At 43.0% G+C, this 72,089-nt stretch overlaps 2 protein-coding genes and 2 long non-coding RNA genes across 12 annotated transcripts in view; 3 read left to right on the top strand and 1 right to left on the bottom strand.

Moving 5' to 3' along the window:
• The first annotated feature begins 12,509 nt into the window (after positions 1-12,509).
• On the top strand, positions 12,510-13,904 carry LOC143724289 (uncharacterized). Its single transcript, XR_013197313.1, has 5 exons — positions 12,510-12,749; positions 12,861-13,010; positions 13,154-13,204; positions 13,538-13,599; positions 13,827-13,904. It is a non-coding gene; the product is annotated as an uncharacterized LOC143724289 (long non-coding RNA).
• A 1,578-nt stretch (positions 13,905-15,482) lies between these two features.
• On the bottom strand, positions 15,483-17,244 carry LOC143724288 (uncharacterized). The gene is made up of 2 exons (XR_013197312.1): positions 17,179-17,244; positions 15,483-16,243 (listed from the first exon to the last, which is right to left on the bottom strand). It is a non-coding gene; the product is annotated as an uncharacterized LOC143724288 (long non-coding RNA).
• Positions 17,245-33,880: 16,636 nt separating this feature from the next.
• Positions 33,881-40,668, top strand: LOC143724335 (uncharacterized). Of its 5 annotated transcripts, XM_077217338.1 has the most exons (13): positions 33,881-34,134; positions 34,206-34,318; positions 34,413-34,535; positions 34,633-34,680; positions 34,774-34,857; positions 34,981-35,046; positions 35,681-35,732; positions 35,819-35,869; positions 35,947-35,991; positions 36,067-36,131; positions 36,421-36,490; positions 40,091-40,165; positions 40,271-40,668. In XM_077217338.1, the coding sequence occupies exons 7-13, from the start codon at positions 35,691-35,693 to the stop codon at positions 40,562-40,564; spliced, it is 642 nt and encodes a 213-aa protein (XP_077073453.1). In that variant the 5' UTR covers positions 33,881-34,134; positions 34,206-34,318; positions 34,413-34,535; positions 34,633-34,680; positions 34,774-34,857; positions 34,981-35,046; positions 35,681-35,690; the 3' UTR covers positions 40,565-40,668. The 5 variants fall into 5 exon arrangements, 2 of the variants coding, with proteins under 2 accessions (XP_077073453.1, XP_077073452.1); XR_013197358.1 differs by lacking the exon at positions 40,271-40,668 and having other exon boundaries at positions 35,819-35,991; positions 36,067-36,136; positions 36,430-36,490; positions 40,091-40,140; XR_013197356.1 differs by lacking the exon at positions 40,271-40,668 and having other exon boundaries at positions 33,881-34,318; positions 35,819-35,991; positions 36,067-36,136; positions 36,430-36,490; positions 40,091-40,140.
• Positions 40,669-65,129: 24,461 nt separating this feature from the next.
• The window catches only part of LOC143724299 (NACHT, LRR and PYD domains-containing protein 12-like), a 575,203-nt gene continuing 568,243 nt past the window's right edge, over positions 65,130-72,089 (top strand). For 4 of the 5 annotated variants that reach the window (XM_077217284.1, XM_077217288.1, XM_077217286.1 and 1 more), the window contains exons 1-7: positions 65,157-65,430; positions 66,258-66,386; positions 67,366-67,473; positions 68,544-68,639; positions 69,724-69,808; positions 70,073-70,268; positions 70,360-72,089. The exon at positions 70,360-72,089 is cut by the window's right edge and continues 101 nt beyond it. In XM_077217284.1, coding sequence (XP_077073399.1) covers positions 66,328-66,386; positions 67,366-67,473; positions 68,544-68,639; positions 69,724-69,808; positions 70,073-70,268; positions 70,360-72,089 — 2,274 coding nt within the window. In that variant the 5' untranslated portion in view covers positions 65,157-65,430; positions 66,258-66,327. Of the gene's footprint in view, positions 65,431-66,257; positions 66,387-67,365; positions 67,474-68,543; positions 68,640-69,723; positions 69,809-70,072; positions 70,269-70,359 lie in introns of all 5 variants that reach the window. The other variant, XM_077217285.1, reaches the window with a different exon arrangement.

Here is a 72,089-nt window from a genome sequence, read left to right as displayed (position 1 = left end):
CTCCGAGCTATCTGGCAGCGCATTGAAGCGTGCTATGGTACCCCCGAAACTATTGAAGGGGCACTATTTGCCAGACTGGAAAGCTTCCCGAGAATCTCCAACAAAGAGCCAGCCAAGTTACGCGACTTAGCCGACTTGCTACAGGAACTGTACGCAGCAAAACAGGATGGATTCCTTCCAGGACTAACTTACCTTGACACTGCTAGAGGAGTAGCCCCAATCATAGAAAAGCTCCCGTATAATCTACAGGAGAAGTGGGTGTCCTACGGCTCTCAGATAAAGCAACAGCATCAGATTTCCTTTCCCCCATTCGGCGTATTCGTCGACTTCATCCAGAACCAAGCTAAAGCAAGAAACGATCCCAGTTTCAGAGTCACCATGCCACATTTGCCAGCCACAAATAGAGACAAACCCAAAAGCATCCAGAGTAGAGTCAATCAGTCGGTTGCAGTTCACAAGACTCAAGTCGCAGAGTACAGCCAGAAAAGTGAGCCTGAAGCTGACTCTCTAGATCTCACCAAGCAATGCCCAATCCACCAAAAGCCCCATTCATTAGGAGCATGTGGGAGCTTTAGAGACAAATTGCTAGCTGACCGTAAATAATATCTCAAAGACAATTCGTTGAGATAGCTGAGACTGTTGTGAGTAGCATGGACTCACACATGAACTCTGTCACTTTCTATTCTGACAGCAAAGTTGTGTTAGGTTATATTAACAATGAGCAGAGAAGATTTTATGTTTATGTAAGCAACAGGGTCCAACGCATCAGACAAGCAACGTCACCCCAACAGTGGAAGTATGTCTCCTCAGAGCTCAACCCGGCCGATCATGGCTCCAGATCCGTTGCTGCATCATTGAGAGACATCAACTGGCTGACCGGACCCGCCTTCTTGTCTGATAAGCCTCCAGCTGATCATCAGTCACTGTTTGATCTAGTTGACCCAGAATTAGACTCTGAGATCAGACCTCAGGTCGCAACGCTAGTCACTGAAATCACACAGCCCAGCTTAGGAACTGAACGCTTCGAGCGCTTCTCAAAGTGGACTTCTGTGTTAAGAGCACTTGCGGTCTTGATTCACATAGCTCAGTGTTTCAGACAAACTGACAAAGACAACACATGCAGAGGGTGGCATTCTTGTAAGAAAGCAATCACGCCAGAGAACCTGGAAAAAGCAAAGAAACTACTGATCAAGAACATGCAGCAAGAAAGATATCCTAGTGAATTCAGTAACATTCAGAGTAAGTCAGACATTCCAAAACAGAGCAGTATTGCAAAGTTGTGCCCAGTGGTTGACAGTTTTGGACTTCTCAGAGTGGGCGGACGCATCACTCAGTCTGGCCTTGAGATAAACCGCACCAATCCCCTCATCATCCCAGTTCAGCACCACCTAACGACTCTCCTTGTGCGCCACCATCACGAGCAGGTAAAACACCAGGGCAGACACTTCACAGAGGGGGCCATCAGGGACGCTGGACTGTGGCTGGTGGGCGGAAAGAGATGTATCAGAGGCACTCTGTCCCAATGTGTCACCTGTAGGAGACTGCGTGGCAAGCAAGAACATCAGCTGATGGCAGATCTGCCTGCAGACCGGCTACAAGCTGCCCCACCGTTCATGTACGTCGGCTTGGACGTGTTTGGCCCGTGGGAGGTTATCAGCCGTCGGACGAGAGGTGGATAAGCAAACAGCAAAAGGTGGGCAGTAATGTTCACCTGTCTGTGTGTGTGTGCTGTACACATTGAAGTTATAGAGACACTGAGTGCATCTAGTTTCATAAATGCTCTACGGAGATTTTTCTCCATCAGAGGCCCTGCCGCACAGATTAGGTCCGACAGAGGCACTAACTTTACTGGTGCTTCAAAGGAATTGAATCTGGAAGATGATGCAGACATGCAACGTTACCTACAAGACCAACAATGCACATGGATTTTCAACCCCCCACACGCCTCCCATATGGGAGGGGCCTGGGAGCGACTTATCGGGGTGGCCCGTCGCATCCTAGACTCCATGTTCCTGCAGCAACGCTTCTCTTCATTGACCCACGAGGTCCTCGTCACACTCATGGCAGAGGTTTGTGCAATTATGAATGCGAGGCCCCTGCTGCCTGTGTCAACTGACCCTGAGAACCCTCTCATACTCACCCCCTCCATGCTTCTGACACAAAAGACAGGAGCCCCGTTGACCCCTCCGCCTGACTTTGGTCAGGCAGAGATCATCCGTCACCAATGGAAGCTGGTACAACATCTCGCAGAGACATTTTGGCATAAATGGCAACGTGAATACCTGAGCACTCTGCAAAGTCGTGCCAAGTGGCAGGACAAAAGGCCTAACTTGCGGGAAGGAGACGTCATCTTGATGAAAGACAATGCAGTGCCAAGGAACCACTGGCCAACGGCAGTGGTCATCAAAACTTTTCCCAGCAGAGATAATGTTGTCAGGACTGTAGATATCAGAATAATTCGCCACGGCACTCCTAAAGTGTTCAGAAGACCAGTAACTGAACTTGTCATACTGTTCTCCCCTAAACAGAATGTTACTTGTGTTTAGGTAAAGTGTATGCATTTAAAAGGTAATAGATGTGGTATCCTTAAGATACCAGGCAGGGAGTGTGTTGGTCTTAAGGATCATTCATTAATTTTGCGTTTCTTTGGTTATTTTCAGTGCGTTAACGCCATCTACCGAACACTTGTGGTAACGACAGGTTTGGTGTACTGTTTCTATTTCCTGTTGTATTCTCGTTTGTATTCTCGTTTGGAACGAGATTAGTGTTTAGTTAGTACACGACTTTTCCGGAGCCAGTTGTACTCCGTGTTGTGTAAATTCTTCTGTCAAGTTTCTTCAAACCCGCTCAGTTGTGTTTCCCTCAGGGGCAATGCCGGTGAGTAGCACTGTGTGTAATATTAGGCGTTTATATTAGTCGTTTTCATAAGAGGTGTAAGAAGAAAATTAACGCGTTGCCACGAAGTGTAGATTCCTCTGTTTCTCGTGTAATGGCGGTTCATGCTTAGTAGAAAACGATGTATGTGTTGCATTTGGTTTTGGAAATGATTGAAGAAGACAATTTGAGTTAATAGATACTTTTATTTGTGTTTACAGTTTTACAGCTTGTTTTTTGCACTGCTGTGTGTAAAATAAAGGAGAGGAGAAAAAGGACCTCAGGATAAAGCATCATCTCATTTCTTTGTTCACCTCACCTGGCTGTTTATACACGCTAGATAGCTAAATACGCATACGTTTAGTGAGGCCAGTACATTTAGGTTTAATTTACACATTTCTCAATTCTTAGGTCACTTTTGCAAAACTCTTCACACAGTGAGCACAACAGAAATCTATGTGGGCTCAACTGTGGATCATTTATCATTGTGCTGGCACGAAATGCATTCAATGACTACATCTTTCAAATTACATTACAGTTTTTTACAGTCGCTAGGACACATTTCTCAATACTCTTTTCAAATACTCTTTTTTCAAAACTCTTCACACAGTTCTCCAAACCAACTTTCAGCTCGGCACAGCAGTTCATTTCACTTTCAAAATGCACTAAAACTACCATATCACTTCATACATGTCTCAAATCAACATATTCTTCCATCACACTAAGGTTGACAGACAACAAACACACTTTGTCACCCACAAAACAATGACCTAAAAAACACTAACAACAGGTAGCATTATACAATGTTTTCTTCTGTAAAACAAGCACACCTCTACTGTTTAGAATTCACTGCAATATGTGTCACTGGAATGAATCAGACATGATGCAGTATGCTTCAATATATTTTATGTCTTTTTTTTTGTGTGCAAAGACTAATTACAAAATACAAGAATTTGTACACACCATTCACCGATACAGATACAATAGGAATCAGCTGTGGTTGGTCCAATTGTCCAATTGTTTTTATAGTATTTCATTTTTAGATTCGATATATATTTCATTACAATATTACTGTAGAAATGTAGCAAATTGCTGTCATATTCAGTTTTGTATTATGTTATTGTTTTGAACATAAGTTTAACAGTTTTGAAAACAGTATGTAAGCATGTGCAAATTGGCCTGTAAGTACACAGAGTTTTGGTGGTTGTTGTGTCGAAGTGAGAAAATAATTCATGTAATTTGAAAGATGTAGTCATTGAATGCATTTTGTGCCACAGCAATGATAAATGATTCACAGTTTAGCCCACATACACTTCTGTTGTGCTCAATGTGGGAAGAGTTTTGAAAAAGTGACCTAAGTATTGAGAAATGTGTCCTAGCGACTGTAAAAAAACTGTAATTATTTTCTCACTTCGACGTAATAACATAATACAAAACTGAATAAGACAGAAATATGCAACTTTCTATATTCAAATTTCTACAGTAATATTGTAATGAAAATATATTTTGAGTCTAAAAAAATTGTTTTTCTGTACTATCAAAGCAATTAGATGAATCTGAACACCTACACAAGCGTTAGTCTTTCAATTTCATTACTATCCATTCAAAAGGGAAAACTTAAGGATCATTTTGTACTGTAATGTAAACATCAATAACATAAACTGCAGTGAATTACACATTACACATTAAAGACTCTTTTTGTTTTGTAAAGAAATTGTAAAAAATAAAACATTGTATAATGCTCCTGATGTTAGTGTGTTTTTTTTGGTCTGTGTTTTATGATTGACAAAGTGCATTTTGAATGTGAAATTAATTGCTGTGCATTTCTCAACTTCTCCTGCAGGAACCCCCTGACAGGACATGTTTTTGTTTTATCCCTGAAATGGCACACCTGATTCAATTAGTCAGCTACACATTAAGCCTTTGAGCCTTTAATTCATTGAATCAGGTGTGCCATTTCAGGGATAAAACAAAAACATGTCGTGTCAGGGGGTCCCTGCAGGAGAGGTTGAGAAACACTAAGTTGGTTTGGAGAACTGTGTAGAGTTTTGAAAAAATTACAAATATTGAGAAATGGATCACACAAGGTTTGATCAAGGTTTGATTCAATCTTTGATCTCTAAACTTCAGTCACATACTGTAGCCTAGTTGTGAAAGTGAAAGTGACACGTGATGGCCAAGTATGGTAACCCATACTTGGAATTTGACCTCTGCATTTAACCCATCCAAGTAAGTGCACACACATTAGGAGCAGAGTAGTGAGTAGTGAACACACACACACTGCAAACGTGGATACACACACCCGGAGCAGCGGGCAGCCTTGAGTGGCGCCCGGGGAGCGATTGGGGGTTAGGTGCCTTGCTCAAGGACACCTCAGTCATATTCCTGCCGGTACTGGATTTGAACCAGCAACCTTTGGGTCACCAGTCCAACTCTGCTACCATTAGGCCATGACTGCCCCATAGTTCAAAAGGTCAAGAACACAATACTTTTTCATACATTAAAAAATTAGTTTTAATGATTTTAATGTTTTTTTTAATCGCATAAAAAATAATGGTTCAATTTGAGATTGTATTGATAACTTGGTAGTCAAGATTTTGGTTAGTCCAATGTATAATTAATCAGACAGTAAGACAATAGGCCTATCTGTAGGCGAGTTATCAACGCATTAAATGTATGATGTATAGGTTATTTAACGTCACACTATGAAAACCATTCACATAAATCTAAAAAACTATCATGTTCATTCATTATTTAGCTCATTAAACCCAACATCCCAGCTAACAGGGGACGTCCCCCGGACGTTGCGAACGTCTTAGGTCCGCATTTGGTCCGGTTTGTAACGTTGGCTGGAGGACGTTCCGAGGACGTCTACTATACGGAGAAATTGTTTTGTTTTTTGCATTTTGACATATGGTTTTAGTGCATAAACCATAGTAAAAATATAAAGAAAACATGGCTATTTGTGGATATGGCTTTACTAATAAAAAAGAAGTTATATGGAACAAATCATGTTTCTTAAGATTGGTTTATAACTGATGATTGTATTACAATGATCCAAGTAAACCTGATTTTTAATAACTCCACTATTTAAAATGAATAAAAAGATAAGATACATTGTAATTGTTTTCATTAAATAATTTCCATGACCATTACTATATGATCTATAGATCATTGACAGGGGGAGCTGCGCAATTATATAGCCTATATTGTATAGACTATTATTAAATGAGCAAAACTTCAATATTTAATATTCAATCATTTTAATTGCCACACAACTAATGTTTTAATTTTACTAAATTGAATAAGCACAACATTCAGCATTCAATCAAATATATTTAAAGATTTATTATTTATAATGTTATTTCAACATAATATCTCGTTATTTCGACATATGTGTGTGTGCAACATAATCAGAGAGTAGCCTACTTTTCGTTTGGAATAGTTTCGTTTAAAGATTTAGTTGCAAGCTTTCTATATTTCTCATGTCTGTGAGGCATATTTCAGTTAATTTATGATGAGATGCGCTCAAGTTCAGTGCAATGCAAGTGACCGCGCTGACGCCTCCATGTCATGATTATATTGTCTGCTATATTTGCTTATTAAATCCAGGCAATTGGTTGATAATTTTTTTTTTAAATTAAGATACAATTTATACAAAACGAAATTCACTCTAAAGAAAGGCTTTCTACAAAACACAACGTAGGCTAATGAGTCAAAATCATGTATGACCCACTTCATGTCTCCCGATATATTGCATATCCTATCTTACTCACGCTGTTCACTTTTCATAACATGGGGGAAAAAAAACATTATAATATTTGAACAAATATGAAACTAAATGCGCTTATTCAATGGCTACAACACGTATACAGTAGTAGGCCTACAGACTCTCTATTTGTACAAATTGCTGCAAATTCATTTAATTCTGAATTTTGCACGTTGAAAGGCATTTTTTGTGCATAGTTAAACATATCTGCAACGTTTATCAAGTTCACGGATAATTGTGCATGCATTTATTAATCATTATGATACTAAAATCATAATAAAGTAGGTTATACTAAAACAAACCAGATGAGCCCAGAATATAAACGCAACGTGTTTAATTAGCTTACACATTAACCATTTTCCTCCCATAGAAAACCATTATAAGAACACTTGGCTTAATGCAGATTAGAATGTCCCAGCATATGTTGAAATAAGGAGATATGTTGCTTCCAGAAATTATTATTGGAGGTGCTATGGTCTTGGGGGTGCTGAAGCACCTGCTAGCCCCTCCCTAGCGCCGCCCATGTTTATGAAGTACTGTGAAATAGATAATTGTTGCATAACAAATATCCACACAAACACATTAAATCAAGGAAAAACAAGCTTGAAATGTACAACTATAGCCCAAATAGAAAATGTTTATTAATGCTAAGTGTTCAAAATGTAAGCAAATCGAATGAAAACAGAAATGTAGAATGACAGTTGCTGAATCAGATCCAAGGAATGACTTCCAAACAGCAAGTGCAGGAGACGCGGCCAAAAAGGATGGGAACAAGTCCAATGCTGAAATTGCTGGAAAAGAAAAATGAAAAAGATACAGGTAAGACATGCATCCTCATGTAAACTTGAGCAATTTCACATTCTACACCCATAATTTAAACTGACAAACTGTTGGTCAGGCTGCAACATTAGGGCTTTTTTGTCCCAAAATAATAATCATAATATGAATAACAGTTTCATGCATAACAATGGGTGGAAATATATGATTCTCATTTTTAAAAAACCCAGAATAATCTGAGCCGAAATTTCTTATTTTCAAAAAAAAAAAAAAAAAAAATTTACAAGAATACAAGCTTGATAAAAAATAAACAAATGTGACTGTCCATTTGAAACATTTTGAAAAATGTATAAACTACAAACGTCAAACTGAATATTGTCACTACAGATACAAATTGTTCGGTATACTCCACAGAAAAGGGTTGAAATATTTTTTTTCGTGTCAAACACCAAAAATACTGCTGTAAAAGTGTCCTTAAAGAACAGTTGTCCAAATAATGAATTATTTCTCATGCATTACCACATTGGTCTGACTTGCATTGTGTGAATACAAATAATTTCAGAATAGTATCCAAATTCTGTAGGTCCAAAGTGACCAGATTTTAAAATGCAGCACAATCTATATTTATGTATGATTTAGCGCCATATCAGCAGCAATGGCTATATTATAAGAATAATGTTATGCTTACATTAAATTTATATATAAATTAGGGCTGCTAATCTACACACACGTCAAATACACAGGAATGATTATCGGCCTGTTCACATCGGCCCTATTTTGACATCGGAACCATATTGTGTAAAAAATTGACCATATCGGCCGATATATCATCATGCACCACTAGGGCTAGGACAATACACCTATCTCCCGATTCGACACTATCACGATATTTGGGTGCCGATACGATATGTATTGAGTTTTTTTAAAGAATTGCAATTCTACAAGTATTGCAATTCGATATTGCAATTTTTTTATTTTTAACACCAGACCATGGGGAAAAGTTAAATCATACACTTATACAGACTGTACATGATGTATAAGGTATCATTTTTACAAAAACAATTCATCACATCTTTCTGAGTTTTATTTCAGAAGCATCTTATACCAGACTGTAAATCGCAGCCTTTGCGGTTAAAAAATCTTGTTTCATCAACCCACTACAATGCGAGTAAATCACTTACATGCAACTAAAACTTCACTCTACACGTGCGTTCACGAGAGTGTTAGTTCTAATTACTAAAGTTCGATAATTATATAGTGCTTATCATAATATAATGCTTGATTAACTGATGTTAAGAGTACATTGTACATTGGTGGAATTATATTTATTTATATATATATATATATATATATATATATATATATATATATATATAGACCTATATATATCAGTCTGACGAGTAAACTAAAAAAAATTTACTAGCCAATTGCGATTCTATTGCCAAGGTGCGTAGAGGGTTGTTTATTATATATCGCGATATTATCGCAATGCAATTATTTGTTCAGCCCTAATATGTGTTAAACAAATGCTAAGATTTGTAATAAATTCATGTTCCGTATTGAACACCCCATATCCATTTGGTTCAGACAGATACATGTACCATTGCAGCCCTAATATGCTATTAAAATAGTAAGAAAGGAAAGGTTTCAGGTAGTGGTGTGTCGTTTGAATTTGCTTACCTAAAGCATTATCCTTCAGGAAGTAAGCCATGACGCAGGGACTGGAACACAGAAACAAATTAGATTAATAAGCATCAATTGTTAGGTTAAGTGTATATACTCTCTCTAAACAAACAATTGTACTGCAATCCTCCATTGTTATGACGGTATTCATCTGTATGTTCACAAAAAAGGTTGAGTCTGGAATAAACAGCAAAGCTTCCCTTTAATAGGGAACCCATTTATAGAAGAAAAAAAAACACTAGCACTTTGATGAATTGTCACAATTAAAATTCAGCCAAACCAAAAGCTATGCTGCTGTCAATTATGACATTTCAAATGAACCCATTTAACCAAATTCTGCCTGTCTAATGTGTAACGTTAGAAAGGAAACGAATTGTGTTGTAACAGGAAAGATGAAATCATATCTCGTTGTGTGTATTGTTATAGGTGACGGATAGGGAATAAAATACATTTGAATACAAAAATTTAAATGCGCCTCGCGAGAGATACTTATAACTGAAATAACGGAATAAACGAATGTTGGTTAAAGAAGGTGGTGGAAATAGACAAGCTTATATAAGCAGATTTTCGTATTTTTTTCATTTAAATTGCTTGTATTTTGTACTTAATTGTTAGACAAGTTAGTTGATTCGTTTAGTTTTCATTGTAGGTTAAGTTTTAGTTACCATATATAGTATTTATATTAGTTATAGTGTACAGTTTGATAAGTTAGATAAGGTTTATTTTCGTAGCTAATTAGTGTAACGTTAAGTTAGTTAAGTTCGGTGTTCATACGTGTTTGTGAATAGGATTAGTTAAGTTAGTTTATTCTAGATTTATATCTATACTGATTTGTTTGATTTGTATATCGTTTGATTTTGTTCGCGTTCATATAGGTTATATAAGGATAACGTTTAACGTTAGTTATCATATTTTAGTGAACTTGAGCGTTAGTACGTCGCAGGTCAATTACACCACTTTCTTCGCGACACCGGTGGACATACAGTTACATCTGTGGTAAGTAACGTTAAATTAATTAATATATTAACCTTTCATACACATAATATGCGCTGCGTGAAGTGCGCGTGCGCGAGATAACGTCGTTACAGCTAGCGCGAGCGATGTGCGCAAGATCATCCTTAGTTTGTGACTAATAATATGGGAAGCCAAACAAACCAAAAGTGGGACGAGACAGCGGGGGTTTACAGAGCTCGCGTTTACAGGCCGATTCGTCAGCGCAGCGCGGACGTGTTTCCTAGCGACACCCAATGGGCAGCGCGGCGCGAACAATCCTCACCAGCGCTGCGCTGACCAATGTAAACAGATACAAGTTCATTTCGCGCTACTCAATTACATTTTAGCCATAAACCTTTGCTATTAATGTAAATGAGTGAGGTAAAATGGCTAGGCGCATTGTGGAAACTACTCCTGACATTTTGAATAGAATTGAGGAGGCTCTAGGGGAGAGAGACATTCATTCAGAAAATGAGAGACGAAGACTTTTTAACCGTTTGCCACAAACCAGACCCACTCCAGCATTCCAGTTCGCACGTAACTTCAGTGGTGAGGCCTCACGGGGAACTGTAAACATGAGAAGAAGGTAAAATAGTGAATAACAATGTATGCTATTCGTCTAGCATTTAGTCATAGACATAGTTAGCCTATCATTGAGCCTATAATTGAGTATTTAACTGCCTGACATGTAAGATATGTTATTTCTGAATTAGATAATGAAAATGCAAGTGCACAATTGCATTTTCTTATTTCCTTTAGGTGCCAAAGAAACACAGGTGGTCCCTTCATTAGAGAAGTGTGTCTATTGACCTCCCCGGAAACCACAGTTGTACCAAAGGGAATGGCTAGAGTCCAACTCCTAAATAATGGTTACATTATTAGTGGAGTACAATTCCAAAAACGTTGGAATGTTCAGCAGGTGTTGCAGCATATTCATTCTATTTATGAATCAAAACTTCAACTCAACACTGAGTAAGTAACTAAAACTCTGAGATTAGTTGTTTAAATGTTTTTATACTGCATTTTAATAATATATTTTTTCATAACAAATCCCTTACGAAAATTAACCATGGTTTTATTGTTGTAAAAGTGTAGTAACCAAAACGATAAAATGATAATGTCGTCATCAACCACTTACTCTCCTGTATGAGTTTCTTCCTTCAAAATGGATATCTTGTCATGTATTTAATTTCCTGTGCTTCCATAACCCTTCCTTCCATGACCCTTCTCAGTCAGCATTTACTTTTCACATTATCCGGCCCTTTTGAGAGATTCAATGTCACAAATTTGCAAGGCTTTGATTAGACGTTGTGCATAGTCTTAATTATTTCCTCAGTTAATGTCACATTTATTTTTGAATTATTTAACTTTCAATGTGGTCTCAGGCTTTATGACCCCACAGTGCACCAGTGAGTGATTTAAGATGTTACATTTAACCCCACTTATTCAGTATTTATTATGCAAGTAATTTACCTTCTTTTTTACATTTAAGATTGGAGATATTGAGAGCTTTAAACACACAGCTGGTCAAACCTACGCTGGAACCTGGAGTTGAACTGACTGGAACCATACTCTGCATGCTTTTTAAAGACAGAGTCATCTATGTACGCCCTTCTGTTGACCTGTCTCAGCCTGATCAGGAGGTAGGGTCATTAAACAGACTGTTAAACACAGAAAGTGTGAAATTTATTTTGATATATTTTGCTGTATTACAATCATATTTGTTTGCATATCTATGAATTACCGAAATTATATTTGACTATGAAAAAACTGACAATGAATGGGCTTTTTAAAAGGAATCTAAAATTTTTTAATATAAAATCAGGCTGTTTAATTATAAAAGACCATGCAATCTAACCAGTTTTAGATTTTAATATTGCTAATAGCCATGCATTACTCTTTAAACTTATGTGTAGAGCATATAGCGCTAGCCATGCTAAAATCATAGGTTTGTTTCTCATGGAATGCATGAATGTGGTCAAACCTTGATTGCATTGGAAGTTGCTTTCAGGGGCGGAGTGGGACAAAAAATCTACCGGGAGATGTCGTAAACCACCGGCCCTCAGGATGGCATTATGTGGCATTATTTCTAGCTACCTAGAACATTGTGTTTTAATAACGTGTTTTACCTGCTAGGCAGCAGCTTAGCCACATATATAAAAAATATACAAGCAAGCGTCATAGAACCCTTGCAAAATTATTTTATTAGATTAAGAAAGCCACCGCTACTGGTCACATCTATGGTTAGATAAATTAAATATGAACGCAGTTTTGGATGAAATAAAAGTACAGTCAGTCAAGTTAACATTACTTAATGCGTTATCTAACATCAACACATTGGGTGAACAATATATTTTTTACATGTATGCCCGCTGGATGGTGTTGCTAAGAACTTGCAATGTATAACTATTATCAGACCAGCCCTCACGGCCTCCAAACACTACCGGTCCACCGGGAAAAGTCCCGACCCTCCCGATTGCCACTCCGCTACTGGTTGCTTTGGACAAGTGTAACAAATGAATAATAATGTAAATGTTCTCTTTAGAATTTATCACCGGTTCAAACTTCAGCTGAGCAACCATTACTAGCCCAGACAACTGCTGCCTGTCCAACACATGCCCTGCCACCATCATCAGCACAGAGACCTGAAACAGTAGGTGTAGTCACATCCCAACTCCAAGAAACAACATCTCCTGTGTTGTTTCAGGCAACAACTATAGTACGCCTTTGGAAACTGAACCAATTTCTACCTATTTCTCCTCAGCCACTGTCTGAAGCTGCAGCTGTTGCCACAAGAGAGTTCCACTCTACTGCCACAACATCATCATGGGAGCAAAGTACACCCCAGTGCTCTCATAGTACTACAGAATCACCATTGGTCCCACTGACATCTACCTCTCCACTTCCGATCCAGGTAACTGCGTGTTAAGTTTGTAGCAGTTCTTTTTGTAATAATACTTCTTATAATGATATGCAACAATTATAATATTTCTTGAAAGTTAATGAATAATTATGATATTTTCATGATTAAATTCTGAAATTACATAATTTTTTTAGGGCAATGCGAGCCCTGTGATCTATGAATGGGTGAATGCTGGAACTCCAGATGTGAGTATTGTATATTTTAATTTCGCACAAATGAAAATCTGGTTCCCTTGTAGTCCTTTGTATAGATATAATATAATGTACTAAAAATTTGTCACTCAGAGGTACACTATGTAACTTTAGGCTCTCTAGTGTGGTGGTTAATAAAAACACTGCATGTGTCTTGTGGAATAACATTGTTGCTGGAGGTACTTCTCTGTTTATGATGGGTCAAGCAAGTATTAACCACTATTCCCCAGTGGTTAAATTTTTATAGTGTACCTTTAAAGGTAATCTCACAATGTCTCTGCTGTGTCTGTAAAAACAATAATAATAATTACTAAAGCATTTTTTTAGGTGTACTACAGGGTTATACCACCAGCAAATGAAGAACATTCAAACTCCGAAGTTCAGAATGGGTTTGTTATTATTATTATTATTATTATTATTATTGCATGTTGCTATGGAATACTTGATTCTGATTGTCAATTATAGCATTCAACAGTCAAAAACATTTTGTTGAATTAAAATTAAATATCTCCTATTGGACAATAGGAAAGAACGTCATACAGGTTTGAAACAACCTGACAGTGAAACAATGACAAAAAATATTTATTTTTTTATTGTTCAATTTCTTATTTTTAAGGGAGGACTTTGTGGTTCTAACAGACACAGAGGAAGAAACTGTAATGTTGGGCTCTCCCAATTACACCAATTCAGACTCCAATGTGAGTACATACTAACCAGACACTTTGCATGAAATGTATAGCTAATAATAATATTCTGTTAAATTTCTCAACCTTTATTTAGGAAGAAGCAGATTTGGCTGACATTCTGAGATCATTCCAGAAAGACCACATTGACACTCAAAATTGTGCCATTGTTGTTGCAAGACGGTCAAAAATTCTTCACAGTGCCTGTCAAGCTCTGTCAAAGTCCTACTTTGCTTGGAACAGAACTCCACGAATTGAGTTTGTTGGAGAGTCTGCTGAAGATCATGGTGGGCCACAAAGAGAGTTCTTTAGGTCGGTATAAACACTTGTACTGCTAGACTGGGGCTACAAATGTTGCATCTTGAAAAACTAAAACAAAATATTAAGGGCTAAACTCATGGGTACAAGTCAGATTTGATATTGTGAGGTATGATACTAGGGATAATCAGCTTGGGGGAAGTTTTCTGTTCTGAAAGTTACAGTACATTTTTATAGTACAATTAACTTACATTATCTCAAATATCCAGAAATATTGAATTCCCTTCCTAATATTAAGAAATGCTCTAACTAAAATAAATGTACTTATTCTGTGTACTACAGTTCGCCCACAAACATTTTTACTTGGTATATACATTTTAAACTAATTCTAACTTTATTTGAAGTAATAAACTGAAACAACTAGTAATAGACTACTTTGAGTTGAAAATTTATATAATGTTATAACAAATATAATTTTCCTTCCATCAGGCTCTTAATGATCGAGGCACAGTCAGCACTTGGAATTTTTGAAGGAAAGCAAGGCCAGGTTTTTTTTTGCCTACAACCAGTCAGCCTTAGAACAGAACCGGTTTTACACGTGTGGAAAACTCATTGCTTGGTCACTGATTCATGGAGGCCCAGGCATTAAAGCCCTTCATCCGGCTTTGTATTTGTTGATGTGTGGACAGGAAGGGCAGTTGGATAGGTTTGATTTTCATGACTTGCCAGATGATGAAGTGCACTTAAAGTTGCAACAGGTAGCCTATTATCACCTATGTGTTTAACCTGATGAACAATTAAATGGTAATCTAATATTGTCTAAAACTGGTCTTTTTAGATCAAGCAGTGCAAAAGTGTGGGAGACCTAATTTCACTGAAGGCCTCTCTTGGAGACTGGATTGCAGAATGTGGGGTACCCTCGATCTACAATGCTGGCCTTCCTGAAATGCCCAGAGTTTACAGCCTGGCCATTAAACACTTTATTTATCTTAGTTAAAAGAAGCCAACATATCTTAAGTCAATATCAAACTGCAATTTAGTAATCAAACCTAAAACAATTTTATAACAGTGCAGTTAAACTTAAATAAACACCTTTATTTTGATTGTTATCTGTTTGTTACCCCAGGTCTGCTAGCATGATTTCACAGTTTAAGGCAGGAATGAATTCATTTGGATCAATTTGGCAGACAGTGGAAAACAACTGGATGGCATTCAAGCCTCTGTTCACTAACACTCAGAAGCCACTGACGAGAAGTGAGTTCAAAGACCTTCTTGTTGTGAATTGGAGTGATGAAGGCAGCAACCACAGACAGATTGAAGAGGACACCATCTTTGCTTGGGAATGTTTACTCAACAGCATTCAGGGTAGGTTGTAATATAATTAATGTATTTTCATTTATAATGTTGGTTTAAGAGCTTTGTTATTTCACTTGGGCCTGGATACATAATCAGATCAGGGGTGGGGAACGTTGATGCTGGAGGGCCATTGTCCTGCAGAGTTTAGCTCCAACCCTGAAAAAAACACTCACCTGCCTGTAACTTTAGCAATCCCGAAGACCTTGATTAGCTTCAGGTGTGTTTAATTAGGGTTGGAGCTAAACTCTGCAGGACAATGGCCCTCCAGGATCAACGTTCCCCACCCCTGGTTTAGATAAAGCCAGGATTAGGCCTTTGTTCCATTAGGGCATTTAAGTAGATTTCATAAATGTGCCTTAGAAAAAAAAAATACTGTTGTGCATCTTCAGACAAAACAATGACACGGACATATTTTAAGAGATGTAAGTTTGAGTTGCTTTCAATTAAAACAGCTCAAACATTTAGTCCAGGACTAGGCTTAAACCTTGTCTATGAAACCGGGAATTGATGTTTTATCATGTGATTAACAGAAAAAGAGACCTCTCTGATGTTTGAGGATCTTCTGACATTCATGACCGGTGCTGATGCTGTCCCTCCTCTTGGCTTTCCCAAAAAAGCTGAAATTGGCTTTTACACTCAAGAAGATGGATGCCGGAGACTGCCTTATGCATCAACATGCTCAATGGTGCTTTTCCTTCCAAGAGGGGTACTTGATGAATCAGAGTTAGAAAACCTGCTGATAGATGCAGTAAAAGGCTCAGTTGGGTTTGGAAAAATTTAGATCTGGTATAATATTCTGAATCTTGCTCTTGATCATGTTCTTGATCATGCTGCCATGGTTTTCCAAATGTTCAATATACAGTATTAGAGTAATAGTTGACCTCAAAATGAAAATTATCCCATAATTCATTCACCCTCAAGTCATCCTAGTTGTATATGACTTTCTTCTTTCAGTCGAACACAATTCTATTAATATTAAATCAAATTCTTAATAAAAATAAAAAAGTCCTATACAATTAGGATGACTTGAGGGTGAGGAAATTATGGGATAATTTTCATTCTGGGGTTAACTATTCTTTACAAATATCGACATGTTTGTCCAAAGGCTATAGTTCACCTCTAACGAAAATTGACATTTTTCAATTCAGTTTTAACTTTAAAAATGAGTTGTAGTGACTGTTCTGATAAAAAAAGACTACATTCGCCTGAAAGTTCAAAAACATTTCAATAGTTTATTGTTACACAATTTACAGAGGACATACTGAGAACACAACTGTATTTGTCTATAAAATACTTGGACTAAATTGACTGTTTTATGGATTCATTTTACTAACCTAAAAGGTTCAAAATATATCTAATGGATTTTGAAAATTACAGTACAAAATTAAAGTTTGTATCTGAATTCTTGTGTCAAGTGTGTAAATTTGTATTATGTGTAGCGTGATGATATATAGTTAAATACAAATAAGTAGTGCTGTATTCCATAGTTTCCATCATCTGATAAGGGATCCAGCAATGTTTGAAGGTTATCAGTATCTGCAACACTAACTCTTAAAGTGCTTTCTGGAACTGTGATGGCCCGTGTGTCAGTCTCATCTTCCCCTACAAAGTCAATGCCATAGTATTCTATGTCAGATGCATTAAGGACAAGGTTTGGCTCAATAATCATACCAGAATTCCACAATGCCAGTGGACTCATGGCACCCTCCGTTCTTAGATTGTGATAATTCCATTGTCTGACAAACTCATCACAGGACCGCTGAATTCTCCCAAGAAAGACATAGTGCAAGGTCCATAAGTGCATCTCATTTTCTGGGTGTAGAATGTCCACATGCTCCATGTATTGAAATAGCTGCCTATAAAAGTCCGATACAACCCTGTTTACATCCCCCCAGAGACGCTCAATTCTTTGGTTGTGCACACTTCTTCCCACAATAAAACTTCCTCGGTCTGCGCCTCTTCTTTCTATCATGTACTGTGCAACATGTACATTTTCCATACCTCTGTCTCCCCTCACTCTTAAAGGTAAACCAAACTGAGAGACACCGTTTTGAAAAAATGACAGTACTGTGTTGGCACGATTGTGTGTGGCACATCTCAAATAAATAATCGTTCTGCTGAATCCATCGATGCAGCCGTGAAGAACAAATCTCCATGAAATCAGTTTGTGGTTAGAGTCAATATGCCTTTAAAATAAATAAAAAGAGGATTAATTTGACAGTAGAAGAAATTGAAGCATAAGTACCGTGTAGAGATAACGTCCTGGTTGCGTATGCAACCCACCGTTCCCTGAAGGAGGGAACGGAGGACGTAGTCGACGCGACTGAAATGGGATCACGCTAGGGAGCCTGTCTTCTTCGAGTACTATTGAACGAGCCAATGTAATTGGCGTGCGTGATTCGCATCACACACTCCGCCCCCGCGGCGCGGGTATAAATACGGAAGTGGATGCACGCACTAGTTGCTTTTCGCTGAGGAGCCGAGAGTAACCCGGGGTCAGCGGTGGTCCAGCGGTAGTGGCAAGGGGACTACGTCCTCCGTTCCCTCCTTCAGGGAACGGTGGGTTGCATACGCAACCAGGACGTTCCCTTTCAGTCGATAACGTCGGACGTAGTCGACGCGACTGAAATGGGATCAACCATTGAACACGCCACTAACGCTGCCACCTTCCAGTGCCTAAACCAAAGCCTCCTGATGCCCCCGCAAACTTAAGGCGGGGAAGGACAGGGCTTAGGCCAGGGAAGTCACTGCTGTTCCTACAGGACCACTGGGAAAGCGTTCCCCGTACGTTGGAAGGAAGGGACGCTGCGGAAGCCACATCCAACCCGAGGGAGGTAACGTGGAGAATACACATATGAACTGGGCGGAAACCGGGCAGTCTAACATATGGAATGTCACTGGGGTGGCTCCAGCCTAAGACGGGGGGAGACACACCGGACAGTGACGGCAGAGAGACTCTGCTGAGGGAAGACACGGGCTCACCGCAGGGAGCCGTATCGTGGAAGAATACACATATGGGGTCACCGAAGGGACCGCAACATATGGACCCAGCCTAACACAGGTTCCACACTGCTTACGAGTGGTAGGCCTAACACCAGACGTTCCGCACGTCCGACGTCGGAGGGGTGTGGAGGAACTCAACAGGGTTCAATTTTAAGGGAACTCAACTGGAGTAGAAAGGCGCACGTATCCAGTCCATAGGAGGGGAATGGCGCAGCAAGCCGACACTTGAACCGGGCTCACGGTGAAACTGGCTTCATGAGAAGGGAGCCCACGGGAAGCAGCGGTTCAACCAGGTGTCGTCCAGCCCCCAACTCTAGAATCTGTTTAGCAAAGTATATTGTCAACGCCCAGGCGGAGCACTTTACACTCATCATAGAGGAGCTCAACACCTAAGTGGACATGTTGCATCTCGGATCTTTGCCGAAATGAAGGCAAGCACTAAGTGCAACTTTGCATGGAAACAGCCTTCCCTCTCTGCTGAATTCCAACAGATATTTGAAGAGCTGGTCTGAGGTCTATGACTTGCATTCTGTACACGTCCAAGCGAACGGACAGAGAAGCCAGGGCTGGATCTGCCTCCTCCAAGGCAGCGCTTGCAGGCTCACCACCTGCTCCTATTACGGGAGAGGTAGGAACCTTGGGCACAATCCGAGCCGGGGTCTCAGCTTGTGAGAGTTAGCCGGCCCAGACTCCAGGCACAATACGTTGACCGAAAGCGAGCAAGTCCCCACCCTCTAGTAGAGACCACGCGAGCAGGAGAACTGATATAACAGAATTTTTAACTCACTACCTGCAATGGCTCAGGGGCGGTCTCTGCAGTGCAGTCGCACCAGGGACAAGGCCCAAGAGGATAAAGAGGGACACAAGGATTTACAAGACCTTGCTCCTCAGGAACCTGACGATCAGAACGTGCTTCTGCATACTTCTGCAACCCGATGAGCGTCGTTTAAACACCGAGGCAACATCATTTTGAGGGTGATTTAGGAAAACAGCCTACTGCAACCCATTTTGCAGGAAAGAGAGCACTGAAGTGATCGAAAGCTTTCAGGATCTCCTCTGGAGAGAAGACGCACTCAACGACTAGGTTCCACTTCTAAAGGCGTAAGCACGCTACCCCATTCTAGGGGGTGCTCGCCGAAGTGATGGTAACTATCACACATTCTTGTGATAGCCACCTGAACCTCCGCGTTCAGATGTAAGACCGCCCGGAATCCCCGGGGGAAGAACGCGTGTGCCATCGTGCCCCGCCCCTGAAGAGTTTTCCGGGGAAGTCAGGAAGGCTGTTGATGGGAGCCAGGTCTAGTTGGGCCAATAAGGGGCAACTATGAAGACCTGTTCCTCTCCTGACTTGGCACGTAGGTGCAAGTGACGGGCGCAAAAGACAGGAGCATTGCTCAACACAACATGTGAAGATCACTGGGCTTCAGGAGCATTTTCTGCTCAGCACTTGGGTGTGACAAGTTCACTGATCTTCAGGAGCATACCTGCTCAACACCTGAGTGTGATAAACTCACCGAGCTTCAGGAGCATTTCTGCTCAACACTTGAGTACGAAGAACCTCACTGAGCGACAGGAGCATTTCTGCTCAGCACTTGAGTGTGACAAGTTCACTGAACTTCATGAGCATTCCCTCACTGAGCTTCAGGAGCATTTCTGCTCAACACTTGAGTGCGAAGAATTTCACTGAACGACAGGAGCATTTCTGCTCAGCACTTGAGTGTGACAAGTTCACTGAGCTTCAGGAGCATTACTGCTCAACACCTGAGTGTGATAAACTCACTGAGCTTCAGGAGCATTACTGCTCAACACTTGAGTGCGAGGAACTTCACTGAGCACCAGGAGCATTTCTGCTCAGCACTGCGTGTGATGAATTCACTGCGCTACCTGTGATGGACTCACTGAGCTACAGGAGCATTGCTGCTCAACACCTGAGTGCGATGAACTTCACTGAGTTTCAGGAGCAACTCTGCTCAACATGAAGTGTGATGAACTCACTGACTTGAGCAGCGCAAGGCGACCCTGAGTCGCCGTCACTTCTTAGAAGGCTCACTGGGGTTAAACGCATTTCTGCGGGCCCCTGGGGCAGCTGAGTCCCAGTGTTTGTCCAAGGGTAGTCCGCTCGGTTTACCCAAACACTGGCGGAAAAATAAAACCGGGGGGGCAACTGAGCGGCCCCGGAATGGTCATGACCCAGCCGGACCCAGGGGATGGAGTCTCCACTTGCCCTGGCTATAACTGTCGTGAGGCTCGATGGCGGCACGATTGAGTAAGCGGGAGGAGTGGAACAAGGCGCCCTCAGAAGCGTCTGACTCCAAGGAGGAGGTGACGGGTGAGTTTGTGACATGCAGGGGAAGCTTGCGCAACGGTCGCAATGTCTAACAACTCGAGGCACGAATGCCCGTGTAGTCGGGGGTCGCCCAGGCCCCCGTTAAAACACGCCCTTTGTACATGGCCCCTCTGTTGAAGAGGGTTTGGCAGCAGACCGGGATGAACTATAGTCACACAGGGTGAGCTGCTCTGCCACGGTCACCTCGGGACTCGATCGTGAAGCTAGCGCTGAAGCGGTCACATATGGAGGGAGCCAAAGGCTGCGACTACCATATACCCCGGGAGCCTCTGAAAGTTCTTTCAGTGGGACCCTTTCTCACTTCAACACCAGCTGAACACATTCTCATTGGAGAGACATGTTGGACCGAGTACCTCTCCAAAACTAGAAAAGAGATACTCAGCCCGTGGGCGAGATTACTCTCTTCCAGTTGACCTGAAGACCCAACGGGCTCTGGAGCACTCGAGGGGAAGGACACTGTACTGATACTCCACCCTTAGACGCAACACACAGGATGGCCTGCGGTGCGGGAGGTAGAGATCTGAAGCACCTGTCTTTCAGGTCAAAGCTGCAGACCAATCTTGGGCCAAGATGGTCACGACCCACCCCCTAGTAGCACGAAGAACGAGTTTACAACTGGCCTTCGTACCGGCTGGAGGAGCGGCTATATCAAATCCTTCGCCAGCAGGATAAGATAAGCACGCACAAGTCAGGAGCACTGCTCAACACTCGGTGTGATGAATATCACTGAATTTTCAGGAGCACGTCTGCTCAACACCTAATGTGATGACTATCACTGACTTGAGCGGGGTAGCCGAGCCTGAGGTGGGGCAGCAAAGTAGAGAGAGTGGTGTTAGTGTGCTGTGCAACACTTACCTGTCTCCACAAGCGGCAGGGGGCGCGTGAGAAGGCGGATGACCGGGTCCTCGAACGCACCAAGCTGCCTGCTGGCGACCAAGGGGGAGCTGAGGGGTGTAAGGCTATACAGGGTCACACCCGCCAGACTGGCCCTCTTGGGACCCAGGAACAGATGAAATTGCTCTCTCCTTGAAGTGTGGGTACCGCTTGCTCCGCTTTTTTTTTTTTTTTTTTTTTCAGGGAGCCAGCGGCGGAACAGACACACACACAAACAAAGGCTCCACCCGGCCCTCACCCGGGGGGAGGGAGTGATCGTGCCACTCCAAGAGCATCTCATCCATTCCTGGGCGGCCCGCTCCGGAATGCTTTCGCTGTCGCTTGCCACCTGGCTTGGCAGCGCCTGGAGCGGGCTGGGTGTCTCTACTGCGGCCGGCTCCATGCTGAGGCCTGGGTGGAGGCTGCTGCGGAGGGCCAGCAGGAGCGGCGGCCGGAGAACACCCACGGCGACGAGCAGGCGGAGGAGCTGCCACCGGCGGCGGGTGGAGGCAGCAGCTGGCCACCGGGGCAGGATGTGCCGGATGACCTCCGTCTGCGCTTGAGCGGCAGAGAACTGTTAGATGCAGTTCTCCACCAAGTCGCCGACCAGCCCAACCTGGGAAATTGGGGAGACCAGGAACCGAACCTTGTCCGCATCCACCATACCAACCAGGCTGAGCCAACGAAGGCGCTACTGGACCACCAAGGTGGACATCGCCAGACCGATCACGCACGCTACGACACCCGTACCCCGGAGGGTGAGGTCGGATGCAGTGCGGTGCTCACCTATGAGCGCACGGTCTGGATTACCCTCGTGCATGCCATGGGTGCCCTAGCCTGCAGCAACGCCATGGCACGCAAGAGGAAGGGGCTCGCCCATAGGCTTTGTAAGCTCTGCCCGTCGAGCAGACGAAACTCACAGGCCTTAGGGGGGAGACGAGGATCCCCCCAAAAGGTAGCGGCCGCCGGACACAGGTGCACCTGTGTCGACAGACCGCTCCAATGGAGGGACACCTCGCAACCCTTCACCGTTCCTCCATCAAGGGTAATGAGGGGGAAAAGCTAGTCAGGCAGTTTCTGGCAGAGAAAGATGCTGTTCACCACCTGACAAGCTCTCCATGCATTTCGGGAAAGAAAGGCACTGGGGCGGCGAGCTGAGAACCAGCGCGGCCCGCCCCAAGATACCAAACTCCAGATTCCAACCGAGACTGAACGGGACATGGTGGAGGTTCCACTCGAGCCCGGCAGCCTCGGCGGCCCGTTTCAGCATAGCTGATAATTCTGGATCCGGCTCGGGCAACATTGAACTCCCGGAGGGAGACAATGCAGCCGAGTCATCATCTCTAGAAGTCAGCTCACCCTCCGATGCTGCAATCGGCGTCCTGTCCTCCAGGGGAGCCCCGAGTGAAACCGCTGGCCCACCCATTACAGATGGACCAGCAGACAACACAGGAGGCTCCAGTGGTTGCAGTGGAAGGGAGGAGTGAGGAGCCCACAGGCAATGGTTACCGGGCGGGACATCCAACACTATCCTCCGGTCACCCATCCCACACAGCACCCGAGGGTGGGGCATGGTAATGGGGACTCGCTCTCCGCGAACGAAGGCGAGTCTCGCCCTCAACACTGCGACAGTCATGTTCCCACAGTGAAAACATGAGCTGTCCACAAAAGCTGTCTCAGCGTGCTGTAAGCCAAACACGTGACACAACAGTTGTGACCATCAGAGAGAGACAGGGAACGACCGCACCCAGAAACGCACGGGCGGAATGACATCTTGAAAAAGACGCAAACGCACCCGTGTTGCTCTTTCAGAAAATAGGACCGTCACCAGTGCCGGAGCACACAGGGGAATGACCGCGGCAACACTGAACAGAGAACTGAAACAGTGAAGCACTCACTTTTCCGCCCTCTAACCAGCCATCAACACACACAAACATTTAGAAATTTGTTGCTGTTAAAACAGCAGTTGAGAGCTCAAAGCTCGCGATCACCACTGCACTCGCGCTGTAGAACACCAGCACTGGGAGAGTCTTCCTGAAGAACACCGACACACTCGCTCGTTGTAGACAACAGCACTCTCAGAGACATCAAACGATCGGCTCCGAAGCGAAAGGCAACTAGTGCGTGCATCCACTTCCGTATTTATACCCGCGCCGCGGGGGCGGAGTGTGTGATGCGAATCACGCACGCCAATTACATTGGCTCGTTCAATAGTACTCGAAGAAGACAGGCTCCCTAGCGTGATCCCATTTCAGTCGCGTCGACTACGTCCGACGTTATCGACTGAAAGGGAACTCTTTACGGTAATAATTGCAGGTTACCTCTTTTTACAATGAATAAAAAAATATGATTTTATAATGAAGCTCTTGGCTGCCCAGAACTGCAATTCAACTTAATACTTACATAAATGTAAACGACATCATTTGTCAGGCAACTTTTTTTATTAACAACCAATAAATAATTGGTTGTTAATAATAAAAGTTGCCTGAAAAATTGTTGTTTATAAATGAAATTGAGACAAATACTGGTAGGCTACACGCCGCAATATGAACAATTAAAAAATATATATATTTTCTTGATATTGATTTGTCAGTGGTACAATATTTCATTGCCAGTTTACATACCATAAATGATTTGATCCTCTCACATTGTACACTCTTCTTCTAATGAGCCGTCTTCTTCGAATCAAAGTTCCTGCTGGGTCCATAAGACGGATCCTCTCTCTAACCCGATGCCTTTGGACTCTAAACCCCCTTCCTCTAATGCTTCCTTGAAATTAAACAAAGAAAATGAAAACATAGAAATAAAATACATTTCTGAAATATAATTTATAAAAATTTTATTGAAACAGATTTTTTAAAATAGTATAAGTAAATAATGTGCAGCCTACCTTGTACTAGTCTTTCACCAACATTTGAAGTGTGTGCAGTGATGTCTCGAATTATGTCATCCAGCTGACTGTTTGGAATTGCATCATCATTGTTGAGTAGTCCAAAGACAGCACGCCTTCGAGAAAGGGTCGACAAACCAATGCCAAGGACGTTTGCTATGGAAACCCATGACATACCAGTTGTCCTCAACTGTAAAAGTTGTTCAGCTGTGATGTGATATCTGGAAGTTAGAATTAAAATGTGATGGTTTCACTATTCTTAAGACAATAACAAATGTATTTTACCTTTATAGTTCACCCAAAAAAATGAAAATTGTGTCATCATTTACTCACCCTTAAGTTGTTCCAACCCTGTATGATTTTTTTCTGCTGAACAGTGAACCCAGAAGATATTTCACAGAAGAATGCCAGTTACTAATAAAATGATGGATCCCATTGACTTCCATAGCATAAAAAAAAACTATGGAAGTCAATGGGACCCATCAAATGACAGATTCCCCTGTGTCACTGCACAGCAGATTTTGATTTAAATGAACCTAAAGAAAAAGCCTTGAAAATTTAATAATTGCAAAACTGCTATGTCAAACTTAAAATTAACATTACCTTGGCCGTCCCCTGGTATGTAAAATTGGTGGTGAAAATGGGGCGTTCACAGGAGGGTTGAAAATATGGTCCACCAGAAGACATAAGTCTTGTATAGCCTCTTGAAGTTCATTGATTGTGGTGACGAGGTCAAGGTCATTCTAAAACATTATACAGATATATATATATATATATATAGTGTGTGTGTGTGTGTGTGTGTGTGTGTGTGTGTGTGTGTGTGTGTGTGTGTGTGTGTGTGTGTGTGTGTGTGTGTGTGTGTGTGTGTGTGTGTGTGTATTCAGGTTGATTGGGAGGGACACAATGGCAAAAAGTGTCCAAATCACACTGAATTCACTCTATAAATCAATATCACAAAATATCAATAACATAAAATCGATCTTTAGTTTTAACATTTTATTCAAAATTAACAAATGATTGTTTTAATTATGGAATTCAGACATAAAAAGCTTAAAGTCTACAAATGATGGCTAAATGCAAAACTTACTACAATAATAAAATGCATTAGGCAGGCCTACCTGAACATGTAAACTGTCCGATATAATTACCAAGGTTGGCGTGCTCCTCAAGACGACTACGATATTGAAAGTCATTGAAGTTTCTGCTTTGTTCAGCTCTTTCCGTAGCCTCTATACATATGTGCAGTTCTTCAAATTATCGACGCACAACACTACTCTTTACTAACACTATTAAAGATAATGAACATAAGAAATGTATGCATTTCATCTTTCTGTCTTCTGTAGGGAAAAACTCCTAAACTTCAGCAGAGAAAAACGCCTAAACTTCAGCAGAAAACCAATTTTTTTGTACGGAAGGAGGGGTTTCTTTATTGTACATTTATTTGCATGTATGTATGGTTTGCGCTGCGCTGTTTACATTGGTCAGCGCAGCGCTGGTGAGGATTGTTCGCGCCGCGCTGCCCATTGGGTGTCGCTAGGAAACACGTCCGCGCTGCGCTGACGAATCGGCCGCGCGGCTCGGACCATTGAGCAGCGCAGATGACATGTCAGCGCGGCGCGAGCTCTGTAAACCCCCGCTGTCTCGTCCCACTTTTGGTTTGTTTGGCTTCCCATATAATAACGTTAACCTGTCAAAAGATTATTGTATAATAGAAAAGCAAAGTTACTGTAGTCACGATTAAACACATTTTAACGTTCAAATTAGGAAAAAAATCTTACCCGCAGTCTTCCAGCGACACGTCTGCCAGCCGTCCTGTAGAGAAGGGTCTGACTGCAGAGCCGCAGAGCCACAGTTTCACCCCAGCAATTTCACCCCAGCAGTTTCACCCCGCGCATGCGCAGTTTCACTACATCAGTTTTACCCGCTCGTTTTGGTTTTACCCGCGCATGTGAATATTGAGAAGAGTTAGGGAGTTTTGTCTACGAGTACGATATGCATATTACGGCACTGGAAGGGAATAATTTACCTAATTATTCTAAATGTTCGTCTTGCTGTGACCAATATCACTGTCCGTTCTGCTCGATACATTATTATACACCGTCAGGAGAAAGTCACCTCAAGCGTCATCTTCAATTACATTTTAACCGAGCAGTTCAACATGAGGGTGAGCCAAAGCTAAGTTTAAGTTAGCCAACTTTAGAAAGATGTATTCTGCGGGAAATGTATTTATCGATAAGTAACGTTATGGCTATAAATAACTAATTTAACCATCTAGGCTTATACTATAATATTCTTTACTATCAAAAATTATAGTTTTTAGTTATATCGAACCATACAGTCAGACGATTGTTCTTAACAGATATAATTTTGACTCTCCTTTTGTGTTAATTTCATATGTTTTGTTCCTGGCACTGTTATATCAGATTATAGATTCATAATAATACAGATTATCACCTTTTTTTTGTGATAGATTTTTTATTAATGTTTTGTGAACAATTCTATTTGATATTTATTGCGTGTAACTTACGTTAAGCTCATAAAAATCTTTTTTTTTTAGCATAATGTATAAATTATTTTGACTAAAACAAATACTCTGACTAAACATATTTTGCTACTTATCACAAGCTTTTTTTTGTCAAATTCTGTCATCAGATAAACATGCATGTGCCTGAACAAAATTTTATAAGCTTATCATAGTCTTCCCCATTCATTTCTAATGACCTGTGGGATCACCATAGATGTATAAAAGTTAAATAAAATGTAATTAAAATTGTCCAAATATATTTTTGTGTTCAGATGGCATGTGTGGACAAAGTCATAACTTATAAATCAGATTAGACAAAATTAAAAAAAAATTAGAGAAAAATTTAGACCGGAAACACAATAGGAGGGTTGACAGAGGCTATTTTCATGGCCCAATACTTAACCGAGTTTGTTTTCTTATGTTACAGGATACACTATTCACCGATGTGGCTTGGGGTGTAGGGCTAAACTCCATTACCACTGCATTTATTGTCAGTCTATGCTGCTGCGTAAGGAAGAGTTTAAAAAACATTTAACTGTGTGTCAGACTTATCAGTCTACCTCAGTAGATATTTCAGAGCCATCTTATGCCGACATAGTGCAGTGTCCACCTAGTGCAGAGTCAGCCTCTATAATTTTGCCATGTCCACCCAGTGCAGAGTCAGCTGACCAAGGCATTCGTGCAGTCACAAGAGTCCGTGTGAGACCAGTTGTCCGCGAAAAGTGTCCTATGTGCAATGTGGTTATGAATAAACGTAATATTAGAAAGCACATTGACCGTAAGCATACCAACCAGGTTTTGGACGTGAACTCCAAACACCACCTCATGAGTGAGTGTATTGATAAGGTAAATGGTATATATTCTGTCCAAAAGACTTTCCATGGTCACAGTGTCCCTCTTCATGTTCAGAATAAAACATGGGGTGAAAATCATCGTGTGTCCTGTGAGTCACAGGAATGTCAAATAAACATGGATTTGGTGTGGAGGAGTGGCATGACAGCCTATAGATGTGTACATCTGAGGTCAGTCACTTACTGTACCAACACAGCTAAGTCTAACACACTACGGGAGGATTCACTGACAAAGATGGTGCAAACCAAATGGATTAGTGAAGACACAAGGAAGGGTTGCCTTGCACGACAAAGCTTATCCAGAGATGAAAATGTCCCTCTATCTGTCAGCTTAAATATTGGATTTCCTCAAGTCAAGAAAATTGTATCTGTATTTGAGCCCACAGTGTCATATTACAGTGTTCTTGGACGAGTTATGGTGGTGTACAACACCAAATTAAACTCGTGGCATTGCCCATGTTCAAAAACGAGACGTTCCTGTCCACATATTTATGTGGCCAAGTGGCATTTTTTTCAAGAGCAGCCTGAGCTGTTTAGGACAGTCCGTTGCACAGAATACGTGGTGGATTCAGTTGGTGAAATAGACAAGCATGAATGTCTGGGGGGCCCAGAGGAGGGAGAGACCATTCAATCTTATCCACCAAAAGGTGATGGCCTGACCCATATGGTGAAATACATATTGACAGACAAGAAGCTACCTGCTGTGTTGCCCGATCATTTACGCCTCCCATCAAAAGAATTCCAGTACCCAAGACAACTGGTTCCAGAGGAAATGATATGCCAGAGGTGTCCAGGGAATGTGCCTCTCAGTGAACCGGCCCTCATCACTGACAAAGCGAGAATCCTCACCAGCTTTGGCATTATTGAAGGTAGGTTACAATTCTATACACCAGATTTTACAATGTCACACTCTAACAAATGTGCCTTATATGTAAACATATTTCTCAGTACAAAATTAATGTATCTCCTGTTGAATCATCCAACCTCTAGATGTTTCCACTTACTGCAAACGTTGCCCGGTCTGTGACTTGTGTTACCGTTATCAAGAGTGGAAAGAGGGTGTGCACAATTCCAGTGACTGCATATTGCTAGACCTGCCCTTGTGTGTCTCATTGAGAAACCTACTTCAGGTAATGTCTTTTGATATCAATGTGACAAGCATGGCTTACGAGAGCCATGAGAGCGGCACGAGAACGGTGCGTGATTGAGCGTCATCACCGGTCCCGGCAATCACATGGCTTTAGCCCACCATGCTTGTCATATTCACTATGTTGATTTATAACACATTTCAAAAAAATTGTTGTTGTGACCCATTTACAAACCTAAACAAATAGCAAAATTCAGCTATTGTTTAAGATAACACAATAACCCTACCCTAAACCTAACCCTACCCTAACCAAGGTCCATACAGCAGTCAGCAGAGCAGTAGATTACCTTCAGCTTAACACAGGAGTTAAGTTCCCCTCAAAGGATGCAGTGCTTCATGCGTATCTGCACTTTGAGGCCCTCACAGACCACGACTACAACTATTCCTGTGTGACCTGTGGTGATCACCCTGCTGTGGTCATAATGGATTTGCACAAAAAGGGTGCCTTTCATTTGTCAAGTAAGAATATGTCTGCTTAATGTACTGGTGCAACTGTTGTCAACTTTTTTTGTAAAAAAAAAAAAAGAAGATGTTTCTCTTCTTTACTATTTAAGTAAGTGATCTGGAAGATCCTCCTGAGAGTTACAACGGGGAAGTGGATATTGACATGTTTTGGGAATCACTGGCTATGGAGATGATTGGTCGTGGATTTGTAAAAAGTAATTACAGCCTAAGAGCCTTATGATACCAATACCATTTGCATAATAATCCAAGATGTATTAACAAATAAATATTTCTGGAATTCTTGGAAGGTTCAAAACACAATCCATTTTTGGTCCCACCAACTTACCACTTTTGGGCCCCATGGATTGGTCCACGCACAAGGTCAGATATTGTACTCAATACAGAGTTTGCTAAAGTACAGGCTCCGAAATCTGTAGCTGAAGTGCAAGAGATCACCGCCTGACAGATGAGCTTTCTAAACAAAAGGAATGTCTGTATTTAATCAACAAAGCATACTTAAAACATACTTACAGTTTGGTGGATTATGGAGTAAATTTAAATTAATCTTACCTAATTTAATATTTTTCTAACAGGACTATTTTACATTGACATGCTGTTCTTTGTCTTACTTTGTTGACTAGGTGGGAGTTATACGAAAGCTATGTAGAGAGTGTGGCTTAGATGCCACAGGATCTCGTAATGATCTTCTTCTCAGAATTTCCCGTGAGATGAAATCAAGACACACTTACGATCAGGTGTTTCAGAAAATTTGGGCCGCCTCAGGTAATCACATTTTCATTGAATACAATACAATACAATACAATTTTATTTGTAAAGCACATTTAAAACAACCGAGGTTAGCCAAAGTGCTGAACATAATTTCAGACAAATTATAAACACATGACATGAGCACAAAGCACAGTTAAACAAGTGACAAACTGAATGAATATATAAAATGCATTAATTAACTCTCAGGCTGGTTTAAAAGCCAATGAATAATAGTGAGTTTTAAGTTGTGATTTAAAAATGTCAAGGCTGGGAGCTACTCTGATACGCATAGGCAGATCATTCCAAAGTCTCGGTGCCACGACTGAAAATGCTCGATCTCCCCTATTTTTAAGTCGTGTTCTAGGAACAGATAAGAGTAGTTGGTCAGCGGACCTCAATGACCTCAAAGGAGCATGCATCTTCAGTAGATCATTTATGTAAGCTGGTGCTTGACCATGAAGAGATTTAAAAACAAACAATAAAATCTTAAACTGTATTCTGAAAAAAACTGGTAGCCAATGAAGAGAGGCAAGAACAGGCATAATGTGCTCTCGTTTACGGGTTCCTGTAAGGAGTCGAGCAGCAGCATTCTGAACTATTTGCAATCAAGAGAGAGAGGACTGGTTTACTCCTATATATAAAGCATTACAATAATCCAGGCGAGTGGTGATAAACGCATCTATAACCCTCTCCAAATTTTTGAAAGATAAAAATGGCTTCAATTTTGTAAGTAGCCTAAGTTGAAAGAAACTAGCCTTAACAACAGAGTTTATCTGTTTCTCTAGGTGTAGATCACTATCCAACTTTACACCAAGGTTCGTTACCATAGACTTGACGTAGGGCGTCAGGGGTCCCAGGTCTAATTTGGAGGTGCTAGTAGAACTGCTAGGTCTAAAAATCATAATTTCAGTTTTACTTTCATTAAAATGTAAAGCGTTTAAAGCCATCCATGCTTTAATGTCATAAAAACAATCTAACAGCCTTTTTATCGAATCCTCACTGTTACTTTTTATAGGCAGATCGATTTGTAGATCATCTGCGTACAGATGGAAACTAATATTATGCTTCTTTAAGATGGATCCTAAAGGAAGCAAGTAAAGGGAGAAGAGAATCGGTCCCAAAATAGAGCCCTGCGGTACTCCACATGTCACTGGTGCTGCTGGTGAAGTAGAGCCCCCGTATCCAACTTTAAACACTCTCTCTGAGAGATATGATCTAAACCATTTTAATACAGTACCTTTCATTCCCACGCTGTGCTCGAGACGCGAGAAAAGAATACTGTGGTCAACTGTATCAAATGCTGCTGTGAGATCTAAAAGCATCAGAATTGCGGAATCTCCAGAATCTGTTGAAATCAAAAGATCGTTAAAAACTTTTATAAGTGCAGTCTCTGTGCTATGAAGTGCTCTAAAACCAGACTGGAACACCTCAAGAATACCATGCAGATCTAAATAGGCTTGTAACTGCACTAGGACTGCCTTCTCTAAAATTTTGGACACAAAAGGAAGTTTAGAAATCGGGCGATAATTTGAAAGAACTGAAATGTCCAGATTTTGTTTTTTGATAAGGGGCTGCACCACAGCCTCTTTAAAACAAAGTGGTACATAACCAGAAGTAAGACTACTGTTTATGATTGCTTGAATGTTTGGTCCAATAGTGTTCCATACCTCTTTAAAAATACATGGTGGGATGATATCACTGGGACAGATTGAAGGTTTTAAATGTGTAACAATATCATTAAGGGCCAAGACGGAAACAGGCTCAAACTCAATGAGGACTGCAGCACACTCTATGGAAATGGAAGGATCAAAGGTTGGAGGTGAAATGCTAGCTCTAATAGTGGTAATCTTTTCCACAAAAAAGTGGAGGAATTTTTCACAGGCCAAAGTAGATTCTTCCTGCATTATATATTGGGGGGTATGAAGAACAGAATTAATTGTTCTAAAAAGAACATGAGGTTTATGGCCATTTTTATCGATAACATCAGAGAGGTATTTAGCCTTTTCAGTTTTAACAATTCTCTGATAATTACGCCAACAATCCTTTAGGATATCATAAAAAACTTGCAATTTATGTTTTTTCCATTGCCGTTCAACTTTCCTACACTTTTGCCTAGCCGCTCGAGTTAAGTCATTAATCCATGGTTCAGAATTAGGTTTGGAGCGCCTGGGCTTTAGTGGTGCAATTTTATCAAGAATATTTATACAGGTGGATGAAAAACAGGAAATGAGCTCATCTGTACATAGGAAAGCAGATGACTCTATAGTCTCTGTAACATTACTAAATGCTTCGGAAAATTGTGCAGCAGTAGCAGGTTTAATCATCCTGCGGATACGAGGTGGAGCGGATTGCTTAACAGTATTGTTTGGAAGGGAAACATCAAATAAAATTGGTGCATGGTCAGAAAAAACAGCCTTTTGTATCTCAATATTTAAAATAGGCAAACTGCATGACAAGACAAGATCTAATGTGTGGCCATAAATCTGTGTTGGACCACTTACAAACTGTGTAAGGTTAAAAGAATCGATTAGTTTAAAAAAATCTTTAGCCAACAGATTCGTGGGACAGCATACATGAATATTCATATCTCCTATAATTAAGATCCGGTCATATTTTGGCATAATTTCAGACAATAATTCAGTAAAGTCCCTGATAAAATGCTTGTTATATTTAGGAGGTCGATAGATAAAAGCACACAGAACGGGCTGAAATTTGCCCAATTCAAACATTGTTAACTCAAAGCTCGAAAATGCTATCATTGACAACTGCCTGCAGTTGTATTTTTCCTTAAAAATAACGGCAAGACCTCCTCCTCGACCAGTAGTCCTCGGGGAGTTAAAATATGTGCAGTCCAGCGGTAGAAGTTCAGAAAAAGGGCTCGACTCACCAACATTTAACCAAGTTTCAGTCACGAATAGAAAATCCAAGTTATGCTGGGAAAAAAACTAAAACTATTTAAAATAAAGGTCACCATGAAACATGAAGTATTGGTGAATGGTGCATACTTTATTATGCTATTTGAAAATTGTACAAAAGCCTAACATGAAGACACATGCCAAATGTGGCTATATATGACTCTGCGCGTGGACTTGCCACCCACACTAACTTGAGGGAACCTGAAAAAGTCCCCTTTAGCCCCTTTGAAGGTCGCTTACTGGCACCTTCTGAAGAAACAATAGCCTTGGCAAAACAAGGAAAGGTGAAGGTATCCTTACATTGGCTGGAAAGCTCAAAAATAGTCCCAGACAGGGGAGGTCATCCAGTGACTGGCTCAGCAGAGCATTATTGCTTGTATGACAAGTTCCATGAGGCGAATACAAAAGATGACAGGGACCTTCTGCGGAAAATTTCCCTGGTCCCACAGCTAGCTGGGAAAGTTAATAGTCAAGTGGCAGAGCAGCTCTTTGCCAAACTAAAAAAAAACAATTTCTTCTTGAACAGAGACTGTTAAAGAGACTGCAGCCAGTCTCATGCTCGTTCTCGACACGCACGCTCGTTGGCCGCACTAGATAAGGCTTCTTTTTTTTTTACTTACGAGGGGTTTCCGTGTGTGTCTGGATTGTGCTGGAGGCTGGTCGCTTCTTTCCGTCCGCAGAGTCCCTTTGAAACACTACTGCTAGCGATTGCCGCTGCTTACTAACGGCTGCCGTACAGATGTAAGCCCAAGTAGACGAGAACGCGCATGACGTCACATTTTGTGAATTTTTGTCTTTTCAGGAACTGCAGTTTCCACTGAGATCCCTACTGAAGAACCCCCCACACAGATGTCGATTTCAATTGGTGAGTGTGGCATTAGATGGATGTTTGCCTGAAATATCCTGGATTGGTGCTTAATCTTGTTTTCTGTATAGCCGAAACATTTCAGGTATGTGGTGATGAATGTAAATATCTGACATCATTGGAAAACATCTGTACTACAAAAGTACCATGGAAGTTCACTTTACATGCTGGTCAGAAGGCACTGGTATGAATGTTTGGAAAATATTAAAGCAAAATAAATTATTGCAATTTTATTCATTGATAAATAATATTTGAGAATATCTGAACATTGTTTCAAGATTGATTATGTCCTGGACACAATGAGGACTCCAGATGAGCCAATAGTGGATGTTGGCACAACCACACTAAAACGCTCTGACTTCATATCATTGGGTCTACATCAACATGAAGTTGAGGCAACAGTAAGTTCTATGTTTGTATGTAAAACAGTACGTTTACTGCCACATAAGAAATGCTTAACATACATTCTCAAAAACCTTAATTGATACAATTATACAGATTGCCAATTGCTGTTTCCAAATGATGAGCGATATTGGAATACATCAGGTATATCGATATGAATGATTACTCTCTCTCAAGGCATTTTGCATGTTAACTACTGTGTCAGGTCTAACAATTATTGAATTGATTCATTGTCAGGGAAAGGATGTACATGCCATAGATGCAGATGTAGTAGCAAGCTGGATGCCCCCTTTAAAAGCAGATCCTAATTTTTCTCTCCCAGTAAGTGAGCACTTTCTTGCTATTTCATTTTGATGCTTAAACACAATTGCATTTTGTGCCCATTAATATAAAAACTGTTATCTGCTTTCTGTATGCATTTTCTCTTCAATATTATCTCAATAGGTTGATGTAGCATCGAAGGACATGATTCTCCTTCCCGTGTGGAAAACAGGACACTGGGTGTTGTGTGTAGGTTTATTTTGATTTGTAATATTACATGAATATTGCAATACTATGTGGACTGCACTGCACAACTAACTTACCGTGGAATTATTAAACAAATTATCAGGGAAACATTTTATTTTGAAAGCTAAGAAAATGTCATGAAATGGAATATTACACGTCTGTAGACTATGTATTTCTCAGGTCTTGAAGCCAAAAGAGAGAGTGATGCACTTTATTTGCTCAAAAAATCTCCATGGCTATGGCGATGGCTCACATGTGGCGTTGTTCAGGTTTTACATACCCATTATAAATTTGGCTTGAGTTCAGCCGTTCAACATTCCCTGTTCCACTGTTCAAAAGTTCTTGTTTTGCTTGTTTGGCTTATTGGTTGGTGTTTTCTACAGTATGGTAAGTACATAAAAGTTTTAGGCACTTATGAAAAAAATATATTAAACTGTCTAAAACAAAATGTTTGTGGAACAACTAAAGTGCCCAAAACTTGCACAGTACTGCATACTTTTCGCTTGCTGTTCAGTGTTCTTTGCATGTGTTCAGTTGGTCTCAATAATAAGTTATTAAATTGTCTTCACTGCAATCAGTTCAGCAGTGCTGTAGGACAAATAATTATTTTTTTAAAAAACATATATTCATGTTGCAGCAAACTTGCTATGACAATAGCACCAGGCCGTTGGATCATAATGAAAAACAAGGTAAGGGTATTTTGTTGTCGTATTTTCGTAACACTTTAACGTCCTGTTTGATTTCTTGCTTTTCAAAATGCAATTTGCCATTTCAGCATATCCCCCATCAACTCGATATGACATCCTGTGGGGTCTTCATGATTATGGTAAGTTACCAGACTTTTATCAGTCTGTATCCAGTCTTTTATATCAAAAATAACATATTGCAAAATTAATGTTTCAGTATGCCCTACACATCGTATTGAATGAACCCGTTGATTTCACTGCTGTAAGTCTTATTATATTAATATTATTGTTGTTAATCTTATTCATAGTATTCATTGAAGTATTGCTTTTTTCTCAGCATGACATTCCAGTCATCAGGCGGTGGTGGTGCCTTCTCCTCATGGAGAATTTTGCTCTTGGAGGGTAGGGTTTCTGATTATGCTTTTTTTTAACCAAATTATTATTATTTGTCATTTAGCAGACACTATTATCCAGAGTGACTTTTAGTAAACTAACTTTAGGGACAGTCCTTGCTCAGGACTGTCTAAGTGCTTTTGCTAAGTGCCTTGCTTAGGGACAGAATGGTGACAGCCCCAGGGATTGAATTCACAACCATACTGTGTTCCACTTGGAAGCACAGACTATTGATGACTAGACAACCCTCTGCTGTATTCTGCTATGTTCTCATTGTTGTCTTTTTGTATTTTGTCAGACATGGAAGGTGGCTTGCACACTGGTCTGAGGAGGCCATGGCGGTTGGATCTTGCCTCACTGACAGTGAAGTAAGCTTTTGTTGTCAAAGTATTTTTATTTATTTTTTTATCCGATTTTCAGTCGACAATATTCTATACTTAGACTTTCAGGGGACACAGAGATCAGCTGGGTTCTAAAAACACACACCAAGTAAGTCCCATTGATCCAGGGTTGATCCTTGAAAGACCCTAAAAGACCCCTGAACACACATGTGCCCAAAGCCAAATGGTCTAGAGCTAGTCTGATCATTACAGGCATGTACTACTTTAAATGTAAATGTATGATGCGGTATTAAAAAGGGCTTAAAAGTCTTAACTGGTGGACACCCTGTATTTGTCACGATGTGGGTTTGTGTCCTGTCATGTTCTTTGGTTCCCTGTCTTGTTCATTAGTTTTCCCAGGTGTTTCTGATTTTCCCACGCCCCCTTGTTATCCTGTTAGCTCGTTTGTCCCTGATTATTTAAGCCCTGTGTTTCTGCCCTGTCTTTGTGAGTTGTTATATGTTTCAGGATTAACGTGAGTGTTGGTTTCCCAGTGTTAAGATTCTTGTTCCGCGTTCTGAGTTTCTGTTTGAGTTTATTTAAATAAAGCGTGTAAACTGCGTTTGGATCCAGCCTCCTATCTGCCTTCACCGCACCGCGCTACAGAACAACTCACCAAGACATGGATCCAGCAGTTGTCAGCAACCGGGCTCTGGGAGAATACCTGTCGACGTTATTGCAAGAGGGCCAGTCCGTCCAAAGGTACGCGAAGGATTTTCTGTCCATTTGCCATCTGGGAGCGCTAGATGAGATCCAGCTCATGGACCTGTTTTGGAACGGGCTGGATTATAAGATCGCTCGATGGATGCCGAGGGATCTTACTGAATGGACTCTTGACCGGTATATTGCTCAGGCTTGCTCCTTGGATGATCTCTTCTCGATTACGGGCTTGTTCTACTCGACACCTCCCGGGCTCTCGTCGCCTCTCGTAAGCCCAACCGAGGCCGCGCTTCACGTGAGTCACTTGACTTGGTCCAGTGACTCAAGTGCATCGTCCAGTGAGTCAAGTGCCGCCGATTCAAGTGAGTCAAGTGCCGCCGATTCAAGTGAGTCAAGTGCCACCGAGTCAAGTGAGTCAAGTCCCGAGTCAAGTGAATCCAGTGCCGTGTCAAGTGAGTCAACTGCCGAATCAAGTGAGTCAAGTGCCGCCGATTCAAGTGAGTCAAGTGCCGCCGATTCAAGTGAGTCAAGTGCCGCCGATTCAAGTGAGTCAAGTGCCGCCGATTCAAGTGAGTCAAGTGCCGCCGATTCAAGTGAGTCAAGTGCCGCCGAGTCAAGTGAGTCAAGTGCCGCCGAGTCAAGTGAGTCAAGTGCCGCCGAGTCAAGTGAGTCCAGTGCCGTGTCAAGTGAGTCAACTGCCGAGTCAAGTACCGCCGAATCAAGTGAGTCAAGTGCCGCCGATTCAAGTGAGTCAAGTGCCGCCGATTCAAGTGAGTCAAGTGCCGCCGATTCAAGTGAGTCAAGTGCCGCCGATTCAAGTGAGTCAAGTGCCGCCGATTCAAGTGAGTCAAGTGCCGCCGATTCAAGTGAGTCAAGTGCCGCCGAGTCAAGTGCCGCCGAGTCAAGTGAGTCAAGTGCCGCCGAGCCAGGTGCCGCCGAGCCAAGTGAGTCAAGTGCCGCCGAGCCAAGTGAGTCAAATGCCGCCGAGCCAAGTGAGTCAAGTGCCGCCGAGCCAAGTGAGTCAAATGCCACCGAGTCTACCGAGTCAAGTGAGTCAACTGCCGAGTCAAGTGCCACCGAGTCAAGTGAGTCGAGTCCCGAGTCAAGTGAGTCGAGTCCCGAGTCATGTGAGTCGAGTCCCGAGTCATGTGAGTCGAGTCCCGAGTCATGTGAGTCGAGTCCCGAGTCAAGTGAGTCGAGTCCCAAGTCAAGTGAGTCGAGTCCCAAGTCAAGTGAGTCGAGTCCCAAGTCAAGTGAGTCGAGTCCCAAGTCAAGTGAGTCGAGTCCCAAGTCAAGTGAGTCGAGTCCCAAGTCAAGTGAGTCGAGTCCCAAGTCAAGTGAGTCGAGTCCCAAGTCAAGTGAGTCGAGTTCCAAGTCAAGTGAGTCGAGTTCCAAGTCAAGTGAGTCGAGTTCCAAGTCAAGTGAGTCGAGTTCCAAGTCAAGTGAGTCGAGTTCCAAGTCAAGTGAGTCGAGTTCCAAGTCAAGTGAATCCAGCCAAGTGAAAGTTTCAAGCCCAGTGAAGCGCCGTCGCAGGAGGAGGAGGACTCGTTTTGCTCGCCAGGCTCCGGAGGGCGTTCCCAGATGCCTCGCCCTGCCGGCCCCGCCTCTGCGCCTCGCCCTGCCGGCCCCGCCTCTGCGCCTCGCCCTGCCGGCCCCGCCTCTGCGCCTCGCCCTGCCGGCCCCGCCTCTGCGCCTCGCCCTGCCGGCCCCGCCTCTGCGCCTCGCCCTGCCGGCCCCGCCTCTGCGCCTCGCCCTGCCGGCCCCGCCTCTGCGCCTCGCCCTGCCGGCCCCGCCTCTGCGCCTCGCCCTGCCGGCCCCGCCTCTGCGCCTCGCCCTGCCGGCCCCGCCTCTGCGCCTCGCCCTGCCGGCCCCGCCTCTGCGCCTCGCCCTGCCGGCCCCGCCTCTGCGCCTCGCCCTGCCGGCCCCGCCTCTGCGCCTCGCCCTGCCGGCCCCGCCTCTGCGCCTCGCCCTGCCGGCCCCGCCTCTGCGCCTCGCCCTGCCTGCGCCCTTCAAGCTCCGGGAGGGCTTTCCTGAACCCGTGGATTTCCCCAAGTATTTTTTGGGGGGGGGCCAAGGGTCCGGTGAGGAGACCATGAGGGCTGCGCCGCCATGGTCGTCTGCAGGGGCTTCACCTCCATGGCCGCCATCACGTCCTGTTCCGCCCTGGCCTTCGCCTCGTCCTGCTCCGCCCTGGCCTTCGCCTCGTCCTGCTCCGCCCTGGCCTTCGGCCCAGTCTGGTCCGCCCACGCTCTGCGGCCCAGGCCCGCCTTGCCTAGGTCCAGGTCCCGTTCCCCTGCATGGGCCTGGCCCCCCATCCCTCCCCCAAGACCGCCCTCCTGGACTTTTGTTTGTTTTATTTGGCTTCAGGAGCCGCCCTTAAGGGGGGGGGGGGGGTTATGTCACGATGTGGGTTTGTGTCCTGTCATGTTCTTTGGTTCCCTGTCTTGTTCATTAGTTTTCCCAGGTGTTTCTGATTTTCCCACGCCCCCTTGTTATCCTGTTAGCTCGTTTGTCCCTGATTATTTAAGCCCTGTGTTTCTGCCCTGTCTTTGTGAGTTGTTATATGTTTCAGGATTAACGTGAGTGTTGGTTTCCCAGTGTTAAGATTCTTGTTCCACGTTCTGAGTTTCTGTTTGAGTTTATTTAAATAAAGCGTGTAAACTGCGTTTGGATCCAGCCTCCTATCTGCCTTCACCGCACCGCGCTACAGTATTAGGGCAGGGACATTGACCTTTGTTATTTTTGTTTGTTTTTGTAAAGTGGATTGATACAAATACCTGAATTCTCTCATGTGTAAATTAGAAGTATATCAACTCTTTGTTTGGTTCTGCATTGCGTATGCATGAAATTATAAATTTTATTAAATGATACATTTTGTAGTCTTGTGGACAATTGAAATACATTACATCACATTGTGCTCTTCTACAGCCGATGAATGGACCAGGAGAAATTGAGTATGGCGTAGGAGCGCTGGAGGGGGTCACGCCACCACACAATCTTGAGGTATTTTGTAGAGTTCTGCAATGTATATATTTAGACTTCAAGTTTTATTTATTTGAAACTATAAAATTGTTGATTGCTGTTAATTTTCAAATATTTTTCATAAAGAATGCCAATATGATGAGCAGCATCAGGAAAGGTGTTGAATGGTTGAAGGAAAATCACCAGCTGATGAAGAGCAAGTACTTGCCACCACGCATTGACTGCATGGGGGAGGAAGATGCACTGAAAGCCCTTGCTCGACTGCGTACACATTGTGACACAACTTTGGATGAGGATGATGAAATAAGAGCCCCATTCTATTTTACATTTAAGAACAGAGAGGACATGCTCTTTTTCATGTCAGAGGTTAGGGACAACAAAAATGTTAGAGTGTCATCATTTTACAACCCTGACATTTAATTTTTTTTTCCTATTGGTGACAGACTTGGTGTCTGTCTGTCTGTATCAGTATGTCTGTCTGTATCTGTCTGTCTGTCTGTTTCAGTATGTCTGTCTGTCTGTATCAGTGTCTGTATCAGTATGTCTGTATGTATATCAGTATGTCTGTCTGTCTGTGTATCAAAATATGTCTGTCTGTCTGTATCAGTATGTCTGTATGTATATCAGTATGTCTGTCTGTGTATCAAAATATGTCTGTCTGTCTGTATCAGTATGTCTGTCTGTGTATCAAAATATGTCTGTCTGTCTGTATCAGTATGTCTGTATGTATATCAGTATGTCTGTCTGTCTGTGTATCAAAATATGTCTGTCTGTCTGTTTATCTGAATCAGTCTGTCTGAATCAGTACGTCTGTCTGTCTGAATCAGTCTGTCTGTCTGTCTGTCTGTCTGTCTGTCTGTCTGTCTGTCTGTCTGTCTGTCTGTCTGTCTGTCTGTCTGTCTGTCTGTCTGTCTGTCTGTATCATCATGTCTGTCTGTCTGAATCAGTGTGTCTGTCTGTATCAGTGTGTCTGTCTGTATCAGTATGTCTGTCTGGTAATTAAATTGAATTATTAAATTGTATTCTTGGTAATGTCTCCAAAATTAATAAAATATTTGAAATTTTTGTAAATAATTTGTGTTCAAGTCATTTGTTTCATCAGGCAGATTTAATTAACTTAAGAATAATTAGACATATATTGACTTAGACTAATAGTTCGCCTTTGAATGTCTAATCAGAAGTTTGTGTGTTATACCAGGCATTGAACAATTAAGTGTGTACATATAGGCCAGGCTGTTCGTTTTTGGAGGAAAAACGTAAAAGATTAAAGTGTTCCTGACACAAGCATTGTTTTATTTCAGTAAAGGACCCTGAAGGCCTGCGAGCAACAGTATGAGCAAAAAATAACTAATAAGCAAAAATAATTGGTAACAATAACCATTAGATCGTTTTAATACTGAACAATAAGACAGCGCATGCGCGGGTAAAACTGCTGGTGTGAAACTGCTGGGGTAAAACTGTGGCTCTGCGGCTCTGCAGACAGATATTATTGGTCCTGTATGCATATGCTCTTCCTGTTCATCACATGGGGTTTACTGGCGGGCAGCACACTAAATGCATGCCGCCACCTATTGTACTGGAGTTTAATTGAAATTAGAGTTATATCTATCTGGGTTGTATCCTGTTTTACAGTCTATGGTGCAAACACACTGAAAAGTAATGATTCAAGTGGCCCTTAAAAACAGTAACCAGTGCAAGTAGCTTTTGGGCCAAATCAGAATAATAATTCACCTCCCGTGTTTGTAGAAAGATGTGGATCACTTCATGAACTATTCCTGAGGTCACAACTGTTGACTGTGCGGACCATTGATTTAGTCTGAATTTATGTATAAATAATGCATATCTTTTTGGAATTATCTTTAAATCTTTAGCCTATTATACATTAAAATTAATTACATTTAAATGTACATTTAAATAATACTTTTAAACATTAAAAAATCTAACTATGAACAATTTACAAATTGTTTACCTGAAAACAAAACCATGTGTTATGACTAAGTTTTAAATGCTTATACGTCACAAAAAATAACACTTAATATTGTTTATATCAAACTTAATAAGTTTTATTATGTTAAAAACAGCCAACAGTGTGGCTACATCTTTTAATTTATCTTGTTTGAAATAGTTATTTATGTGTATGTATATATATATATATATATAATTATAATATTATAATTATAATATTATAATTATATATATACATACACATAAATAATATATAATAAAATTATATAATTGTTTCTATCTGTTTTCTCAGCCTTTGTACTTCTGGCCAATATGTCCTCCAAAAAGGTAAGTTCAGTACCAATCAAGTTATATGGTTGATAGTTTAAGGGAAAAACAGATTAAATCTGGAAATGTACTGAAAAACGTAATTTATTGAATTATTGACAGAGACACCAGTACAGTAGATGGATGACATCAAAAGAGCGTAAGAGGCAGTACAATAAAATCTGGGCTAGAGTGTCAAGGGCACAAAAGGCAGCAGCCAACAAGGAAACGATCAGTGCAATTGAGATGGCCAGCATTGCTGATAGTGACAGTCACAACCAGCTCTTTGAGGAGGAAAATTTTAGCATGTTTACTGATCCAGCCCTGTCAAGTTCTGATAGCGAACAAGATACAACCACTCTCAGGGAAGAACTTTCAAAATGGGCATGTATGTTTCAAGTTAAACATAATGCTGTGGATGCTCTCTTAAACATCCTCAAAATACATGGGCATGCAGAACTCCCCCATACTGCAAGGACACTCTTTGGAAATGAGAAGCATTATGATCTTACTACCAAAGATGCTGTTGAGAGTGTACAGTTTAATGTGGCAGATCAGCTCTCAAAGCATCTGAGCAGATATCCTGCAGCTGTGACAGACCATCTGCAGTCACTGGACCTCTCCTTAAACGTTGATGGGCTACCATTATTCAAAAGCTCAAACTTGTCCCTCTGGCCAGTTCTTTGTTCCATTAATTTGTCACCAGCATGTATCTTCCCCCTCTGCATCACCACTGCTGCATCCAAACCTAAAGCACAAGACTTTATTAGTGACACAGTTCAGGAATTGGCAGAACTAATGCAGAATGGTCTGATCTGGGAAGGCAAGCATTTAAACATCCAACTGAGATGTGTTACCTGCGATGCTCCTGCCAAAGCCATGGTCAACTGTGTCCAGCAGTTCTCCGGCTACTATGGGTGCGACAGATGCACCCAGAAGGGATCCTGGGATGGTCGGTTGACGTATCCTGATGTTGACAATCTGACCTTGAGGACAGACCAATCATTCAGGGAGTGTTGGCAACCAGAACACCATCACGAGGAGAAGATTTCACCTTTCTCTGTTCTCCCAATCGACATGATCAAATCGTTCCCCATCGATTACATGCACCAGAGCTGCCTTGGGGTCATGTTAAAGTTGCTGCTATTGTGGACAAGAGGTAGATCCAGGTACCGCATGTCATCAGGAGACGTGGCCCGTGTAAGCAATAGGCTGGTGACACTGAAGAAAACAATTCCTGACTGCTTTGCCAGAAAGCCAAGGGGGTTGCAAGAAATTGAGCGTTGGAAAGCAAACGAATTCAGACAGTTTGCATTATACACAGGGAAGATAGTTCTGAAGGGAGCACTGCAAGGACAGCTGTACGAACACTTCTTGTGTTTTAGCACTGCTCTGTGGATCTTAGTGAGTCCAGAACTTACAAAGGCACAAGGGCCTTATGCCAGCCAACTACTGCAATACTTTGTGGAGAAGGGACGGGAGATATATGGAGAGACATTTTTAGTGTACAACGTCCATTCATTGCTTCACCTTTCAGAAGATGCTCAAAACTTTGGCTGCCTTGACAACTGCAGTGTGTTTAAATTTGAAAACTATCTACATCAGATGAAGAACATGCTCCGCTCTGGCAAAAATGTCTTAACTCAAGTAGCAATTCGTCTGGAGGAAACATCAAAGCTGAAGCAAGAAAACAAGGAAAAAGTGCTGTCATTGAAAAGCCCAAACAATGTGTTTGTTTTAAGCCCTGGCGAATGTTGTGAGGTTGTGTCAGAAGGGGTGGACAACACAATGTTATGCCGAGTGTTCACCCAATTACAGCCATATCTGATGAAGCCATGTGATTCCCGTCTTTATGGAGCGTATGTCGCTAGCATTAGGCACTCACAAATGCGATGCCTTGACAGAAAGGCACAAGAGGAGGGCATTCATGTTGGAAGAACATGGAATCAGAATTGTCATGTCTATCCTTCATACTTTGTAGGCTGCTGCAAGATGTACATAGTTATTTATTAGTTTAATTTAAAGACACAGAGCATTACAACCAAATCATCAAATATGTCACAAGACTCAAGCCTTTCTGTAGAAGAACATTTTAACTACAAAAATGAAATGAGAATGTCTAGAACTTAAGAAAACAAGGAGGATGAACAATAACAACAAATGGATCCGATACAAAACAGCCATAATCATAATTTATTCACGAGGTTAGAGCATGTCCTATGAATCTATTAATAGCTAATTATAAAAATTTCAATAATTTATATTTTAACTTTTCTATTTTATACAGGATTATTTGTGCTATGTTGTGCTTCATTTCATTAAGCACAATGAAGTTGAGGTGGCTCCATCCAGCTGGTTGGAGTTGAATAACGAGGTAAGACTAAGTGCCCATATATATAAACATAAATGGTAAATATTAAACAGGTTTATTGTAAATGTGCAAATGAAAACAAATACATCTATGTCTGAAAGGTATTGTATTGCTACTGGCCTCACGTGAACGCTGGTACTATGGTAAAAAAATGTGCCATACCAGATAAGAAGCTACGGTCCAAACATCAAGTCAGAATATTTTCTGACACAGGTAAAGTATGCAAAATAATACCTTACAAACTTTTTAATCAAGACAAAAAAATAGCAAATATTTCTATAAGTTATGCTGCTTTGTGAGCAGATAATTATGATCTGGCAAGATTTAGGGCAAGAAAGTCCCAAGAAACATCGCATGTTGAGGACTCTGATGAGAATACGGGGAGAAAAGTCATTCCCCCAAGACGATTTAGAGGTATTTATATGTTATAATAAATAGGTTAAAGATCTTCCCTAATTTATTATGAAAGGTAATATTTAAAAAAAATTTTTTGCAGAGGAAGAAGTCTTGCCCAGCCAGCCCAGATGGGCAAAACAGACTCAAAGCTGTAAGCATATAAACTATAACTGAAATGAGAATGATTATGAAAAGCCAAAATTTGTGTTCCCTTTCGTTGTCACTCCGAGTTACGTCGGATGACGACGAATGGGGTTTCGCTTAGAACACCTATCGACTTCGAGTATTACAAAACGAGCCAATGGCAAAGAAATGCCATGGGTCTGCGGAATTTGCATAGCGTATCTCCGCCTTACCTCGTGGGTATAAAAGGAGGACGCCGGCAACAGGCAGATATGTTTTCGCTTCGGAGCCAAGAGCATTTCTTCACTCCACAGTCATCTCTGACTTCGCTCTACGAGACGAGCTTCTCTCTCCGGTGTTGGTGTGACGGCGATCTGCAGCGAGCTCACAGTGCCTGCTGATCTGTGCAGTAATCTGCCAGTGTGTGTGTGTCTCCCTGTGCGCTTCAACATCGCGGAGTTTTTTCTCTCCTCTCATAAAAGAGCTCGCACGCGGCACGTCTTTTTAAAGACGGCTCGCCCGTGCATTTCTGGTTGCAGCGGACTGGTATCGGACTCTGATGGGCACGAGCGCTGTCTAGTGTGTTTGATCATGCTTGAACAGCGCTCGTGGGTGACTCATGTTCTCGCAAGGGAACGTGATCATCGCGTCATAAATAGGTCGAGACTCGGTGAACTCGCAAGAGTGAGAGTCCCCTCATCCACCCCCCGATCTTCGGCGGGTGGCCAGGGTGACCTGAGGGTTACGGTCTGGAACAAGGCGCCGACTATGTGTCCGTGACCCCAGCCCCCCTCTTCGATGACGGTGCCCGCTAGTGAACTGCTGATTCCCGCGAGTCTACCCTCTGGTGGCCCGCGTGTTTCAGTTGAAGCTACAGAGGAAGATGCCATGTCTGTTGCAGCATCACTAGGTGGGCTTGAGTCTTCTGGAAGTGAGGGCTCGTCACAGCTGCCACCTTCCGGTGTGCATACGGCTGTGCCTGAGTCTGATCCGGAGATGACGGCCATGCTTTCCTGGGACGATTGGTTTTGGGTAAGGCCGCCGACCCTCGTCCGTGGCAAACCCCAATACCTCTCTTCCCGGACGTGCATGATGAGATCTCGAAGTCCTAGAAGACCCCCTTGTCTTCTTAGGACCGCTCGCTGATCTCATCCGCCTTTCCTCCCCTCGATGGGGCCGCTGCCCTTGGGTACACTGGGGTTCCCCCGGCTGAACGCTCTGTTGCGATGCTATGTGTCCTCAGAGTGCTTCTTCTCGGCGCAATCCTAAGCACCCGCCCGTGGCCTGTAGTTTTTCGTCTACGCTTGTGGCGAGATCCTATAGCGCCACGGGACTGGCAGCCGCCTCACTGCATGCCATGGTCATCCTGCTGGTCCACCTGACCCAGATGCTCATGGACCTGCACGAGGGCGGGACTGACCCAGGGCTCTTCACTGAGCTGCGCGCCGCCACTGACCTTGCTCTCTGAGCGACGAAAGTGGCCGTACGCTCCCTGGGTCAGGTGATGCTCACCAGTCTGTGGCTGAACCTGTCTGATGTGCTGGATGTCGCGCGGACCCGTCTGTCCGACATTCCCATATCCCAGGTCGGCCTCTTCGGCGGTGCGGTTGAGGGCTTGCCCAACAGCTCTCAGCCACCCATGAGCAGAGTGAGGTTGATTGTGTCCCGACGGCCCCGCCGTCCGCTCAGATCCCTCGTCTGCCCACCGCCGAAGGCGCCCTCCCGCGGCTCCCACCCCGCCCGTTCACGGGCCGGCTCTGGGGGCCGCGGGCGGACGCCACAGCCCTCTCCAGCCCCGCCCCCCGCTACACGCCGGGTTAAGCGGCGCTCGTGAGACGGGCACCTCGGTGATGGAGCAGGCTGAGGTTGATTCTGTCCCGACGGCCCCGCCGTCCGCTCAGATCCCTCGGTCTGCCCACTGCCGAGGGCGGCTCCCACCCCGCCCGTTCACCCGGGTCGGCTCTGGAGGCCGCGGTCGGACGCCACAGTCCTCTCCAGCCCCGCACCCCGCTACACGCCGGGTTAAGCGGCGCTCTTGAGTTGGGCTCCTCAGAGATGGGACTCAGTTCTTTCCAGGAGTTGGTAGCAGGACCACTCCTTTCCCCGGGGAGGGCCGGGGAAGAATCCTTATTCTCCAAAGAGCTGATTCTCCCGTCTCTGAGCACAGAGTTCTCGGACGTCACAAAGCGCCGCCCACAAGCCGTGCTCTCCTCGTCCCCCTCTGTCCCAGAGGTGGTTGACATGGTGTGCCGTCCACGGACCGCTTCGCCCCTGTCCCCCTCTGTCGCCAGACCCCTGGCAGAGCAGGCCCCCGCGGGACGACCAGCCTGGTCCTCCCCTGGCCCCTCTGCCAGGGCGCGGTTGCTAACTGTGCCCCCACATCGGGCCGCTATGCCGTCCACGTCTGGGCCAGTTACTCCGCTTCGCTGCCCCTCCGGGGGGACGCCTGTGGTCGCATGATCCCGCTGGTTCAGTTCCTGGGAGCCTGGTTAGAGCTTCCCCGTCTGTCCCGCTGGGTCGCGCGGACCATCAGGCTCGGCTATGCGATTCAGTTCGCACGGTCTCCTCCCCACTTGGGGAGTCCGCTCCACTTTTGTCGGTGGCTATGCCCCCATCAGGAGAGCAGAGATTGCCACCCTGCTGGCGAAGGGCGCAATCGAGACTGTCCCTCCAGCCGAGATGAGGTCAGCCGGCTTCTCAGCCCCTACTTCATTGTCCCCAATAAAACCGGTGGGTTACGGCCAGTCCTGGACTTGCGCGTGCTGAACCGCTCCCTTCACAGGATGCCGTTCAAGATGCTCAAACGCGTTTTCGAATGCATACGGCCTAGGATTGGTTTGCAGCGATCGACCTGAAGGACGCCTACTTCATGTCTCTATTCTCCTTGACACAGACCGTTCCTTCGCTTTTCTTTCAGGGGCAGGCATCCAGTACGCGGTTTTCCCTTTCGGGCTAGCCCTGTCTCCTCGCATCTTCACGAAGGTCGTCGAGGCTGCCCTTGTTCCCCTTCGGGAACACGGGGTTCGCATCCTGAGTTATATCGACGACTGGCTGGTCATAGCTCACTCTCGAGTTCAGGTTGCGAACACAGGGACCTAGTGCTTCGGCACCTAGCTCGTCTGGGCCTTCGGGTCAACTGGGAGAAGAGCAAACTTTGCCCCGTGCAGAGGATCTCTTTTCTCGGTATGGATATCGACTCGGCCGCCATGTCCGCGCAGCTTACGAGCTAGCGCGCGCGCAGTCACTGCTGACTTGCCTGAGACAGTTCGAGGGCAAGAGTGCGGTTCCACTGAAACTTTTTCAGAGGCTCCTGGGCATATGGCTTCTGCAGCCGCGGCAACGCCGCTCGGATTGCTTCATATGAGACCGCTTCAGCTTTGGCTTCGCGACCGAGTCCCGAGGTGGGCATGGCAACACGGCACCCTCCGAGTAACAGTTACTCCGACCTGCCGTCAGACCTTCACCCCGTGGTCGAACCTCAGTTTTCTACGGGCCGGAGTGCCCCTGGAACGAGCTTCGCGGCATGTTGTTGTAACGACAGATGCCTCCTCCACGGGCTGGGGTGCCATGTGCAATGGACGTGCTGCCGCGGGCTCCTGGACAGGACCCCGTCGCCTCTGGCATGTCAATTGCCTCGAGTTGCTGGCCGTACGTCTTGCTTTGCGCCGCTTCCGGGCCGTGCTCAAGAACCAACACGTACTAGTCCGCTCAGACAATACCGCCACTGTAGCGTACATCAACCATCAAGGTGGTCTACGCTCCCGCCGTATGTCGCAACTCGCCCGCCACCTCCTCATATGGAGTCAGAAGCATCTGAGGTCGCTTCATGCCATTTACATCCCCGGAGCCCTGAACTGTGCAACGCACGGCTTCAGCCCCTCCCGGGATATTGGCGACTCCATCCCCAGTCGGTTCAGCTGATTTGGGACCAGTTCGGGGACGCACAGATAGATCTGTTTGCCTCTCACGACTCGACCCATTGCGCCCTGTACTATTCCCTGACCGAGGGCACGCTCGGCACGGATGCACTGGCGCACAGCTGGCCGCGGGGCCGCAAATATGCGTTTCCCCCAGTGAGCCTTCTTGCGCAGACCCTGCGCAAGGTCAGGGAGGACGAGGAGCAGGTCATTCTGGTCGCGCCATACTGGCCCGCCCGGACCTGGTTCTCCGAACTAGTACTCCTCGCGACAGCACCTCCCTGGCCGATTCCCCTGAGGAAGGACCTCCTTTCTCAGGGACGGGGCACCCTATGGCACCCTCGTCCCGATCTTTGGAACCTCCACGTGTGGCTCCTGGACGGGACGAAGCAGGTTTGAGTACCCTTCCACCTACGGTGGCGGCTACCATCACTTCCGCTAGAGCGTCGTCCACGAGACACGTCTACGCGTTGAAGTGGAACCTCTTCGTCAACTGGTGCTCTTCTCTTCAAGAAGACCCCCGGAGATGTTCGATTAGTGTCGTGCTTTCCTTCCTTCAAGATAGGCTGGAGCGAAGGCTGTCTCCCTCCACCCTGAAAGTCTATGTTGCCGCTATTGCCGCACACCATGACCCAGTCGAAGGTAAGTCTGTTGGAAGGCACGACCTGATCATCAGGTTCCTGAGAGGAGCGAGGAGACTGAATCCTCCTCGTCCTCCTCTCGTTCCCTCTTGGGACCTCTCAGTGGTTCTAACTGCCCTGCGGAGTGCTCCCTTTGAGCCTTTGCAATCAGTGGAGCTTAAGTTCCTGTCTATGAAGACAGCGCTCCTGGTTGCATTGGCCTCCATCAAGAGGGTGGGGGACTTGCATGCATTCTCCGTTGACGAAGCGTGCCTGGAATTTGGGCCGGCTTACTCTCACGTGATCCTGAGACCCCGGCCTGGATATGTGCCCAAGGTTCCTACCACTCCCTTCCGGGACCAGGTGGTGAACCTGCAAGCGCTGCCCCCGGAGGAGGCAGACCCAGCCTTGGCACTGCTCTGTCCAGTACGCGCCCTCCGCGCCTATGTAGACAGGACGCAGTGTTTCAGGACTTCAGACCAGCTCTTTGTCTGTTATGGTGGGAAGCTGAAGGGAAAGGCTCTCTCCAAGCAAAGGCTGTCTCACTGGATAGTGGACGCCATTGCCTTGGCATACCAGCAGCAAGGTCGACCGTGCCCCCTTGGTGTGACCGCCCACTCCACCCGGAGTGTGGCATCCTCTTGGGCTCTAGCGCATGGCGCCTCGCTAACAGACATCTGCAGAGCTGCAGGCTGGGCGACACCTAACACATTCGCCATATTCTACAATCTCCGAGTGGAGCCAGTGTCCTCTCATGTACTCGCTTCAACCAGCTAGTACTGGACCCGCTCAGGTGTCTTCGCTTGCTCGCCATTCCACTCCACGGACTGGATACGTGCGATATTCTCCTCAGGTGAGCTTCCCCAAAAAGCCCTGAGTTCCTCCAGCACTCTTGACGTTGGCGCCAGTGTCTATTGCCTGTGCGTCGGCTAGGTGCCTCCCGTGTGCATGGTCCCTCCTCTGAGCGACCCCCACATGTGTATTTCCACTGTAAGCCTCTCTGAGCGTGTGTCTTTCCCTTGGCAAGCCACCTTGCCACCCCTGGGGTTGAAATATTCCACCTGCGGCTGGACACCCCAGTGTTCTCCATATGTCTCCTTCGGGTCATATGTGTATTCTCTAAGTCCCCCCCCTCTGGGTTGGCAGTAATTGCATATTTCCCCTAAACTTTGGGATATGCCCCCAGTGTACCTTGGTATTCCTGTGCTAAATAGGAGTCCTTCGTCCGTGCCAGTCTCACGACAGGGATCTCAGATTTACGCAGGGCACTGGAAGACAGCTGAGAAGGTGGCGTGATTAGACTGGTAACCCCATTCGTCGTCATCCGACGTAACTCGGAGTGACAACGAAAGGGAACGTCTCGGTTACGTATGTAACCCTCGTTCCCTGAGTAGGGAACGGAGACGTTACGTCTGCCTGCCACTTTCCGCTGTACCGCGGGGATCGCCTGAGCTCAGTCTTGGCTCCTCAGCGAAGAAACATATCTGCCTGTTGCCGGCGTCCTCCTTTTATACCCACGAGGTAAGGCGGAGATACGCTATGCAAATTCCGCAGACCCATGGCATTTCTTTGCCATTGGCTCGTTTTGTAATACTCGAAGTCGATAGGTGTTCTAAGCGAAACCCCATTCGTCGTCATCCGACGTAACTCGGAGTGACAACGAAAGGGAACACAAATTTTGGCTTTTCATAATCATTCTCATTTCAGTTATAGTTTATATGCTTACAGCTTTGAGTCTGTTTTGCCCATCTGGGCTGGCTGGGCAAGACTTCTTCCTCTGCAAAAAATTTATATATATATATATGAAGAGAAGTCAATATTGCCTACATGATTGCTGTCACTGTTTTTTTTTTTTTTTTTTTTTCTTCAGCTGTGGAGACTGATGAAGGTAAGACCACTGTTAATTATTTTTTATAGGTTTAAACAATGTTATGTCTTTTGTACTCAAGTTCTTTTTTTTTTACCTTAGATATGGAGCTGCAGCCAAAAAGAAAAAAACTAAAACAATCTTGTTTGATGTTGCCCAATGCTCCTTCCAGTGAGTAGGCTACATTTTGAGTTTTAATTTTTCAGTAACTGAGTAGTTATAGAAAGAAGTTTAAGGTTGGGACTTTTTTTAAAACTAAATTAAATTAAACAGCAACACAACTCTTTACATCATTCATAATAATAAACGCTTCTTGAGCAGCAAATCAGCATATTAATGATTTCTGAAGGATCATGAAGAGTATACTAATTCAGCTTTGCCATTACATAAATTAATTACATTTAGTAATTTACATTTACAGTACAAAAAATGTAGTAATAATTCACATTATAACGGTTTCAACTTTCATATTGATCAAATAAATGCAGCCTAGGTGAGCAGGATAACAGAAAACTTCTTCATTGTAACATTGAAACTTTTTGATTGATGTGGTTACAGTTCCATCAGCTTCAACACTCCAGCCACAGTCCAGTTCTGCAAGCCAGCAGATTCAAGGTAAGAAGAAAGACTTTATACACATATATACAGATGACCTGGATAGATATGTACAAGCATCGTGATTCTAACAGTCACACTTTATTTAATTTTAATCAGATCTGTTCAATCTGTCTTTTTGCCATTTGCTATTATATATATATATATATATATATATATGAGTATATTTGCCTTTATATAATAATATAATAATAATAATATTTTGAAGGGCGTAGGCCTTTTTTGTGACATTGATTACAATAGTGTTATTTGAAGATGGTTTATTAAATAAATGTTAAAATTGATGGATTTTAATTATACTGTAATGCTGAATGGCTATAATTTCTAAAATTGAGAAAAAAATCAGAGAGAGAGAGAGAATGTTTTCACAATGTTTTCACAGATATCTCTCAGCTATTTGATGGTTTGGAGAGGAGAATACTGCTGAAACTTGACCAAATCCATGCCGATATTAAAACAGCAATAGGACTGCAGTCTGTGAGCCAGACAAGCACCTCTGCCTTGGACCTATTCGAGGTGCTAGAGGAGCCTTGCAAGTCAGTGGAGGAATTGGAAGAGCTGTGCGAAAAGCTGAAAGCTGTTGAGTTTCGCAAGAAGATTGCATGTGCTGAAACAAATGCTGTTTTATGTTATGCTGCAATTTCTTGGCACTGTTCTTTGATAACTGATTGTTGTTGTTTGTTTGTAGATTCGATATCTTTGTCTTCAGAGTGCAGGCAGTTTGGGGGATGGCATTAGAAGAATGCTAAAAAAAATCGGAGAGAATTCCCTTTGGGCTGAATAGTCCTACAACGGGAGAAAAGGAAAACGGGCATTTCATCAACTGCTGATCAATGATGTGATCATACGTAAGTTCAAAACATTACTCATGAGATCCTGTCTCCAAGGTTGCAAAAAGCGCAAGTGGAATGTGATAGATTCATTCTCTTTGATTGAAATATTCCTTCAAACTTAGCATATAAATATTAGTAGTAATGGTCTGTTATGAGAACATGATGGATTTTTAATACTATCGAGAATAATACTTTCTACATGTGTCTGTGATCTATTTATAATTACTGTGAACTATTACTTGAAGGTGCCTGCAGTAAGGTGTATCCACACCACAAGACCCAGAGTGTGGAAGATATGATAGCCGTGACCCTTTAGCATGCTCCACATCGTGAGAAAGCAAAGAAAAATGTTCAGGTGAGAGGATTTTGACCAAAAACTCACAATATAAGTAAGCCTACTTTTAAAAGAGTATAAAAACTCGAGAGCACGTAGATGTGAATTTGAGAACTTGTACAATAAATATTCATACTTGTACGTGAACATTTACACTCACAGCTCCAATGTGAAAACCTGTAAAATTAAAATCTGAAGTTGAATGTTGAAATTTGCACTAGCAGACAAAAGTCACAAACCTGTATTCTGAATTTGAAGTTGCAGACAAATAGTCACAAATGTGTAAAATGCCATTCACAGAAATACAATGACACGCACAAACTTGTAATATATATTTGCCTTTAATCGCAGTACAACCTCAATTAGGCCCTTGCAACTTCTCAAATCCGTCACTGCAATTTCAAATTTCGTGCCTTGAATTTTGCTACTCTTTTCAGCTAACTGCCTGCTACCCAGCTTATCTGACACGTCTCAGGTTGTCAGACTGTCAGTGTAAACGTTTGTAAACTTTTATTTTTGATATAATTATGTAACAGACTAACATGACATCAACACCAGTTTACTTTTATAATGCATTTACTAAATTATACTTGTATAATGCACTTACCAATTAGCAAAGACGGTGCAGCCTGCAGTCTTTTACTCTTGTAAGCGGGTTTATGCAGGGCTTTAATTCAGCGTTTTGAAGGAATCTTTTGTATGAATGACTCAATGACTCACTAATTAAGACGGTCACTTGTCGCCACCTATTGGCGGTTTAGTTTCATGTTTAAGTATTGCATTTTTTTATTTGTATTATGTATATTCAAACATTTATTTAAAACATCAATCTCATAACATTATTTATTGCAGTTGTAATTTTGCAGTGCAAATTATTTATTTTGATGTAACAGCCCAGTGTCTTATTATTATAACTGAATTTATTGATCAAATGTAATAATTTGACACGAAAGATGATACATACATTTAATAAGGTAATAAAAGTTCTCTTTATAAAAATAAATAACACACTTGGGTAAATATCACAAATATGAAGATTTAAGTATGTAAAATCTGAAAATATTGCTTCAGAATAAATATATTTACACCACCAAAAAAAATAAAACCCTCCCGTACAGTACATACAATTATTTATTTGTATTGGTACATCCGTGCCGCGAGATGTTTTAAAAAGTGGTGGGGACAATATCAACCCAGGCAAAAAGTGTATTTTACTAAAAACATACTCAAGTACATTTTTAATACATTTATATACGTCTTTTTCACCTGGGTGCTCCAAAAGTGCTCGAGCAAGATGATTCTGTGAATTGCCATGTGTCTAATCAAATATAATGTTTGCCTATATATTCATGCATGTCTTGCAACTTGACAAATATAGACCTGTTGTCATTGTTAATATGATATATAAAAAATAAGGTAAAATTGTATGATCTTTAAGCATTTTTGAAGATGACTTATTTTGCAAAATAATTTATAGTTGAGTGTGTATATGCTAAAAAAGTGCGTAGGCTATACTAAAAAAGGTGTGTAACGGCAAGTAAAAGGTAATTTATGTGTATAAAGAGCACGCAAAATGAAAGCATGAATTTGTACTCAGTACCAGGAGACTTCCAGAATTCATAAATCTCTATGATGCTGGGCTTGTGTCGTGTGTGTATGCAAACAGACAGTGGGTACAATGCACTTTATTTTACAGTGTCCTTGTTACATGTACTTACAATAGTATTAACAGTTAATTATGCATAGCCTAATTACATGCAACTAACCCTCAACCAAACCCTAATCCTACCCTAACACTATAGTAAGTACATGTACTTAATTAATATTACTTAAATATATAATTACACTGTCAATGACACCGTAAAACAAAGTATAACAGCACAATGTGTTCGTGAATAAAATCACTACTAGCCTAGGCACAATGATCCCCTGTAGCCCATTTAAAAATATTTAAATTATATAAAAATAGCTGTATTTAAAATAAAACCTAAAGGTTTACTTTTGTTACTTTGTTTTAGGTTCCAAGCTTACGGGTGGAATCAGATGTGGAGGAGTAACGCGTTTCAGCTGGAAACCTGGCAACTGGACACGCAAACACACACACGCACTTTTTTTGTTTATGAAAATAAAGGTATTTTTGTTTCCTGATATTCCTTGTTGTGTGTTTGTTCCTTGGTTGTTCAATTTTGTGTTATCAGACTAATGCTACACTATAAAAGGGTGTTAAGATGTTAAAAAAACTTCTAGTGAACGTTCCGTAAAGGTCCCGGAAAGTTTTCTAAACGTCCCGTGAACGTCCCCCCCGAAGTCCTGCGAACGTCCCGCGAACGTCCCCCGCGACGTCCTGCGAACGTCCCGCGAACGTCCCCCGCGACGTCCTGCAAACGTCCCCCGCGACGTCCTGCAAACGTCCCCCACGACGTCCTGCGAACCTTTAAAGAACCCTACACGAAGACGTTCAGGGGACGTTCAGGGGACGTTCTGGGCACGTTTTTTTGTTAGCTGGGATCTAATACGAGGGATGCTCAGCTGACTCATTAACATAACCTTGTCAGAAACGGACTGACAAGATTATTTATTTAACGTCATGACATGAAAACTATACACATGAATAATTAAAACGATCATGTTAATGAATTATTCGGCGCTTCATTTCATAACACGTCATTTCTTATCATGCAACCGATGCTAGCTACTGTAGGCTACCAATGACTGTAAATTTACCCTTTAGTTTTAAATTAATCTCAAAAAACATCTTACCTTTGATAGATGAAAAATCAGTGTGAATGATGGTAGTGAGTCGATGTCTCCGCAGAAGCTTGTCTAGAATAAAAGTTTTCAAAAACGCTCTGTAAAAACTCGGAACAGCGCCAAAAGGGCGTAGCGGCCAAAGGTATATTACATCCGTAGTGTTTTAGCACTACCATTGAAAATGAATGGGAAACTGTTTAGGGCTGATTAGCTGAACAATCCACGGCCGCCGCTGACAGGTGTTATGAGTGTTGTAAGAATGCCCACGTCTCAGTGCCCATTCCCACACACAGACACAGCCCGCCACAGTTCAGGGCTAGCACAAATAAAATCGACTCTTGTCGATTGTGCAAAAAAAATAAAAATGTAGTGAATGTGCCCACGACACAGTGCCCACAAACACTACACGATACGTGTCCCTCGGTTTCTGTAAAAACGAACCGACACACATTCGGTCAGCACAAGCCGACGGTGTTTTCAGTGCAGTGAGTGTGCCCGATGTCCCGCGCCCACATTCCCTCACAGACACGCTCAACCCCACGGGGTTTGTCCCGCTCGCTCTCTCTCCACAATCTGTCAGCGTGGCTGGAATACCAGAAAATACATTATTTTTTGGGATTTATCTGGGTCGCCGTAAAAATGGCGTTTGTGTGCAGGCAAGCGGGCTGTGGTACCAGCTTGTTTACTGTGAAATACACTGGAACAGTCACATTGTTTGAAACTGAACGAGCGAAAAGTTTCGGTGCAAGTCTGGCCGCGGCGAGACTAAATTTTATCTGCTGCGAGAGCTGGGATCGAACACGGGTCGGCTGCCCGCCGTGATCGGCGCGCCTCCCGCCTCGCACACTGTAAACACAGTGTTTATGTCTCAGCACAACGAAGCTCTGCGGCCGCCGCTATCCGGGCCAGAGCCCGGATTTCATTCTACATCTAGCTATTCACGCAGAGGCGTGGGCAAAGCTTCCCGGGGTATCAGAATGGGTGTTGAACACTATAAAAAGAGGCTATTCGCTCGACATCCCCGCCGTTACACGGCGCGAGTCGAAACCACTGTAAACAATGAAGTATCTCATCTACTTCGAGCCGAAATAGCGAGACTGCTGAGCAAAGGGGCCATAGGACCTTTTTCTCGGGCTCAGAGCGAAGGGGGTGTATACAGCAGATATTTTCTGGTACAGAAAAAAAACGGGGGTCTCAGACCCATTCTAGATCTGCGACAGCTGAAACGAGTGCTTATTCAGAATGCTGACAACAAGGAAAATCCTCGCGCAAGTGCGCCATGGGAGACTGGTTTATGTCAATAGATCTGATAGACGCCTTTTTCCAAAAACAAATAGTGTCACGTCACAGGCGATTCTTGAAATCCGCCTTCGAGGGCCAGGCATATCAATACACAGTCCTACCGTTCGGCCTATCCCTAGCACCCCGTACACTTATGAAGTGCATGGACGCGGCCCTCGCACCCCTGAGACTTCAGGGCATACGAGTTTTGAACTACTTGGACGATTGGCTGATTCTAGCTCGATCACACTCAGAGCTCATAGAACACAGAACCACATTACTCGAGCATCTCGAGAATCTGGGTCTCACAGTCAATTGGGCGAAGAGTTCGCTGTTTCCCTGCCAGGAAATCTCTTTTCTGGGAACAGTGCTGGACTCTCTGTCTATGACAGCACGTCTGTTGCCGGAGCACGGACTAGACATTCAGCGCGCCGCGAAATCCTTTCGCCGCAGCTCTATATAGTCCCGATCAAAAGGTTTCAGAAAATGCTGGGCCTCATGGTCCCAGCATCTTCGGTAGTTCAGCTGGGCCTGCTTCGCATACGCCCACTGCAGTTATGGCTGAAAGTGCGAGTTCCACCCCGGGCATGGACCTCCACCTCAGAAGGGGAGCGCTGCTCGAGAGCAGACCGTTCTTTGGCCAGTGGTCAGAACAGGAAAAGCTCCTACACATAAACTGTCTGGAAATGCTGGCAGTCGACAACGCGCTACGGCTCATTTGTCCCCAGATAAAAGGCCGTCACGTCTTAGTCCGGTCGGACAACATGTCAGTGGTGGCATACATAAATCGCCAGGGTGGCGTCAGGTCCCGAAACCTTTACAGGCTGACGGAATGCCTCCCGGTCTGGGCTCAGCACAACCTGCTTTCACTGAAAGCAGCGCATTTGCCTGGTCGCCTGAATCTGGGACCAGACTGTCTGTCCAGAAACAATGTCCCAGCAGGGGAATGGTCGCTGCACCCATAGACGATCCAACTGCTGTGGGAGACATTCGGCAGAGCGCAAGTGGACCTGTTCGCGTCCCAAGAAAATGCTCACTGTCCGAACTTTTTCTCCAAGAGCAGGGATGCGCTGGCCCACGTATGGACCTGCTGCCCCCTCTATGCTTTCCCCCCCATCTCGCTCCTGCCTCAAGTGCTGGAACGAATCAGGGAAAACGCCCAGTGCTGCTCGTGGTTCCGCTCTGGACGAACCAGAATTGGTTCCCAGTCCTCATGCGGCTGACCAGCACTGCCCCGTGGCCGATACAGGTGACGAGAGACCTCCTCTCTCAGGCAAAGGGCTCGATTTGGCATCCTTGCCCGGATTTTTTATACCTACATGCATGGGCCATCAACGGGTACCCGCTAATCTCCCGGAGGGAGTGTTAAACACAATCACGCAGGCTAGAGCCCCGTCTACTAGACGGCTCTATTCCTCAAAGTGGTCGGTGTTCTCTGCCTGGTGTCAAGCTCAGGGCTTTTCACCCGCAGACTGCGGGATTACGGAAGTGCTCTCCTTCCTTCAGGAGCTGCTGGATAAGGGCAGAACCCCATCCACGCTCAAAGTATATGTGGCGGCCATAGCGGCGTTTGCAAAACCGATGTCTGGCCAGTCACTGGGGAAAAACGACCTGGTCGTGCGATTCCTCAGGGGAGCTCGGAGGCTGAATCCTCCAAGACCCCCCTCCCTCAGTCCCTGTGTGGGACCTTTCTACATTTTTTGAAGCCATGAAGGGTGCCCCATTCGAGCCAATCCATTTGTCAGACATAAAACATCTGTCTCTCAAAACGGTATTCCTTATGGCTCTCGCTTCAGTGAAGCGCGTAGGGGACTTGCAAGCGTTTTCAGTAAGCGCGTCATGCATGGAGTTTGGGCCTAATGACTCAAAAGTCATACTCAAACCAAGGCACGGGTACGTGCCCAAATCCCTCAACAACACCATTCAGGGCCCAGGTTATTTCCCTGTGCGCCCTCCCGGTTCATGATGAGGAGGAGGATGCGAGGGGCACTGAGAGCTTATGTGCGCCACTCGTCTGTATTCAGACAGACTGAGCAGCTCTTCGTTTTGTTTGGCGGACGCTCCAAGGGACTTGCCGCATCAAAACAGAGCCTATCCAGATGGATATTCGATGCCATAGCGGTGACTTACACTTCTAAGGGCCTGCAGTGTCCTTTGGGTGTGAGAGCGCACTCCACGAGGGGCGTGGCCTCGTTGTGGGCGTGGTCTAGCGGGATTTTCTTGCAAGATATCTGTATGGCGGCAGGCTGGGCCTCGCCGTCTACCTTCATAAGGTTTTATAACCTAGAGGTTCCCGCCTTACAGGCCAAGCTGCTATCGGTCTAGAATTCAGTACTATCTGCCCCGCTGCTTCGGTACAGAATGCTGAGTTTTGCTTGTGCATCGCTCACTGATCGATAGAACAGCTCCATGGGTGTTGAATAACCCTTACTTATACACAGTTCAGGCTGAACACGTTCACCCTGTCTGCGTGAAACACTGTTAACATAACTAGCTCCTGTGGGATGCTATTCCATGGGGAATGATGCTTGTAGCCTCTCTTCTCCGACTCTCTGTGAGTCTACGGTGATTATGCACTATATGAGCCCCGGGCTCATATAGTGCATAATGGGACTTTGGTGTCGGATCCCAGTACGCACGGCGTGTTGCATTGTGTTCCCAATAGCGTAAGATATTACGCAGTACGAGAGATACTCTCGTAAGAGAACGTACTCGGTTACTAACGTAACCTCTGTTCTCTCTAGAGAGGGCACGAGTACTGCGTATCTTGCCGTGCATACAACAGCGCTGGTTCGCTTCAGTGATGAAAACCAGTTTGTATCAGCCTGTCGACTGATTTATAGGCCAAGGCCACGCCTATTCTGGCGGGATGTGACAAAATGGGCGCGAAGCGCCCTCATTGGGTATCACGTCACGCAGGGCCTCTCTCGATAGGCTGCTGCTGTTGCCGCAGGGCAGCCAATAGGCGCGCGAGCCGTCTTGCCTATGTCTGCGTGCTGCTGCACAGCGTTTTACATAAATTCAAAATTAAGGATAATTTTTGGCTTCAATATCTCGTGGAAAAGAGGTTTTCCCCATAGCGTAAGATATTACACAGTACTCGTTCCCTCTCTAGAGAGAACCGAGGTTACGTTAGTAAACGAGAACGCCTTTGAATAGGGCTGGGCAATAAACGATATCATATCGAGATCACGATCAAATTGTAACATTGAGCTCTGGTCATTTTGACTCTATATGGATTAATATAACAGCCTATCACACAGTATAAATCATCATGAGCACAGCCAGTCAGTGCATGTTGCTTATAAATCTGCATGTTCTGCGTGTCTCAGTGTGAATGAGGGCTTAGTAGTCTCCTACACAAACTCAAACAGGCCTGAGGCTCGTGGTGTTTTCAGCATCTACACACACACACACACACACACACACACACACACACACACACACACACACACACACACACACACACACACACACACCAGCATCTGCAGTCTCACTGTATGAGGACAATCCACATGATCTTCATCTCCAGCTGCTCTTCAGAGTCACTTCTCAAGCTTTTCCCCGTATCATCTGAGCAAAACTACTGGCAAATACACACTGAAACTGATGATTACATTTTAAAAGAAAGTTTTCATTCATTTCAAAAGACACCATATTTGATGATACATTTGTATTAAATCATAAAACATAGAATCCAGAAAAATATAATAAAAATCACTCTTTAGGGAAAAATAAAAAAATGTTAAAAGGTAGCTTACCCTGGGGAGTTTAATTGTGAACAAACACATTGGGCCCTATTTTAACGATCTGAAACGCAAGTGTCAAAGCGCAAAGCGCAAGTAACTTTGTGGGCGGATCCCGGCGCTGTTGCTATTTTCCCGGCGGGATAAGTGCCTCTTGCGCCTGGCGCAAATCTAAAAGGGTTTGGTCTGAAGTAGCTTCATTATTCATAGGTGTGGTTTGGGCGTAACGTGAAATAAACTAATCAGACCGTCATCTCACATTCCCTTTAAGAACAGGTGCGCAAGTTCCATTACGGATTGCTATTATTATGGCGGATTTACCAGGCACACGCCAGGACCGGTTCACAGCTGAGGACACTGATGTTCTTGTAAGAGTAGTGAAAGACAGAGAAGTTATGTTGTATGGGGATGGGAGAAACCAACCCAAATCAGCGTCGGTTAAACAGGCGTGGGAGGAAATAGCCACAATTGTTTCATCAACTGGCATCCCCAGGACGTCGCACCAGTGTCGCAAGCGCTACAATGACATCAGAAGACGGGGGAAGTCCAAGCTTGCCAGCATCAATCGGGCACGCCGTGTAACGGAAGGTGGATCTGCATCTACTCAGGACCTGACGCCAGCAGAGGACATCGCTGCGTCCACCCTCACCGCTGAAAGCGTCGAAGGATTTGGGGGATTTGAAATCGGCACCCAACCAGAAACGCAAGCAGTCCAACCCCAAGGTACACAAGTTTACATACATTAATGTTTCTTATGAAAATATTTTATTCGTTATTGACATGAAAAAAATGTAACGCAGCCGCACAATAAATAAAAACAATGTAACAGCTTCGCAGGAAGACCCTGGCCTCACGAGCCATGTGCACGGGCCATCTGAGGAGGGAACAGCGCAACCATCAAGGTCCAGACCCACTGCACGCCGTGGCAGCATCGCTAGACCGGAGGACCACCCATTCCTGCAGCTCCAGCAAACTGGATTTGAAATGCTGGAGCAGGAGCTGTCTGGGATGCGGCAAAGTGTGAATGACCGTCTTGACCAGATGGCGATGTTGCTGCAGCCTCTTGGGTGCATCTCCTCAAGCCTGGAGAGGATTGCTGCAGCCATGGAGCGTGGCCCTTTAAGCGCACCACCACCTCCGGTTGTGCCTCTTCCTCCTCCTGTTGTGCCTCTTCCTGCTTCTCCCACTCCATCTCCGTCCACCCGTTCCACCAGGCACACATCGCACAATGCCATTCCCGGACCCTCACGTGTCCAATCCTGCCGTGGCGCGCGTCGCAAAACTACCAGAGGAGGGAAAAAGAAATAAAGTTTTTCTGTTTAAATATTTTTAACCTAATTTTCCATTTGTATTTTTTTTATCAATTACTGTTTGCTATTGATTTTTCTTTTTGACAAAATATAAAGAAATGTCACAAATAAATACCTTTGAATGTTTTGGACTCGTTCTCTCTGAATCACGAGTATGGTTATATTTTTTCAATGTAGTAGGCTATAACATTAGACAGAGATAACTTTGCTTCCCTCACTATAGACGATGCAGCAGCTCTTCTTCCAAATAAGCTCTCATCTCCCGTGCTGCTGCTGAGGCATTTGGGTTAAGTGGCATCGGCACATGCAGTTCACCATCACGTCTCCTTAAGTCCTCAAATATTTCCTCATCTATGTCAACAACACAACCTTGATTTATTGAAATGTTGTGTAAAACACAACACGCCACAAAGAATGCTGCGACTTTTTGAGGACTGTACTGTAAAGTGCCTCCTGATCTATCCAAACACCTGAAGCGAATTTTCAGTATGCCGAACGTTCGTTCAATTACACAGCGTGTTTGTGTGTGTTTTCGATTAAACTGCATTTGACGAATTGTTGCTGGCATCAAAAATGGTGTCATCAGCCATGTCTTCAACGGATACCCGTTGTCCCCTAACAGCCACCCATCCAACGGGGGATTCCCCTCGAAGATGGCAGGAACGGGAGAGTTTGCCAGTATGAATGAGTCGTGGCTCGAGCCAGGATATTTCGCAAAGACATGGGTGATTTTACTGTAAGCATCGCAAATGAGGTGTACGTTGATTGAATAGGTTCCCTTGCGGTTGATGTATACAAGTGCATTTTCTGATTGGGCACGTAGCTGCACATGGGTGCAGTCTATAACACCAAGGACACCAGGGAACCCATACTTCGCACAAAATGCCTGCTTTGCTCTTTCCTGGCTGTCAGGTGTGACGGGGAATTTGATGTATTCCCCAGCATGTCGGACTAGACCTGATGTAACTGCATGTATAGCCGAACTTATGGCAGATTGTGAAATGCCTCCAATGGAGCTAAGGGGGTGCTGGAACGACCCAATGCATAGAAATACAATGCCGCTGTAACCTTTACTGCAACGGGGTAGGCATAGGGACAGGTTGCATCAGTCCCCAGCTCATCTGCCAGGAGATGGCAGATGTCTGTCACAGCCTGGCGGGTCAGGCGTAACTTATGTATGCATACCTCCTCACTGAGGGAGAGATAGGTCTGTCTGGGCCGGTATACCCTCTCCCTCCGGCGTCTAATTCTTTGTCCCAAGACATACTCCATCTCACTGTGCAAAATAAAAAAATATGAGCAAGCTCAACTTAACTGGTAAGTTGAAGACTAAGGTTTTTAATGTACTTACATTATGGTAAAGGTGATTTCACAGTCTTCCGATTTTTTTTTTTCCTGGTTCTTGACGGACAAACCAATTTGTCAGATGTTCTTATATACATATATGTCTTGCCACTATTGGGCAAACAGGTCTGATCCTTAATTACTACAATTAGCCTGAAAAATTGGTAAGCTAGATTTATGCCTATTTTTTTCACATCTTCGTGCACACTACAATGATTTCCGTCATCTCATGTGTTAATATTTTTTATTGTAACAATTTATGATTTGCAAAAATAACTGTTGCATCTGTGTAGATTACATGAGCAAAGTGTATGAGCGTTGTGCTAGCTATACATTATGGTCAAGCAAGCGCCCTTAAATTAGCATATTGAAAAACGCGCAACGCGCCACTGACTTTAGACTAGGTTTTTTGTGGTCAGTGGCGCAATTGTTTTATAGAACAGCAAAATAGCATGAGGGAAAGTTTGCGCCGGAACACGCCTCCTCTTTGCGCTGAACCGGGTGTATTTCTTAGTTAACCGACGTGTGTCTGTGGAGGGAAAAGTCCGCTTTGCGCGGGTGCAAAATAGGAATGATACATGTGTCAGTGTACAAAGTCATTTGCGCCGGGTGCAAGATAGGGCCCATTATGTTGAAATTTTTGGCCATATCGGCCAGCTCTATTTTTTAATCATAAATCATTTTGTCCTAATACAAAACAAAAGGATTGAACGTATAATAAATACAAACCTCAGGATGTCAGTCATTTACAATGTCCAGCATCTTAAATAATAGTCCAGAAACAGGGAATATAGCAGATGTGTAGTACTCCTGTAAGTAACAAGACAATGAAGAGAAGAACGCATTTGTGATTGCTCCTCGTCTCTGCATTTACTTGGAATGAAGCATCATTAGCGCGCGGGTTACTATGCAATGCGTGCAATGACGTCATCACGCTGGTATGCCAAGCGAAATAATTATATGAATAAATGTGCATAACACACACTCCTTTTTAAACATAAAGCACAAATAAACATTGTAACCATATTTAAAAGTATTGGAAAATTAACATCACACTATATTACAAAGAAATGTACAAACACAAACGGCCTGTACTCACTATTACAGATGCACTGTTGAAATGTCTCTTTAAGCGGTTTTAAACAGGATTTATAGATGTGTTATAATATCCCACCCCAGTGCAGTAGGTGTCGCTGTGATACTTTTGAGCTGTTCCAAACCCACCTGTAAAACACACCTAGAAGAGGAAAACGAAAGTAACAACTGTTGAAACCTAAACCTGTCGCTCACTGGATTTGATTTCATCTATGATTCAGAAAACATTTCTACAAATGTCAATTTAGCACAATGCCTACCAAATCTAATAACACTCGCGGCCATTTATGTGTTTAATCCACAATCCATCGAGACCAGCAAGAGATTCTGAGAACGACGCTCGCGGACTGACAACAAGCGGAACGGGTTTTAAAATACTTATAAATTCTCTTCTTAGTGGACAAGACTGCAAGTAAGTTTAATACATTCTCCATTAAAGTCATTTGTAATTATTAGGAACTTCATATTGTATATTAAGCGTGATTTAAATGTGAAGTTACAGAAGGCTGTTCTTCTGCTACTCCGAACAGAAGAAGAATCTGACAGAAATTACAATCTTTTGAAGTTAAAACACAAAAAGTTTTATTGATAAAGGGTTTATTGAAAACATATAATATGTTTCTGAAAGTTTTCTCCCATTTCCTCTTCAGTTTTAGGCTGTTGTTTTTGTGATGTGAAAGCGAAAGTATTTTTGAACCAGACATGTACAGTAGACAGACAGATGAAGCCTAATGTCAATCAACAACAAGCTGATATTATTAAATATTTCACTTCATATATAGCAATTATGATTAGCAGTTATACAGTATGTCTATTATAATTCTGGTTACTTTTACTCAATCAGTTATTTTAGGATAATTTGAAAGTAATAAAATCAACCATCGTTGTGAACTTGAAGTAATGATTAAATGACAAACAATTCAACAATTAATAAAGATTGGGTAAATATGATTCTAAAATGATATTGTATTGTAATAGAGAATATAACAAATTGGGTTCAGTTTTCCCAGCACAGTGTAAATTTCTGTTCCACAATGAATATTTAGAGTCAGTTAAACTCATTAAACAATCTGAAATGATTAAGACCATTCGGTTATTTTACATGGCAATATATTTGTCTGTAACTCACTTTATTTTATACATTGTTTTGCTGTTGCTGTTGTTGCTGATAACTCTTTATTCTTCATGATTGTGTTAAATCAGATGTTGTTGATGTGTGTAAAATGTTGTGATTTGCAGGTGATGCTGAAGGATTGAGTGTTTCAGAAACCAGTGCTGATCAGTTTTCAGTGTCAGTGTCAGCTGCAGTATGTCAGAGGAAAGAGGAAAGGACTCTCTCTCTCAGATGAGTCTCTCAGAGAAACACAGGTAAGACTGCGTCTGTTTTCACACTATCAGTTTACACTCACTGGACTTTGTGTTTCCCTGTCAATAACACAACTTTAAGCATTCTTCTAGATTTGCAAATGATTGGCACAACTTCAATTTTGAACTTCATAAATGAACTCTGACATTGTCTATAAATCCCTGTTTGCTCTATAGAAAATACCACAGTTAATAATTTGTTAATAACCTTCTAGACGCTGAATTAATCCAAATAAATGACTTTAGATGTTAGATCTTAAAATTATTGACAGATATTAGGAAACAACTATACTCTTAATTTAATTGAAGTATGCTAACAAAACTTCACACAGACTGTAACGTGTAAGCAGGGACGAGGCAGAGGGAGAATCCAGATGCCAGCACAAGTTTTAATAGACAAATATAATGCAAAATAATCCAGAAACAAAGGTAAAATCCACAAAGAGAAGGCAGTAGAACAACGACAGGAATACACAAACAGCATTAACAACAAACAACAACTGAAGCACAGAGGTTTAAATAGACAGGCTAACGAGGGACAGGTGTTGGTGATTGAGGTCATGGGAACTAATGAGAGTAAATATGGTGATAAACAAAGTGAAAACAGGCAAAACAGGAACCAAACACTGAAAGTGAACAGAAACAATGGGAAACTAAGAATATACTTCAACATAAAAGTCCTTCAAGACAGTACAGGGATCGTGACAAAGACATTTCTGCTCTCTATTTCTGTCAATAAACAAAAACTAAAATTAAGGTCAAATATTTTTTAACATATTTAATCTCACTCATGTATATTAAAGAAATTTCTTAAACCAGCGTGAGCCAGTAAAATAAAATAGTAGTTAACTATAAAACTGTAAATTGTGTGAGTGTGTGTATTTCTGTAGAGGATTAGATAAAAACACAGATGTGTTTCAGACACAGTTGATCCTCCTTTACTAAAGTGTTTTCTCTCTCTCTCTGTTCTTTGTGTCATCAGTGTAAGATCAGGCTCACATGTGTCCAGCTCTGTGTCTCTGAAGAGTGATCACTCTAAAGAAGGAGAACCACCAAACTTCAGTGAGAAAACACCATCATCTAATGAAAGGTATTTTGTGTGTTTACATTACATTATAGGGTTTTATTATTTGTCCACAGTGGTGTATGTGATTGAACTTGACTGAATAAAACAATGTCACAATAAAACTCAATTCCTGGGAACCTTATGATATCTAGAGCCTAAAAGGAACACCCGCCAAATGCCAAATGGGAGTAAAAATCGGCGTTGGCGCGTGCATGAAACTGTCAGTCACCAGTAGCAATTTTTTTTTTTTATTCTAGCAATGCAATGTTGTGAGAACATGAACGTGAACAACGCTCTGTACAGTTGACGGGTCAGTGCTTCATCATCATAAAGGTTTCAGCCTTTCTGATGTAAATATTCAAGCGCTGTAACACGCGAAAGGGAATCCGTTACTCGCGCGCTGTGTGGGAAGCTTAACATCCGAAGCGCGCAACCCAAAAGCTGCGTCTCTCAGACAGTGCGTGAAGTTAAGCTCCCTTTCACGTCTTTCTGCACTTGAATGGACAAATTCATTTAAAATTCGTTGACAAAAAAATCTATTAAAAAGGGGGAAAAAATAGGCAGTGTTATTTATTTGATTAGCCTACTTTATTACATTTCGGTAACTGAAAACTATTATACCTGCCTGAAGAGCACTGTGTATTTCATTTGTATGTATTGTATTTATTTGTGCTTTTGCTTTAAATCTGATTGTTTGTTCTTATTTTATTACTGACTGTTTACTTGTCTTTAAAAATGTAGGCTATTACATTGATATTAGTTAAGCTAGTTTTAGCTGTGGTATAGAAATTGGAAAAAATGATTGTGAATTTTCAAAAGTTTCAAAAATGTTGGTGTCAAAACTGCCTGTTTTTGTGTCATGGCTCGTAAAAAATATTTTAAGCCCTGTATATATCCATCCATCCATCCATCCTATAGTCTAGTCATGGGAGCAGTATAGTCCCATGTATAGTCCCATGTATAGTCATAGATGGACAAATGCACAGCTATACTGAATTTAATTACTATTTAAAACATTAAACCTTTTCAAATGAGACTGTAGTATCTCCTGTAGTAAAGTGTTTTCTCTCTCTCTCTGTTGTTTGTGTCATCAGTGTAAGATCAGGCTCACATGTGTCTCTGAAGAGTGATCGGTCTAAAGGAGGAGAACCACCAAACTTCAGTGAGAAAACACCATCATCTAATAAAAGGTATTTTGTGTTTGTAACCCAGGTTAAAATTTGTCAATATATATGAAATGTTTGTATATTGGTTTTGCTGTCCCTGTTCCTTTAATGGATCTGCGCGTAGTACGTGCCCTGCGACCTTACTTAACTCCAGTCATGTGACTGTGCTTAGCCAATCGCGCTTTGTAGCACAAGTGTTTAACAGGGCCGCGGCATGTTCCTCATTCAGAGGTGTGGGGAAGCCGATCGACAGCTGTAGACAGAACAACTTACTGGCTGTAGTGAATCCGTCGCCACTATAAGGTAATGTTTACGTAGAGGAACTGGCCAGGTGTTCTCCCTGTTTCGAGATGAATGATGGCGAGCTGAATAATTACAGCTGGGAGCCTACCATCTGCGCAACATCCACTGAACAGCCGCTTTACTGGTCCGGTAGGAAGGCTGTCTGCAGCTTGTCCCCCACACATTTCTCCACAGAGTAGCGCTTCAGTCCCACATGCACATCCTGTTCTTTGACGAACAATAACCTATAGACTTTTCAATATAAACTCTCATAAAACCCTTGTGGGTTGTCGCGTTGGTCTTGCAGCTGGGACAGTTTTTTTGTTTTTGGTTCTTGTGTATGGCAATTGTTGTAATTTCTATTATCATATTTTACTTGAACAATAACCACAAAATGCACTTGACTATAACCAGTTCAACTGTAGTCTGTCAATATTTTTTTTCTTTTTTCTCTTAATTATTTCTGTTGTAAATATTTCGTTTAATCACTTTTCAATATATGGTACCTGCACCAAATTTAAAATTCATGGTTCTGTGTTATTACTGACCACCAGCTCCTGTAGTTGAATTTAGACTTCTGTGACCTAACTAGCCTATACTGTTTATTTCTATAGCCACCTATTTAATTTATTATAGCTAATATTGATGACACATTAATATCGGCTAGCAAGGCCCAAATACCCGTTACATGTTACAAATTTTATGTCACATGTTGACTGTGTTTAACAGTTGTATCAGTGAATACCAATCATGAAACATGTTTAGATCAAATATTTGTCTGATATTTTATATCAGTTAGTATTTTATTTTACTAATTTGATTACAGGCTTCAATATGAGACATTAGACTCAGACGTTCAGACTCACAGGAACCACGAGAATTTCAAAGACAATCTCCTAGGGATCTTCCAGGTAGGAAAACATATTTTTATAAATGTTTAATTATTATAACAAACACATGTTATTGAACAAAGAAATGTAATTTAAAAATGTCTTGATCACTTATTTTTTCTTTTAAACACATTTTAGCACTACATGGTTAGCATATTAGTATTTTAATTAGATTTTTTTATATTCAAGTATTATAATTATTGAATAAGTAGTGTTGACCAAATGTAGATGTACAATTTGGCTTAAATTGTGTTATTCTGTATTTTCTCTTACTTTTGTTTGTAGGATCTTGAGAGCAAAATAATCACATTTCTGAAGATTGAACTGGAGAAATTAAAGAAAATATTACATAATGAGAACACACAACACTTTGTGAAGGAGTTTATTGAGAACAGATCCAGTATCAAATCAGCAGCTCTTGATCTCACACTACATTACCTGAGAGAGATGAAGCAAGAGGAAGCTGCTGATGCTCTAGAAGGTAAGAGACTCATGATCATCTGTCTGATTGTCTCTTATAAATGTAGATATAAAATTAAGACTAAAACTATCTATTTTCTGTTCCTGTGTAGATGAGCTGTTCTTCATTCATCAGCTGAAATGTGGCCTAAAGAAGAAGTATCAATGTGTGTTTGAAGGAATGGCGAAGCAAGGTGACTCCACACTTCTGAATAACATCTACACAGATCTCTATATCACTCAGGGTGGCAGTGAACAGGTCAATACTGAACATGAGGTGAGACAGATTGAAGTTGCTTCCAGGCGTCATGAAGCACAAGAGATACAGGTTGAATGCACACATTTGTTTGAAGCGCCTGAACAAAACAAGGAGATCCGAACTGTACTGACAAAAGGAGTCGCTGGCATCGGGAAATCAGTCTCTGTGCAAAAGTTTGTTCTAGACTGGGCTGAAGGAAAAGAAAATCAAGATATCAGCTTCATATTTCCTCTTCCATTCAGAGAGATGAACTTAAAGGAGAAAGAAAAACTAAGTTTGATGGACCTTATAACTAAATTTTTCCCAGAGACAAAAGGACTGAACCTTACAAGAAGGAATCAGTTCAAAGTGCTGTTCATCCTTGATGGACTGGACGAATGTCGCCTTCCTCTGAAGTTTGATTGTAATGAGACGTGGCGTGATGTATCGTCACCAGCCTCTCTGGATGTTCTCCTAACGAACCTCATGAAGGGAAATCTGCTTCCTTCTGCTCTCGTCTGGATCACCACCAGACCAGCAGCTGCCAGTAAGATTCCTCCTGACTGTATCGACCGGCTGACAGAGATACGAGGATTCAGCGACGAACAAAAGCAAGAGTACTTCAAAAAAAGATTCACGGATCAGAATCAGGCCAACACAATCATAGATCATGTTAAACAATCAAAGAGTCTCTTTATCATGTGCCACATCCCAGTCTTCTGCTGGATTTCAGCCACTGTTCTCCAGAACATTCTGGAGGAGAAAAGAAATACTGATCTGAAAAACACTCAGGCTGATGAGATCTCTAAAACACTGCAGGAATCAAACACTGAAGACACTCCCAAGACTCTGACACAAATGTACACACACTTTCTCCGCTTTCAGATCCAGCAGAGCCGCCGAAAGTATGATGGAGAATACACACCAGATGTTTCCTGGGATAAAGACGCCATCCTTTCACTGGGGAAACTGGCATTTCATCAGCTGGAAAGAAACAACCTGATCTTCTATGACACAGACCTGGAAGCCTGTGGTATTGACGCCTATAAGGCATCAGTGTACTCAGGCATGTGTACCCAGATCTTTAAGGAGGAAACAGGGATCATTCTTGGTACCATGTACTGCTTTGTTCACTTGAGCATTCAAGAGTTTATTGCAGCCCTTTATGCACATCTGTTTCTAGACATCAACAAGACAAGTGTGTTTGATCATGAGTCTACAGAACAGGAAAACAGAAATGAAACCATGATTGATTTTCTCAAGACTGCAGTGGACAAGGCGCTCGAGAGTGACAATGGACACCTGGACCTTTTCCTTCGCTTCCTCCTCGGTCTCTCACTCCAGTCCAATCGACGACTCTTACGAGGTCTGTTGACACAGCGAGACGGCAATGACCAGAGCAACAAGGAGATAGTTCAGTACATCAAGCAGAAATTAGAAGATAATCTTCCTGCAGAGAGATCCATCAATCTGTTCTACTGTCTGAATGAACTGAACGACCAAACTCTGGTGAACGAGATTCAGACCCACCTTAGCAAAGGAAGTCTCTCATCTGGTGACCTTTCACCTGCCCAGTGGTCTGCTTTAGTCTTTGTGTTGTTGACA

Source organism: Siphateles boraxobius, unplaced genomic scaffold (assembly GCF_051911475.1).
Source record: "Siphateles boraxobius isolate OS27281-9 unplaced genomic scaffold, OSU_SipBor_1 72, whole genome shotgun sequence".
NCBI classification, from domain to species: Eukaryota; Metazoa; Chordata; class Actinopteri; order Cypriniformes; family Leuciscidae; genus Siphateles; species Siphateles boraxobius.
The sequence above is the reverse complement of the archived record's forward strand: the minus strand, read 5'-3'. Positions and strand labels throughout refer to the sequence as shown.

Bases quoted from the DNA above. Each gene is read 5' to 3' on its own strand.
- LOC143724335 (XM_077217337.1), top strand. From the start codon at position 35,211: ATGTATTTCTCAGGTCTTGAAGCCAAAAGAGAGAGTGATGCACTTTAT. The intron at 35,870-35,946 runs GTAAGTTACCAG...TTAATGTTTCAG, and splicing joins GTGGGGTCTTCATGATTATG to TATGCCCTACACATCGTATT. The intron at 40,166-40,270 runs GTATTTTGTAGA...TTTTTCATAAAG, and splicing joins CGCCACCACACAATCTTGAG to AATGCCAATATGATGAGCAG.